Raw genomic sequence first — 72089 nt, 5'->3', positions numbered from 1 at the left:
TTCGTGATGATAAGTGCAATTAAATTTTTCGGCTTAAATTACTCTAATATTTTAAAAAATGGCTGTAGCCCGTGAATTCGCCCGCGTTAGCATCGGCAGTTTAAAAAATCCTACTAGAAATAATATTTTTTGTAGGCTAAAAAGTTTCCAATCTTCATTACTAGGATGCAAGCTATCTCTATTCAAAATTTCATGAAGATCGGTATAGCTGTTACTACTTTAAGTATAGGTAACAAAACGGAACGATTCTCCGGTACTTTTCTTCGGTAAAAGTATTCTGTACCCGTTTTCTGGATGTTAACTTTCTTTGTACTAAATTTTGTCAAAATCTTTGCAATGCGAGCTCATGCACACGCTTTGAATTTAATCTCCAATATTAATTATTATAATTATTAATGAGTTATTGAATAGGTCAAAAAATATTATTTAGCGTGCGTACGTAAGATACACGCAGCAGTTTTTTATTATTATGTTTCATTCACAGCTTGGCTAAATAGTGAAGCAATAAATACCTGTATTTTGCGATTTAGTGATTACAATATTCCATCCACTAAGGTTAGAATAACTAAACAAAACGATTAGCAAAGGTTAGTGCTGTGGATGCAGTAAATGCACAACACGTTACGTAAGGCACGCGCGACAAAACACTCGCCCTCTGCAATAGTGCATCTTCTAAGGCAACTTACAAACATCAGACATAAAGTATGGAAAAATCAATAAATAAATAAATAAATATACTACGACAATACACACATCGCCATGTAGCCCCAAAGAAAGCGTAGCTTGTGCTATGGGTACTAAGATGACTGATGAATTTTTCTATGAATAATATACATATATACCTATAATATACAGATAAACACCCAGACCTTGGGAATCAAACACACGGCCTTGGACTCAGAAAGCAGGGTCGCTGTCCACTGCGCCAGTCGGCCGTCAAAATTTATGTCTACTTGTGCTAAAATTGTCAATTAATAGCCTATGGACTAAAGAAATCTCCCAAGAGGGAGGCTTTGCCAATAATCACCACGATGGACAGACGGGTTGGTGATTGATTTTTTTTTCCGTTAATATCCAACTACCCTAAATATGATACATCCTAAGCATCATCATAAATATTTGAATCTTCATGTCCCGCTGGACACAGACCTCCGCTCTCATGGGAATTAGAAGAAAGGCCCACCACCGTACTCCAAAACAGGTTGGTGCAGTTAAACGATTAGGTACTATCAAATATTAATGAAAATTGGTTGGTCAGACAGCTTAAAGTGCTCTTCGAAGCACGGGGTAAATAACGCGAACTTGCTCTACTCTGGTCTAATCCCTTATCCCTTGCAGTTCTTAAACAACCCGGGCGTTGAACCCTGCATCTCGTAATCCTTAGTACCTATTTCCCACCTAAATTCACATAAAGTAGAAGACATGCGTTCGCCCTAAGGTAAACCTTACATATTATTGTATACATATTGCATGAATATGAAAAATATGTAAATAAATGTCATTTTACATTTATTATAAACCTATGCGTTTAATTATATGTAAGTACGAGTAAATATCGACAACACTAATCTATACATAGTAATATATACGAATAAATAAGATTGAATTTTCTGTAATTACAAAATAGCTACTCCTTATACGAGAATTGTTATTTATTATTCCTATCGTAGGACTGTAGGTTGAGGACTATACAGGTAGAAGTATAGGGTGTAATGGGGGTTGTCCAAGTTAGGTTTATTTTATGGTTTAAATGTACGCTAAGAAAGTGTGATAATAAAAGTTAAAGTTAACCTTTGGCGTGTTCAAATCGGTTAAAACATTAAATGAAAGCCTTTTATTCATAAGGTAATGAAAATACAATTATATCACCTAAGAACAGTTTACTTATCTGAAAATAAGTAACAAAAAAGTTACATACAACGAAAACTAAACTAGGCAAATCTAAACTAACTAACTAAGATAAACAAAGTAACGTGGAAATAGGGAAGTATAATATTATAATGAAAAAGAGCAGCTGAATGTAAAGAATTATTTAGATTCGTATGTTGAATTTAATATCTCCTATTTTTATATTTTATTAAGATACATTTAGATCACTTTGCATAGTTTGCATAGTTCCCCTTTGTTAATAACTCCTGAAAATATTATAGTTTTGACTATAGATTTTAATAATAAGTAATACTTAATACAGAATTAAGTATAAATTGGGTGATTTTACCTAAAGAACCTTTTAAAATCTTAACGCGTTTGTCTCAAAAATCTCATCTCTCATCTTGCCTAAAATTCATACTTATATTATTTATATTTAATACGTAGATACTTACTACGATCACAATAAAGCGCTAAGACTATAATTTGGACAGCAACTCAATGCAACTTCGTATTTTTGTGTATACTCCTGATGTTTAATTATATCATTCTGGTTTTGGGGTTCCAAGTTTGTTAAAAATAAATTAATATTGTAACTTAGAAAATGGATACCAATCAAGTTAGGTTAAAGAAATAAATCCTTTGGATATTTAGGGGTTTTAATAGGATTTTTCATGATTTTTACATTGCAAACAAATAATATATGTGATATATATTTTTTTTTGTTACGGTCTTTATTGTTTTTACTTGTTTAACTTAAAAAGTATAAAAAAATTTATTTGAAATATACATAATATTAAAAAAAACATTTTATGACACCGTGTTGAACAGAAAAAGTTCTAGGTCTTCTCATTAACATCCCTTAACACATATAGATCAAAGAAAAAAATCCTCAATTAGCATACATATGAGTAAGCCTACTTACCATTTTGTGTGATTATCCGTATGTTAGGACGCGCAAGGTATATCCCATGTGGTGGCGCGGCGTACGCCGTATTGTACTTAGCCTCTAATCATCTGTCCCTTTTATAGAGACGCAGGTTTGTCTAGCCATTGCATACAAGCAGGGGGAGTCTGCAACGACTGCAATCGCAGGGCCGTATTTGAATGCGCGTTAATTTCAAGTAATTCTTTACATGAATAGCATGTATAAAAAAATATTTGCAATAAATGAATTAATATAAAATATAAATATATTACGACAAATGAATACCTAATGAGAAATTTGTATTAGTAATAGCCTAAAAAATGATAATGAAAATGAGAGAAATGCAAAGCCACTAAACGTTATATACCAACGAGCGAAGTAGATACATCTAGATCGAGCACTTTGAATGTACCCTTAGGTATCACGGGGAACCTTATATACTGGTAGATGTCTTCCTATCCGGTAAAGCTGCGCCACATACCGGGCCCAATGTGTTTTTAAACCATTCAGGAACCCATTGTAATATATGCACAAAATTTCATCCCAATCGATCTAGCCGTATAGGAGGAGTTAAGCGACCTTACAATAATATAATAATAATATAAAAGTGGCATAACCTCACAACATTTATGCAGTCTTTATGCACTTCAACTCACACTCTCACCATTCAAATGCCAGCACTACAGTTTAGGAGTGTATAGCGTAAAATGGTTTTGTCTGCTGAGAGAGAGAGAGAGAGGTTTAAAGTCTTTATTCATGTATTTTGTTTGTCCATTGATAATCAGTTTACCTTCATAAAAGTTCTTAATAGTATACAGAAACTGATATGAAATTCCTTTGGCATTTATCTGAGTACTCGTTCGAATCTAGAAATAGAAATATATTACACTATTAACTTGTTCGTGGTTTAGGTACAATTGAAATACAAACTATCAAGAACCTCGTAAATCGTAAAATCCAAACTCTCGATGGTATATACGGTTTATGTCAAACTCATTACAAGATAATTATGTTTAGATACTTTTATAGGCCTACCTCTAATCGTATATAAATATAATTATCCTTAAAGCACCTTTACTTTACCGAATAATGCACTAAGTCATAATTATATTATTATTTATTATACGGCATTAATATGGTAAACAAAATGTACCTACATAACAGAATAACTTGACCATACATAAAAGATAGGTAATAAAATGGCGGGCAAGTGTTTGATCCTAACTCTTGCTTGATCAAACTAAGCTTTATTTATTTTGTCTTATTGACTTATTTTGATTTAGACTTATTTTGAATTGGCATATGAAAAATATTCTTCAAGTCATTTCTTTAAATAAAGGTTCTTATTTTATTAAAACTAAACAAAACGTTTCTTTGATTGAAAGGATAAACAGTTCTTTTAATCAAGTGTTGGTGTTATTTTTTATGAATGATGTCCCAGTAACCTTTCTTCAACATTTTTATGTATTTTAGTTCAGGAGTCCAGTCCACTATCATAGATGTTCTCAGTGGTACATCATAACCGAAGTTCTCCGTCAGTGGAAATCCGTTGAAAATGCTCCCTATGCAAACAACAATCCGTTAAAGAGTACAGCCATAATCGCTCAACTCAAACTTTACTATGACCGTTGAGCTTATTTTGCTATGTTCACTTTATTTTATAATGAACAATTACTTTACTAATTGTTCATTGTAATGACATCATCTTTAGAGGATGCTCCAGTATCAAAACGCGCGGAGCGAGTGCCGACTGGCGCAGTGCGCAGCTACCCAGCTTTCTGAGTCCATGGCCGTGGGTTCCATTTCACAACTGGAACACGTTTGTGTGATGAGCACGAATGTATTTCAGTGTCTGGGTGTTTATTTGTATACTATAATTATGTATATCATTCATAAAAATATTCATCAGTCATCTTGGTACCCATAACACAAGCTACGCTTGCTTTGATGCTAGATGGCGATGTGTATATTGTCGTAGTATATTTATTTATTTATTGAGGAAGATCTGTTTGGTGTGGAGTGTGGACACCGTACAGATTCTCCTGTTTTGGTTAATATAGCAAACTAGAGGACCTGTGCAACTTTGTTCCACCAAATCGGTTATTACCGATAAACACAAATAAAATGACTTTTTCTAAAAATGAATTCTAGCTAGATCGATTTATCGCCCCCGAAACCCCCTGTATCCAAATTTCATGAAAATCGTTGGAGCCGATTCCGAGATTTCAATTATATTTATACAAGAATTGCTCGATTAAAGATATAAGATTAAGTAAGTTGAATGGCGGTAATAGTTCAAAGAAACGGATAGATACTTCCGACAGTCAAACTGTTCTCACTTGATTAATACTCGTAGGTGTTATCTTAGGAGTTGCGGTTCACCTAGATATTCTAAAAAACACTTATCAAGGTACAAAACCGCTGCATCATCATCCTTAAAATAGGAATAGCTAACTTCTTATTTTAATTCCATACCCTTTTAAGGGCACTTAATGTAATATATCACGGTAGGCAGCATCTGTTTAATTCTAGATCATGTTTTCAGAATACATCAATATTTATTATGCAAATATAAGCATGCAGCTTATTAACTTGAGTGTAGTAAATTACTAAGAGTAAAAATTGCTTTAAATATATATTACTAGATAAATGTACTACTACTTCTAAGCGTTGTCCGCAATTCCGTCCACCTATAATTTTTCTGGACTTGAAAAAAAAAATTGTGTCGTATAAATTTGGGTTTTAAATACTTGAAGCAAAAAGCCACAGAGTTTTAATTTGATTGCTTATCTGTGTTGTAGTTATATGTAATTAAAGATTCATAGTTAAGAAAACGATGAAATAAATAGTAGAAAATGTGTGATATACTCAGCGTAACTATTAAAAAATTACGTTTGTATCAAATTATTTACAAAGCAGATATTGTTACTTTCTCGAGCTTGCTTATTTATATATTTCTTGTACTTTAGTGTTCATAGAATATATAACCTATTTGCTTTTATTGTTAATTCAGCAAAGCTAGATGTTATCTTGTTAGTTAAACAGGCCAAAATTTTAAACAATAAACCTATTAAAGTATTGTTTTCGAGCACAAAAGGTAATTGTACTAAACATCTATGCGAATTCCTCAGTAAAGGCTAAATTCGTTCGTAGTTTTAAGATTACAATCCTGCGTATGAGATTGTTTTACACACACGCAGTAATCTTACCTCCCCTACAAGTACTTTGTTGCATATAATATAACCTCAGCCCATTATATTCCTACTGTAGAACACAAGCCTACTCTCCCAAAAAGAGAGAGGAAATTATAGCTGGCGGGCTTTGACGATCATTATCAATCTCGGTTACAATAATCAAGATTAATGTGGTCTCAGAATTGCCTATCTTCGGGTCGGTAATGATCTTTACCGAATTACTGAATCGGTACTGATAACTATTGACCCAACCTGGGATCCTTATCCAGGACTTCGTGAGTAGATATTAATAAGTTTCTACACATGTAGCACATTACCGAATGAAATAATTTATTCAGCTTTAAGTAAGTTGTTTGGAATGTTACAAAAAAAAAATTGATCTACTTATTATGTTCTTTAACTTTAATAACAAGAAAGAGTTATATGTAGTACCTACAGCTATGATTATTTCCTTAAGCCATTGAGTTTTAATAATAGAGAAGACACAACGCATTCCTACTGCCTTTCGTGCAATTGCAGCGCTAGAACAGGATCTTAGGTACAGAGAAGCATGGTATCTCCTGATCAAGCAATTTTGTGAATTATAAAAAACGACTAAATTCATTTAATACGCCGTGGTCTGTAGTAAGATATAAGACTACGGACCGCATTTTGAAGACTTTTTGTTTAGAGCTTCTAAATGTTTATTATATAAATGTAAATTCTAAGCGTTAACACAAACAGGTAGTCATTGTGTGCCTATCATTTTACTTCCTATTGACATAAAAGAAGAAAACTGGCAAAAAAAAAATAAAAAGTTAAATAACATGACTTACTTCCCCGGAAGTCCATGGTTAACTTCCTATAGAATCTGTGCAACCACGACCTCCTGGGGCCATGGTAAGCTCTATGATTCTTTCTCTATGAGAGGCTTCAGTCGTGGCTTGTTTACCACCCCACCGAACAAAACCACCAAGCAATTTAGCGTTCCAGTACGGTGTCTGATGCCGATGATTTGATCATAATTTAAATTTGATTAAAAAAATAATAATCCGGTGGTATTTTGTTCAATACCCCTCTCTCTTCCAAGCAGTTAAATAATTTTCTATTTCCTATAAAATGACTAAGGCTACAAACAACATTTTCTTTTAAAGCACATTCTACTTTTTATGACCTTACCTACACATTTTTTATTGCCTGATAAGACATCTTAATTGTTTCTTTTAATGTATAATAGGTATCATTACACGCCACATCAATCACAAATATAACGTGGGTATTAATAATAAAATGTAAAAAAAAAAAATGTGTGTGTTAGATATAGTATTTACATCTTTCAAATAAACCTCAAACTAAATTTTACTTTAATTAAATCAAAAACTTCTCTATACTACGGCAATAAGGTATAGCACCTAGTAGATACCCAAGATGAGCATTATTGGCCTACCAACTACTACTGGCATTATCCCAATCTCTTGCTCCAGGTATTGGCAATAAGGCTGTAATGTGTTTTTCATTCCTACAATTTACTGTTTCTAGTTTGCTCGCTTAAATAGTTTATAAGCTTTAAAGTGCCTGCTGGTTTAGCCACCAAAAGGTGGGCTTCACGTCGGCTAGTTCAAAGACTCGGTACTGGCCGCAGTGTAAATAGATGCATCGCGATTAGCAGGATTTAGATGATACTGTAGGTACTTTAATTTTCCGCTGTATCATTATTGTAATCAATGTAAGAAAATAGTTACAAAATGATTGAATAAGGTTACTTACTTGGAAAAGCAAGTTTAAAAGAATGACGAGAATCTATATTTTACGCCTCCTAAAAATGGTAAACACTTATTTCTTAATAATATTAACATTCTGATTTGTTGAAATACCATTAATATATCACAAGTCCTCGACCAAGATGCGAAATTGGCATGTTAATTTTTGTAAATAACTTTTAGATAACCTCAATTTGCTTGGTAAACGAAAAAAAACACGACGGGAATAAATTATTCTACAATGATAATAAATTAACTTAGTTTTAGCACAGAAAACCATAAATACATTAAAGTTAACTCAAATTATTACGGACAGTATATTTATAACTTATTTTTATATTTTGGTAAATACGCATTTACAAGTTGCAATATTATGTAGACTAAGCAGATAAATCAATGAAGTCTATAAATTATATTTTGAGAGTTAACTTTACTTAACCAGTCATGCATATTTTGCATTAAGTATAAAAAAAAATTATAAACTAAATTACACACAGATTATAATATTTTATGGTTATTCTAAGCCAAATTTAATTTAGTTTTTAGTTTAACATTAGCATACATTGACTATAATTTTATTCAACCTAGGCTTCATTAAATACAACATCAAAGCAAAGGGCATCAAGTATTTGCAACAAAAAACAAGCTCATAGTTGTCGCTTCAACCTTAAGTTAATGAGAAGGATGCGCATTGCATACAATCCATTCACTAACATTAAAAAACGAATATAACACCTAGAAACAGCAATATATCTGTTATAACTATTATTAGAATAAATATCCTTTTATTGGTTTTAGCACAGAAAACCATAAATACATTAAAGTTAACTCAAATTATTACGGACAGTTTATTTACTCAAAACTAAAACGAATATTTTTTTTCAGTTCCAGAATATGCAAATAAAGTTACTTCCAATAACACTACCTAATTTAAAAATTGATATTTCGATTGACATATGACCAATGAGATATGTGAAGCACCGTCCGAATAACTCTTGAATATGTTGAGTAATATATTATGTTTCCAAAGTATAGATTCAATTGAAGCTAGTCATGCCGGGTCTACAATCTGAGGTGGATGTGGAGGAGTATTATGATATTGGCGAAAGCTTTAAATTGCTAATTAAATAGTTTATTGATTGATTTAGCGCGGGGATCGTCTATCTTTTTTTATAGTCCTACAATTATCACAATTTACGAATCGAAAGTTCTATCTATTTGAATTTTTTTTTTTGGCTTTGAGCGTGTCTTAACTTAAATGTTCTAGGTATTTCTACATGTGCATTACATATATTTTTATAGGTATATATTTACATTAGGGTCTAGATTATAAAGTACCTTATGTAAACTTGACATGACACATCTCCAATATTCAATAAAATATCTAAAAGTTATAAATAGATTTAAATATTATGTTATGATGACTCCCTGCAGGTTTAGCATATAACTTAGTTATCACGAATTTTATCATTTATAATTGTCAGACATACCCCTAACAGGTTAGCCCGCTACCATTTTAGACTGCATCATTACTTAGGTACCGTCCGTTGCAATTGCAGTCAATGGCTAACTGGAAGAGAGACAAAATACTCGAGTTACTTAGTTACCTAACTAATACTTTTCCTTATCAAAATAAGCATCATGGATACGTCTATGGGATATTTCCTCCTCGGGAAGCACAATATAGGCCACGAAGGCAGAGCTAGTCAAAAATAAAATAAAAGACACATAGTTTGTACACAATTACGAGGATGACCTTTTTTGTTACGATATATATACTTGTATTTTAAACCTTAAAACCAGTCTAAACGGACGTAAATTATGTTATAAATATTTAATAAAAACTATTATAACTATTGATGAAACCAGCTTTAACGGATACGCCATAAATAACATTGATGAATCTTCCTATACCTACCGTACACGTAAGTTATTTAGCAAAACGCTGACATTTCGACTGCCGTCTGACGATTACAAAGTCACATCTTCGCGGCTTACTTGCGTACCTGTGTTATTGGTATAACTACACAGATACATTAAACAACCTCTTTACGCATCCAATCATCCTTTAAAGTAATTGTCGATGTAAAATATTTAAGTTGTTATCAAGAAAAACAGGTACCTTTTGCGCATATTAAATGAGTACATAGGTACCCAGACAACGAAAGAATATTAACTGAACTTTACACTTTGCCTACGGATGTTGCGTGGCTGTCGTCGTCTCGATGATTATTTGCCTATTTTCAATCTCAAGAATTCAGAAATCTATAATTTCAAATGGGTAACTATAATGTTGAGAAAATATCAAAGTGATTACTATCATGGTATTTCGATTGGCAGAAAATAAAAAAATGAACAGTACTTTCCGGTTCCGATAGTTGCTTAACGGTTGCGTAACGGCTTAACATTATCCTACCTTTAATCTAGTTTTACTCTTTTGGCTGCCTGGAAGAGATTGATATATAGCGATCAGCCAATATTTTTTTTGTATACTACGACACTACGCACATCGCCATCTAGCCCCAAAGAAATAGTAGCTTGTGTTATGGGTACTAAGAAAAAATAATCATGTTCATCAAACAAAAATTTTCTAGTTGTGGGAATCGAACCCACAGCCTTTCAGAAAGCATTGCTCGCTGCCCACTGCGCCAATCAGCCATCAAGTTCGTCAATTCCGTATCTTGTTTGATGTCATCTATTCACCTTGTAGTACGAATGCTGCGTTTATAAATGCAGGGTCACCTCCCCAGCACCTTCGAACGCCAGCGTTCATCGGATCTCGTAGCGATGTGTGATTGCCACTTCAGTTTCTGGACTCCTTCGATCTTAGGTGGCAAGCTAAGTATGAGTACCGGGGTTCTATCCTGGACAGGGTCATGTCAGGTCAGGATAATGTGGAAATTTATAATTTCTGAATTATCCCTAAGTAGTATAACTTGGTGGAAGGCTTCAATCGCGACTTGCGATTAACTGCTTTAGTACGATGCTACGTAGAAATCATACTTACCCTTAACTAGACTGTTCGTTACCATCGTAGACTACATCATCACTTACCACTAGGTGATATTGCAGTCAAGGGAAATTGTAGCGGAATAAAAAAAGATATCTACATAGAGACATGCCGTATATGCTGGTTGACCCCTCGTTTCTGTTTTAATACGTAGAGATGAAATACATTAGAATATTATAAGTTTTTCCGTCAAAGCAGTAGGTACTTCTAATCTACTTTCAACATGAAGATTTCGAAATTTAGAACTCGGAAGAGAACCTCAAAGACCAAGAGTAATAATGACGAATTAAATGTGATAGTGGAAACGGATCTGCCTCGAACTAAAACACCATTGCCAATATATTATCAAATGACTTTTATTTAAATTTTTGGAAAAGCGTGCAAATGTGCTTGTTATGCGAAAGTGATAATATTTAATGACAATTTATATTCTAAAAGTGCGTAAAAGTCAAAATGTGTTAATTAGATTTAAATATATGGCATATTTTTAATTAATGGATCTAGTAATGTTAAAGCTTAACGATGGCAAATAATTATTAATGCTAATCTGCCACAACCCGGGCTGTAGTTTTTAAATAGTTGTTTTATGTAATTCTTACACAGTTTTATTAGAAATATCGTAAACTGACTGTGTCTATTAAATGACGAATAACGTTTCGTAAATATTTTAAAGTAAATAATCGTTCCTCATCATATGTCAAAAACATTTCAAATAAATCAACATATTCAACTGGACAATAATACAAAATTCGAAATTCGTTTACTTCAAATGGACTTACTCTGTAAGCATTTTTAAAACTTCGAGACTGGCTCGGTTTACAAATATCATTATTTCAGATTAAAACTGAAATAAAATGTAGCCTAAATTACTTCGGGATAAAACAGCCTTCTAATGGTGTTTTTTTTATTATTATGTATTTAACTTTTTATTTGTACACCACTATGAAGTTAGGGAAATAAAAGAATAATAGAAATACAAAGATGGAAGTAGAATACAAAAGCAGCCTAATTGCTTAGCGATCTCTGCCAGGCAACCTTACGGTTAAGACAACATGATATGCCTCATCATTTGTTTTAAGTAACTCTATCACCGGTTTACAGTTAGTAGAACTGTGTATGGTATAGTAAAAATCTCCCGAGGATGGTCCGGTGTCGAATTGAAACGTGTGTGGACAGCGCATTTCGGAAGATTTGTGTCGTGACATGGTCATCTTCATGATCAACCCATTACCGATCCACTACAAGGCACGGGTCTTCTGTCAGAATATGAAGCGTGTAGGCCAGCGTGGATTGGTAGATTTCACACGCTCTTGAGAACATTATGGAGAACTCTGAGGCATGGAGGTTTTCTCACGATGTTTTCCATCACTATTAAAACATGCGATTAATTTTTTTTTTTAATTAAAAACGTACATAACTTCGTAGCCTTACCTACTACGCTGCGTGGTGTAGTTTTTCAAGATTGAATTAATTGTAGCGTGCAGAGTTGCCTTGTGTCCGCGAATTATGGAAGATTAAACTTAATGTTCATTGTTTATCATGGATGCTTGGCAGTAGAAGTAACGCCTGCTTTTATCCAATATGTACTACTATTTTTTAGTTTTAGTATTAGTGGTAGTAGAGATTTTGTGTCAGAACATCTTATTAAGTAGTAGTAGTACTACCGCAATGCTTATTACCGCTGGTCAACATTGTAATGTTTCAGACTGAAAGGCGTGGAAAATAAAGAGTCCTCATTTCTCATATAATGATATGACCCACCATGGTGCTCCGCTTTATAATTGCGATTTTTATTTACAACGCCATTAAGTTGATATAAAAATGTAATAAAATAAATGAATAAATAAATATACTACGACAATACACACATCGCCATCTAGCCCCAAAGTAAGCGAAGCTTGTGTTATGGGTACTAAGATGACTGACGAATATTTTTATGAATATAATACACATAAATACTTATAATATAGATATAAACACCCAGACACTAAAAAACATCCTCACCACACAAACACTTTTCAGTTGTGGGAATCGAACCCACGGCCTTGGACTCAGAAAGCAGGGTCGCTGCACACTGCGCCAACCGGCTGATAATTAAATGCGTAAAATAAAACTAGTAACGATTTAAATCTGATACTTCAGTAATAGTAATACGCGGTGACGCATCGCCATTTCTCTGGTAGCTGAAAACCGAGATTGGTTTCTAGTCAAATAGAGAAGCTTCGACAAACAAAGCGAATACACGCTTTGGTAGAAGCAAAAGGACCTGAATTAAGGCTTGTGCACTTGGTACACTTGGTTTGCTGACGATTTGCTGCAATTTTACGGTCTATATAACCTATGTTATAATTCGTTCGCTCAAATAGTTTGCATGCTTAGGTAGAGGGAGATCTAGACAAAGATACTAAGCGACCACCGACTCAAGCTTAAAGACAGCGTCGGTTAATTCAATGTTAATTTTTTTTCATCATAAAATGCGTAATTATGGCTTATTTACAAGATAATATAGCTATATAGTTTTAAGGCATTTTTATATAAGACAAATTGCGAACATTTTTCATCTGGCTTAATTTAAGAATATTATTATTTCAGATTAAAACTGAAATAAAATGTATTCTAAGTTTCTTATGCATAAAACAGCCTTCTATGATTTTTTCTTTTAATCGATCCATTAGTTTCAAAGTATCGATTACAAAACCTAAAGCAACCAAAAAATCTTTCTTCTTTATAATGTTAGTATAGATATAGAAAGTTTCAACCAAAAGTAAAAAATTTCGGAGGGTTTAGGAGGGAGGTTTTCGTTTTTCCGTTGTTTCTGTTCCTAAATGTAAAAATTAAATACATGAGGTTCTTAATGATAAAAATAATACTGCATTTATTTATTTCCACATAGTTTCCAAAATAGCCCGTGGGTGAACTGTGTGTAGCAAAGCAAATTATTCCAGCGAACGAACTATACTTGAATAGCGATAACGAAGATCGAATATTATGGTGGCATTTAATACAATTACATGTAAATCGATTAAACGTTTCCACTGGTCATGTAGCGAGCTCAAAGTTTACTGCATCGTGGATAATAAGGTTATATTTTAGGTTCATTATAAGTAATTACCCATTTAGTGAGTTTTGATATTTTTTACAGTTTTATTGTAAAGCCGCGATTTCCTCTAGTAAAGGGATGGCTCATAACCGGTACCAACTGAGCAAGTTTCTTTGCCAACCATTTAATTTATCTCATCATACCCAGCCGCACTTCTGGCTTCTGGACTCTCTCATATTGAAAAGGGATATAGAACTTAGGCCCACCTCGGTGCTCTAATATGGGTTGTACCTTAGATGTATCTTAAACAGTGGAGTGCATGCACAGGGCATGAAGATGATATAAAATGCAGAAAATCTCCAGTACGGGTTATATTATCTTAAGGGTAGGCTTTTTTATCTCATACAGTGCCTAACCTTATGTTTTTCATTATACGTGGTGGAGTTTTTTTTTTAATTTTTATAATCTGTCCGCTTAGTGCAATCCCTGTATCAATGCCACTGATCTAAAATATATACAAATGCATAGTTATATAAATTCAAAAGTTGTGTATATCTACTTTCATGATCATATGCATTATTATTCATCATCTTCAACTTAAAAGAGCCTTAAGTACTTGTAGCAGTTTGATTTCATAAGGCACAAGACTTCTGTCTGATATATAGGCATTTTAGGCCTGTTCCCACCAGGATACTCCAAGAAGCTCGCTCGTGCGTGCTCTCTCAGAGGCATGGGGCGGATCAACGCCAATTTCCTTCCACGGGCTGGTAATGAGAATGTTTTGACTATCCAATGATCAGATAAAGACAGCCACTACGATGCCCCGTAAAAACAGAGACTCTACCACCGGTTTGGAAGGCAGATTCCACTGAGAAGAGGCGGCTAGAAACTCAGCAGATTGCTCTTTTCCAACATCATTTTATAGTTTAACAATCTTTAGAATTTTTCTGTTTTGTGAGAGATGAGAGCGGAGTGGCCTGCTTCCAAGCAGCCTTGTCGTTAAGGAATTCATCAATCGTGTAGTAACCACGTTTGGTTATATGTGTTTTACTATATTGTTTAAATTTAGGTAAAGTTAGATCTAATATTACCTTCGGTATCATGTTATAAAGCATATACCCATCCCCACAAAGGATTTCTGTACTTTTCTCAGATGATATGTAGATCATCGTCATCTAGACCCAAAGTAAGCGTAGTTTGTGTTCTGGGCACTAAGATGACTGATGAATTTTTTTGTGATATATATAAATACTTATAATACAGATAAACATCCAGGCACTAAAAACATTCATTTTTATCACAAAAACCTTTTTCAGTTGTTTGTGAATCGAACACAAAGTCTTGGACTCAGAAAGCAGGGTCGCTGCCCTTTGTGCCAATCAACCGTCAATTATTATTAATATAACAGCGATACCCTAATAACATGGTGAGATCAAGGGTTAACTTGTAATCACCATCATTAAGTGCCATCTTCATAATGAAGTTCGAGGTCTGACGGTGAAAAATTGTACCATTATATCTTCTATATTTCCGAACAGAAATGTCCGGTCCACTATTATATACATCGAATTATCTCTCAGTCTCCCGGGTGCTCTTTTAATAGCTAATTTTACCTTTGAAGATCCTCGGAAGCTTGTACACTTTGTAAGTGACCGAAAAACCTAACGTTCGTTTGTATGAAAAAAGGAAATGCCAAATTATTAACATACCTAGGAATCGAACCCAGACCCTTGCGATCTATAGTCAAAAAGGAAACGACTAGGTCAACAAAACAGCTGCATATTATATTTCACAAAAAGGTTTACCTTTATTATTAGGTATTAAAATTTTAGCCGTTGGAGCATCTAATTTAGAACAGGTTAATCAGCATTTAGCCATCTTATCCTGTGAAGTGAATTATTTATTTAAGCGATGACTAACATTAAAAATATGGGCCATTTATAGCTTGCGTGAACCCATTAAAGCGTTGATGTAACCCGGATACCTGTAGAATGTCATTCATGAGTTATAACATCGTATATTTTATTCACTAATATGAAACACGACACAAGTTTTTGCTTTGTCTGAGAATACCTAAGTAAAGTGCGACGTATATATATTTATTTATCATCTGTACCATGAATAGATGAATCCATTAAAGCAATGCTGATTATCGTAATTATTAATTTATGGTATGGTGCCAGTACCATCTTTTTCTTAATATAAAAAGATGGTACTGGCACCATGGCATGCTAATTATAGCAATTAACTCTAGAACAGTGGCGCAAGCTGGTAGTGTCAAGGTTCCAAAATGTATGTATAAAGCAACTTAAGCAAAATAGCAATACTAAGTAATTTCAATGAGCCAATTTCCAAATAATTACATAAAAAATAATTATTATCAAAATAGTATCGTAAAATTAATAATAAACACAAAGATATTTAACTAGGATGTCTGTTTGTTACGTCGAAGTATTTATTTAAAAACTAAGCGTTTATCAATAAAATAGTAGATGGTGCTACAAAGGCATAAAACAATAAGAGGTTCGAGGTACAAGTTAGTTTGTTTCTCGAGTCATATCAAGTTAATGAGACTGCTTTTTATTTCGATTAAGAAGAAATAGTGACGATAAATTATTTCTAATTAATACATTTATAATAATAGCTCTGGACGTACCACTTTGGAACTTTCATATTTTACATGAAAAATGCACTGGCGATGTTTGCTTATTAAAATATTATTAAATATCTACTCGCATCAGATATGTTATTTAAAAAGAACGCATAGTTATCTCTCACAAAATTGTTTAAAATTACTACCAAACGTGTTAGTAATTTTAAATAATTTTGTAAGAGATAGATAAATCTTTAACTATGCAAACAAAAATAATTATTTATTTTTTATTGATTTAAAAAAAAAACATGTACTAGTTTCTTAATTTCCATTCATGATTTCCCGCCAATTGCTCATCTTCTGACTATGAAGTTCATAATATGGCATGTAAATAATAAGCGGACTATACCTACGATTTTATTTATTGTTGTGCTATTATTTGATTCAGGTATATGGATATGAGAAACTTGAAGGAATAAATGAATATTAATAAGAAATAGACGAAAACATTTTAATAAACTAGAAAAAAAGAAAATTAAAAAATAGCAACCTAGTGTTTATTTACTCTTTGTATCAAAAACAATCTTCGCCTAAAAGGTTAAGTATGGCTTATGATTAACGATACTAGAACCCAGAGCCGGAAAGTTAATTATAACTTTTATGCAGTCTCCTACCCATAGCCTAAAGTACGACTTAAAAAGCAAATACAACATTTTATTTTATATTGGAACTAAATCTAGCTTATCTCTGAACTGGTTTAAAAGAGAATGTGGAAGATTACATAGCTATTTTTTATTTCCCAAACCAGATATTTAGGGGGAAATGGGACTTGAAAGATTTTATTAGAGTCCCATTTTTTTCAAGATAAGGATATTAAAATTTAGAAGGTAAAAGCTAAGAGAAAGTTCCTCTCAAATTTACCCCTAAAGGGATCTGAAGGGGAAGGGGAAATCTGGGAAGGCAAATTGTATGAAAGTCCTACGTTTATGAAGTAAGACCATTATAATCTGCGTGGTAAATTATTAAAGCTGATACTTCTTAAATATTTTTTTTATCCTTCTCGCAATGGCATAGAATAATGGATAAAAAAATTAAATTGTTTTCTGATCTGCCGTCACTACGCGGCTTGTAGTTATAAACGCTAGCAACTAAGTAAACTTTTCTTCTTAAGGATAACCAAAGTTGCTTTAACACAATCGCATTTGAACTATAATTATCCACGAATATCATAATGGAAATAGTGTATGTATATTTCCAGAACTACCAGACAAGACTACTTCCCAGACTAGTATATAGGCAACAAACAAGCAAATAAACAGACAGTCACACTGATAGTAGATCTACACAGAAATCAGGGATAATATTATGGTATGTAGTATAAATATAATCCTTGCCATACATTTGCCTCCGAAACCTTGCCTTCGAATGTCCTCAGTATGAAAAAGATAGACACATATATCAAAATATTAACATGACAAATAAAAACTCCAAAACCGTATTTATTTTTACCAAAAATGCATCCTGTTTGAAATTATGACTAAGAAGAAATAAAATTGATACAAATGAGCCATAAAATACCTTCTGAACATGATATGCTCTTACCTATGAAATTAGAACAAGTTTTCCGACTATAACGGCAGATTTATGATGTGTTGAACTAACCATTATCTTATAGGTATATAAGAAAATGGTTAAAGAATTTGGAAGAGGATTCATTTGATCACTGCTGTTCATAGGACATCTCTTTCATAGGAGAAGGGGTATCATCTAGATTCCATTACCAGTAGAGATCGCTTTTAAGCGATAAGGCCGCCTATTGTACCTTTTTTTTTCTTTTTTTTGTTCCAATTCTTTGTATTTGGTGTACAATAAAGTGTGTTATTTGATTTGAAGTATTGAATAGAAGGAGGCGTTACATTGCGGAAATCCATAATATATTATGAAAATTAAGCTTAATTTGCTATACTCCGCGAATAGCAGGAGAATCTGTATGGTGTTATTTATAATTTCTTCAATCCTTATACTCCACACCAAACAGATCCTCGAAAATATACCCTCTACGCACGTTTTGTTCCGAATTATTGACTTTACAATGAATAATTGTTATAATAAAGTCTTAACAATTATTCATAGTAAAGTCATCATCTCCTGAGGATGCTCCGGTTACCACACTGGCCAAATGCGGAATATATACTTATAATAAAACCACAATAGCTCGAATTCTTTACATTGAAGATATTTTGTGACGAAACCAAATCTATATTTTTTTTAATTTTTATTGCTTGTCTTTATACTAAATAAATAATAATAAACTAAGACCGATTCAAGTTCATACTGAGAGGTGAATAACTGGATACTTTTCATCCTGAAATTCAAAATTTTGTTATTCAACATTGTTAAGTCTTAACAATTATTCATTGTAAAGTCAACATGAAATGAAATGAAATGAAATTTATTTATTTATTTGCCCACAAAATCGCTTACAATTATAATACAAAAATATATCTTACAAAAAGCATGTGGACAAATAGGGTTCCACCTCAGCACGAAGCCGCAGCGAGCTGCAGCGCTGGTTTTCAGGGGGACCCTGTGTGCTCACAGTCGTGTTTGCAACTGCATCATCCATGCCACAGTCTATACATACTAAAAATTAAATTAAAAATAAAACATGGTGCGGAATATAAAATTTACAGATCTAAACCAAGAAGCCTACCACAGGCAGTGTCCATGGAAACGCTAGATTCTTCGTCTGTACATACGCCAGAAACAAATTACAGCCCTGCTACTATAGTACATCTCCTGAGGATGCTCCGGTTACGGATTTGCCGAGGATCTGTATGGTGTGGAGTACAAGGATTGAACACCATACAGATTCTCCTGCTGTTCGCGGAGTATAGCAAATCAAGATTAATTTTCATAATTGATTGGTAGACTTCGCACGCTATCGTAATATGTAAGCTCTCAGGCATGCAGGTTTCCTCAAGATTTTTTCACAGATGACTTACATCGTTTTCCTGAAACGACTGAGGTGGTTTTAATGCAGTTTTTTGCATTACGGACTAAGTTCCTCGCATCTCGATATTAAGCTAAATTAGTAACGTTACATTTAACAGATAAGTGTTAATCTAGCATAAAGAACCCTTATAATCTTATATAAATTTCAATTAAATAAAAACGTTGGTAGCACAAACATAAAATATATATGCATTTTTGCATGAATGAGGGACTTAATAAAAATGTTAGGAATGTTATTGGTTGACCTTCTGCATACGCGTCTATATACTTATAATACAACTCTAACAGGTCCACTTATTAAAAAAATCTTATCGATATTAAAAATTGGTTTAAATTTGACCGAGCCTTGGTACATACTCGTATATCGTATATAATCGTCAATACCCTTTTTTTTTTTTTTAAACTGAATTTCAGGATGAAAGTATCCAGTTATTCGCCTCTCAGTATGAACTTTAATCGGTCTAAGGTTATTTTTATTTATTTAGTAGTTTCAGCATGATGCACGCCAAAAAAAAGACAGGCAAAAAAATTAAGAAACATACAGATTTGGTTTCGTTACAAAATATCTTCAATGTAAAAAAATTGAGCTATTGTAGTTTTATTAAAAATATCAACATAGAAAAAAAAATATACACTAAAATTATAAGCAATAGGTACTTTAGGTTTACATAGATATTAACATAATAACATTTTTCTTAACTTTTACATCGTTTGACCTCTTGAAATAAAGTACCTGCAGTCGAACATAACTCATATAGAGCGAGTGTACGATGTAACATGTAGCGGCAACACATCTAAAATGCTAAGGTCGCTTGAGGCGACCGCATAGCATCACGATGGCTTCTGCTCGTGATGAAGAGCGCATCCGCCGCATCAATTACACCTTTGTTTTACCTATATGGCAGTGAGACTTCCATATAACTCATTACTTATAATGAAACTTGAGCCTAGTGGGTCGAGCTTTACTCTTCATTTCGTGATGATCGAGTTCGATCCCTTGCATGCACTTTTAACAATTCGCAGTTATGTGCGTTTTTAATTTATGGAATTTAAAAATATCACTTGCTTTTAAGGTGATAGAAAATAACATGCCTGAGAGTTCTCCATAACTTTCTCAAAGGTTAAGTCTACCAATCCGCACTTGTCCGTGGTTGACTACTGCCTTTGACCCTTCTCTTTCTGAGAGGAAACCCGTGCTCTGTAGTCGGCATGTAATGGGTTGATAATGGTGTCGTGCATATTCATTTGGCCGTAACATGTTGTGGTAACTGGCACTTACATGCTAGTAGACATATTTTAGGCAGTGGGTGAACCAGCTTTCAAAGCGAAACTTGAAAAAAATAAATTTATAGTGTCAACTTAAAAATCAAATTCCATAATAATTTTCAGACAGTCCGTAAATTTATAGATTATGCAATAGAAATACCATTATTAATTAATTGGATTGTTTCTCACGGGAATATTTTCGTCTGAACTATCTGAACCTAATAAAGACTTTGGTAGATAGAAGACGGAAATCCTCAACATACAAATCCCATCACATCTTTCGTATATTTATTAAAAGTCTAGTAAACAGTAGTTTAGTAGTTTTTATTTCTGTTATTTTAGAAATTCATAAATTCCATTTTGACCTATCTGGTTTAGAGAACAAGCACCACATTAACTATTTATCACGTTTTTATAAATATTATTAATATTATCCAATGATGTCGAGCAAATTTTCGAGGTTAAATAGTGTTTGATAATAAGTATTTGTTAATCCATTGATTTTGTTCGTAATCAATATTCGGCATTAAAATGAGGCTTTTTAGTATAGAAGACCATGGATGGCAAGCAATGATACCTACTAATGATATAAGTTATTTCTAAAATGAATAAATTCAACATTCAACTTCAGTCATCCTTTAATTTTCTACTTTTATTTTCGAAGCAGTTCTTCAGTTTGTTTGTGTGTAGTTTTTCAATATTCTCTCCATTCAAAAATGTAATTTTGCTGGAATAAGTTTTGTACGTACTGGATTTTCATGTTAGAAAACGTAAAATATCCATATCCTATGATTACAAGTGATTAATGGGTATGTCGAGTCACATTGCATGCATGTAGGTACTACATGTGGAATATCAAAATAGCCTTGTGGTAAATTTTAACCACATGGATTTTATTAATATTGGCTAAGGTTTTGTGGGAATATGACATCAATTGTGTCCTCACATGTGTATTGCGTAAACACTTTAAGTTCTAGACATCACGAAAACAATGGCTAAAGTACTAACAAGCGTTTAGGTCAACCTATCTACACACATGTTGCAATTTTTTTTTTATGCAATTTTTTATGTTTTCACGAGTTTCGAGTTCAGTATAATTTTTTTTTTATAAATGTCTTCTAATCATAAAGACACACATAATACACTTAAAGGAAATATCCAACTAAGAAAAGAGGAGAACTTCGACATTTTTGTCAATTGAGAAAATATTACTGAATAACCACTATTCAGGAATATGATCAAGAATAATATATCTAATTTTATTGTGAATTACTGAGTAGATTATTTATTAATAGTTCATGTACTTTCAACCACATTTAAGTTGACATGACTTGATTTTTGGCAATATTTTCTCAGATTCGTGTTGATCGAACGTGACCACTAAATGATGATGTCCACCAACAACATGGCTAAAAAAATGATATAGATAGATGGCAGCTCCATCAATATATTATAACTTGTTAAGAGATCTTAAGGCTGCAGTTAGACGATGCGAAAATTTACATGCGGCAGCCGCTTGATCGCTGCGTTCCTGAATTCGTTAAATTTTAATTCTTTCCTTCAGAACAACATACACATTCCACGCAATCGTCTAACCACATGGTGATAATTCTGGAATGCCGCACGGTTACCGAGCGTTTTAGTGGTTCTAGCTAACTTAAATTTTGGCTTGTTTTTTACTTCGCAAGGCATGCAAGGAACACTTCCTACAAAATGCCGCCCTATGACCATCAACCTAAGGTGTTGGTTAAGCCTAATGTGCCTGTAATAACACCGGCATACACACCGTTGGACCAGGACACAACAATACTGCCTGAAGATCTCTGTCACAAAAAGAATATTTATTTCTATATGGTTCCGAAAATACAGTTCACTTTGTTTCACTATCTTAGCGTGAACGCGGCGGTTGAACGGCTGCCACGCGGCGCAATAATGTCGTCTAAACACAGCCTAACACACATATTCACAACAAACCAATGTTTAAGCTGATTTTAATAGGTACTCGTTTATGAAGATACGCGGAAGTTATTAATATTGTATGTTCGCTTCGATCAAAAGTAGGCTGAAATGTGAAATTTTTATTAATTTAATCAATTATCGCCGTCATTATTAGCCAGCAAATTAGAGGACTGGTTTTCAACTCCAAGTTTGATTGTAGGGGTTTTATTATGTACATCAAAGAAATTTTATTCTTCTTCTTCTTAGGGTGCCGTCTCCTTAAGGTTGGGAATCATTAGGGCTATCTCTACCTTATTTTGTTTTTTTATTTTTTTAGAGATTTGGTGTTCTTTCCAAACCATTGTCGTAGGTTTTTGAGCCATGATATTCTTCTTCGGCCAGGCCTTCTTCTGCCTGCCACTTTACCTTGTACGATAAGCTGTAGAAGTTCATACTTTTTGGTGTTCCGCATCACATGATCAAAATATTCTAATTTTCTTTTTTTAATTGTTAAGAGTACCTCTGGAACCTTACCCATTCTCTGCAATACAGTGCTATTCCGTACACGATCTGTCCAAGATATTTTTAACATACGTCTGTACACCAACATCTCGAACGCTTCGAGTTTCCTGGACATGGTCTCTGTTAGAGCCCAAGCTTCTACGCCATAGTACAGAGAACACATTAATTACACCGCGCTATGCGTGTTCGAAGAGCAATGAAGCAAAGAAAGAGCAATGAGCAGTCTAGAAAAGGCGTTGCGTGCTTGCTTTATTCTGCAGCGTACTTCAAGACTACGATCCCCTTTGTCGTCAACCATTGTGCCTAGATATCTGAACTTGGATACCCGTTCAAGAACCTGGGTACAAAGAATTGATTAGCTCAGGTGAAATTTTATTATGAATAGCTAATAGTTAAAATCTTTTCTCAATAGTTTAAATGTGTCTATTTATGTATAATGCATATATAGATTGAAATTTCAATACTTATAGTTTACATTGTGTTACAATTTTCCATTTTTTGCAAAAATAATTAAATTTTCGGAACCATTGAAACTTTTGGGCAGTGCAGTGTTTACGCAAAATATTTCGCGTTGCTTTCTTTTACTTCCATAACCTTGATTTTCAATCTAACTAATGTAATCTAAACAAATAATATATAATAGAATCCTTAAAACTTCTCTCAAATACAGATGTTCGAATAGTTTATTTGAGTAAAAACTTTTATAGACTTAAAAAAATAAATTAATAATTTATATAAGTTGTACATTATTAATTACTATTTTTATTTTTTTTTACAACCAAGAACTGTGGTTTATAATGTTCTTTAATATTAGCAACTAAGCCGTCCTACCAACATTTACCAATGCATTTTGTATGTGCATTTTTTTATAATCAAGATACATTAGATAGATTTTGGGTGTTTGCCACACAAAATCAGGTTATGAAGTGCTATGAAAAGTAATTTAATGTATAAATATTAGAAGTTTCATTTCATTTTTTTTTACCTTTACCATCAGGATTCAGTAATAACAATAATGAAAAATCAAAAGCATTCATTTTATTTTTATTATTACCTATTTCCAAAGATATACCGTGAAAATAATGAATTAGCTTGAATAGAAATATTAATTTTTACACATACGTACCAAGTTTCAAGGTACCGCCTGTCGAATAAGTTACATCTATATAATACTAGATCGCTTGGTCCGAGCTTTAACCGCAGGCGTTTGTTTTATTGAAAGCTACATCGAACCGAACACTTAAAAAGTTCAACTATGTAGTTTATTTTTATATCATCGTCATCATTAACAGCCTATTACAGTCCACTGCTGGACTAAAGGCCTCTCCCACGCTGGGCAGGCGGGTTGGTGATGCCAGTAGATTGGTAAAGGTAGTAGTAGCACAGATTACGCTGCTACCCGCTCTCCGTTATATTACCTTAGTTACCTCGTACAACACCCGTGGGAATAAGATGCGTCACCACACGACAATTTAGTATATTTTTATATACTTACCAAAATTAAAATGAAACTATTATGGCTAGTTACCCTACCGACAAAGACGTTCAGCTAAGCGGTTTTGTATGTTGTCGTCTAAAAACCAACATGGATTTAATATGACTTTCATTCCTCGTACAGGTTAGCCCATTGTCACCTTAAACTGCATCATTACGTACCAACATGGCGAACTTTTAATAGAATTTAAAAAAAAAAAGTAAAAAGTTTATTTTCTTACTAATATTATGTAGCAAGGGTGGATGGAGTGCTCAATCTGTAATGAGCTTTAAAGCGACGAATTAGCAGTCTCAATTAACTTGTTTAGTTGCTTTTTATTAGAATTTTTTATACACGGCAATATGGAAACTAAAAATTCTTATCATTATTTCTATGTTAGTGTGCAATTCATTTTTAAAAAAGCTATCTCAAGACGCTAAGAATAAATGCGAATGCTAATTTAAACAAATAATCAACCTTAAATTCTTAGATAACGAATAAACAATAAAAGAAATATTGAAAGGTTTTATTGGTCATACTAAAAATAAGTTATAAAAAAACCTATACATATTTTAATACATTTATGGAAATACGGATCTCTTTTAAGGCAATAGTATCAACGATTCAATGTTATCTCTCATCCAAACTGTTTCGACGAGGTTCATCTATTAATTTTGATTTTGTACGATTTATAAGGTCGCTGTAGAGATAAATCTTCTTTAAAACCAGTTGTATTATATTTCTGTACGATTGCGTAATCTTCGAATGTTGATGAGCACTGGTTTGTCGTGTGGGTTCAGACACCTTATGCCTTGAACCAGTGACAACTATAAAACATAAGGACATTAACAGTCTGTATTCCTATTTAACCCCTCTTTTGTTTGAATATGAGTTTTTGTAATACTACAAAATTATAATTTAATAGCTGTACCGAAGCAGCCGCATTGTAATTGACACGCGGATACCTCATTCATCGACAATTTTTCATTATCTTCTTATCCAGGCGCAAAAGACAACCATGCGGTAAAGCCAAAGTATAGATTTTTTTGTAATAAATTTGTTTCTTTCTTTAAGGATTAATACATCTTTGCCTAAAAAGGTCGATTAAAAATCATTATTTTAATTATTTCAACATTATTTTAAACATTATTTTAGCAGAACGTATTATTTCAGTATGACAGGCCATTAAGACAGCGCACGGGGATAAAACAGATCAATAACGCTTTAATTATAACTTGGTTTGCAAAAACTATTATTTCGGGCTGAAATCATATCATTACTGAAAGGTCTTTGTTACTTCACCGACTTCAAAATATTGTAGAAAATATTTATTTCTTACTTTTAAAATGTTAAAGTCGGTTTTTCATATAAAAAAAATAGAAGGTTAATGTGGCGTACGTCGGTTTCAGTTTCTATGACTAACAACGAAAAGTGATCGTTAAATCATTCAACATCGCACTTTTATTTCAGTAGATTTATTAGCGGCCCTGATATACGGTTCTTTATAAGGCTTAGCCGAAAAATCGACAATGACATAATTTGGTTTGCAGCTTGGATACAGACATTACATAATTTTAAGATCGCGCAAATAAACTGTTTCTACGGGATTATTTTTAAACTTAAGCTAGCGAAGATGAAATCGTGGAAAATACTAGCTATTCATATACGGCCGATTGGCGCAGTGCGCAGCGACCCTGCTTTCTGAGTCCAACGCTGTGGGTTCGATTTCCACAGCTGGAAAATGTTTGTGTGATGAACAATGTTTTTCAATGTCTCGGTGTTTATCTGTACATTATAAGTATTAATGTATATTATTCATAAAAATATTCATCTGAGAGTACATAACACAAGGTACGCTTACATTGGGGCTAGATAAAGATGTGTGTATTGTCCTAGTATATTTATTTATCTATTTATATTTATATTATAATATTGGTTTATAAATATACATGTATTATGTATATACTTGAGTGTGTCTGTCAAAAACCCGAAATGACTCCACCTTTTTTGTTTTGTTAGTCTCGCTTATGAAAAAGAAAATTAGTAACAGAAACTCTACCACTAGACAACGCTATGAAAGCACACGCCACTTTCGGTTACTCTTAATAAACGGCATTTAGGTAGCACGTAGTTCACCGGGTCTTAAGATTTATTTATGATAATTTATAACAATTTTAAGATAGACAAGAAATAGATTTGTTTAAATTAAAAGCTAGAAATGGAATAAAATAACTTAATGATTTATTAATGTCAGGCCAGGCACATAATAATTAAATAAATTTTGGTCTATAAACTGCGGTTGTGACTCCCCATAAAAATGCCCACTATTTGTCAATATTTTGCAACTTTGAAGGCTCTATAGCATGAAAACGTGTTTGTATCGGACTACAAAATATAGGAGTTTCTCCACTCGGACCGAAAGGAAATAATTATATAAATATAAATTAGGTGCGTGAGCATTATATTTTAGTGGCACATTCTTTCTTCTCACAATATTGAACTTTATTTCTTGTAACCTTACTTATCCAGGCAGTAATGTACCACCAAAAGCGAAGGGTATAGGAGATACTCAGAGAAGAGCGGCGTTAGGCTATTTCAACCAATGCGAAGCGGAGCTTGTGCTTGTGTTATCACATTTTTTTAAGGAAGAAGTCATGGTTGCGCAACATCCGTGAATGGACTAATATCGTTAGCGTGGAAACACTGTTTCGCTTGACCCAAGACCGCGAGAAGTTCGCCGAGCTGACGGCTAACCTCCAGTAGTGGAGAGGCACAAAAAGAGAGCGAGGCAATGCTGCCTCTGAGTTGTAATAAGATACACTACGTAATTCACCTGCGCGCGGCACACCACTTCCCTCAACTAAATAGGTACTGACAGAATACCAGCGTTGTGGGTACATTAGTATCCGGAACATTAAGCTGAGTCAGAACCTTTTTATTGGCACGACACAAATCTTAGACTTAAGCTATTAATAATTAAGTACTAAATGTTTAAGTTACTCCGTATGTAAGTGTGTTTGTGTTGTTCTGATAAATAAACAAATTCTATTCTATTCTATTCTATTCACTTAGATTACCCTTAAAAATATAACATCTCATCTCCTCCGCTTTGATGGTGTCTGCCGATGTGGAGAAGATATTTGGAAATAACGATAATCGCTAGGCTATTCACAAAACTTGTCCTCTTTTGTGGAAACTGCAGGCCGAGTTACCACAATAGAGTGGATGCTGTGTTCAGCCTTGTACATCAAGAGGCTGGTGATGATATTTTTCTAACCTGAGTACATTATGTAGCACGGTTTTGTAATACCTAAACCCTAGCTCGGCAACACAAGAGATATACATGTATCATATATAAAACGATACAAATAACCAGACAGTGTATATTAATTAATTTCGGATGGTAGGACGCAAAAAATGTATGGCGGCTAAAATAATTAGACCCCACACAATGTTATTGCCAATATTTATGGTTTCTTTAACAACTAACTACACAATATAAAAAATAAATAAATGATGGTATCAGTGTTTAGGGTTCCGTTATTCATCCCTCCAATCGTGATATCTTTTTTACCAGTATTTTTCAATGCCTAAATACTAAAGTTTAAAAGATTAGCGTGCAGATTAAAAGGCAAAGACAAATTTTTTTGACAAAAAAGGACCAACTATGTTAAACAAATGAAAAGCAAGAATTAAATATTTTCTACATCATCATTAAGTCGGTGCCAAGTAACATGTAAAATAACTAAGTATAGCCTATATAATCTGTGTATATTTTACTTGGCATCTACTCAAAAATGTTGCAGTAAATATGGGGACTAACCGTGCACCCACTGGTTTCTTATCATAAGAATAGTCAAGGATATTGTAATATATTATTCAATAAAAGTGTAAATTAAGTAAAAAAAAGTAAGTAAGTAAAAAAGTGGATATAAACAGTCGACTTACAAGAAATGGTCATAAATTAATGACATCTGCGTATTATACAATTGATAAATTTCTTAATGACAAGATTGCTTGGAAGCATCCGGCTCCACTTTCATCTCTCACAAGATAGAAAAATGAATTTTAAAATGTAAAATGTAAATTGTTGATATTGGAAAAGAGCAACTGCTGAGTTTCTTGCCGGCTTCTTCTCGGTAGAATCTGCCTTCTGAACCGATGGTAGAGTCACTACACACAGACAGATTTCACGTGTTAAAAGTGCTTATATTAGACATACTTGAAATAAATGAATTTTTAAAATTTCATTTTTTTTAAACTTTGAACTTTAAAAAACCATTCTCCAATGTCTTCCAAGAGCTTAAAAATAGGTTATAGCGGGTGCGTATACAATGGCCAAATCAATGAATTGCAAAATATATTGGTCACATTAATTAATAAATATTTTTTTTTCAAAAATTGCAATGTAAATTGGTATTTCATATTTATTTATCGATATATTTAAATTTTAATTCCTACCATAACGCAGTGGGTGTACCGGTCATAAAGAATTTTCCTTGCACCCCTTGGTGGAAGAAGCGGGCGGGTGCAGGACTTGCCACCCGGAAAATGGGGAAAATATTTATTTCTTGCTTTATGGTTGTTTAACAAAGTCTGTTATTTTTTAACAAAAAAAAATGTATCTTATAATATAATAATTGATGGTTCAGAGATGCAGTGTTATAAAGGCAATTAACTCAATATTGGTATAGGTAACAATTGGACCCCCAACAGTGCACAGCGTTCGCACTCTTTTAATAGAGTCGTTGACCCCACGAACTCATGCTGTGTTTATATTATAATAATCGTATATGCAACTTATCTATTTATATAACCATTATGATTCTAATATATAATGTAAAGTTATGATAGCCTACTGGTTGTGACTTAAACATCCCTTTAACGGGGCCCAAGTTCGATCCCCGGCATGCTCTTCTAACTTTCCGGAGCTATGTGCATTACAGTATGGTGTTGGCTTTAACGCCGAAGTAAAACAACGTGAGGTAACCTGCACACAAAAGCATGTGAAGTCTTCTAATCACTCACTTCACTCTGAGAGAAGACCCGTGTCCTGTATCGGATTGGTTAATAATAATGATACCATAAGGTTAGGATGAATGTATTCTTAAGTATTAATTTGAAGATGGCATTTAATTTGATATCTCAGCCTATTAGTGTCCCACTGCCGGATGTAGGATATCCTACATAATATTTCTGGGGATTTAGAAATGAAACTCTCCAACCTGCTCTAATGACGGTTGGTAGGCAACAGCTATGACTGACTGGTTTTTATGTGATGGATATATAGCATCGCCTGAATGTATAATTGGATTTTAAACGAACAAATGGTTTTTAGCACTCTTCATAAAAAGTCTAGGCTGATTAATGCTTCAAATTTATTTTGTATGGGATTTTTGTCAAACTCTCATCCATGTTAGTGAAATAAAAATAACATAAGAGACTGGTCAAAACGGTTGCAGAACTTTTATGCGCCACTTTGGTAATAACTGAGACTGGTAAAATAATAGATGTAATACTACCACATAAATAGGGATGACGTCTGCACCACCCTTCCCAAAAGACGTAGTCCAGTTTAAACCCCCGGTGTCACTTTAAAAAAATAAAAGAAGATGGACCGTAACAAGACCGATATTGCAGTTTACTAGGCTATATAAATAATTCAAGGGAAATCGTTTATTATTTTGTAACATATTACCGGATCTATCCGAATAATCTTTAGATATCTTCCAATAAGTTCAAATTTTATATAAATCGTGAGATTATAGAAAAATCCTATTTCAATATTGAGGATTACTAAAACGATGATAAAACTTGGGTATTAATGCTCTAACATCATCTATACTTTTAATAACAACTAAATATTTGTTGACTGTTAGATGGTGTTAACAAAAAAAAATATCCGGCTAACTTTGTTGAGGGCTGGCTCTTCTTAGACAAGGGCGTGTTTAAGACCTTCGTAGCTTTAGGTTTAAGTTGGCAAACGTAGTTATCACCATCACCTCACAATTATGTAAACGCCGTTTAAGTGCCTGTGTAAGACCTGAATGAATAAAGAATTTTTAATTTGAATTTACCAATTTTTGTGATTTCGTTGTGCCTTTGTAATTACATACTTATCTTAACATTTGAAACTGCGACAGTCGCATCAACGAAGACGAATTCTTATAATAGATCACTGATAATAGATAACTGTTTGGATTAAATCTTTATTATAATAATTTATATCAATTTTTATTCTTTCGATTACTGAGGAAAACTAGTAGTATTTTATTAGTTTAATTTATACCTCAACTATACTTGCCATATTAATTCATACCTAATCAATAAATAATTGAAAGACGTATTTCATTCAAAAATAAAATATTTTAATAAAATATGTTGTAACAATTTTAAGTAGGTATCTTATCAGTAGTGGCCAAAATAAAATTAATTCCTTTTTTATGAAATGGAACATGTATATTTTTCCGCATTTATATCTCATACTTATCCACTGTTTCTAATACCTAAATGGTATCTGAGAACATCGCATGCAAATCTATATATTTATATATATATATGAAAAGACTTGTATTATATAAATTAGAATTGGTTATGAGGAAGGTAATAAATTTAGATTTATATACTATTTTAAGAGTATCAATAAATAATTTATATTAGTATATCTATTATGTATCTACAAAATCCTATGATAAGGTCACATTAAAACATTGGGTTTTACTATTAACTCAATAGATTTGTTTACCTAACCTAACATACCTCGCTGTTATAAGAGTCCGAAGTTACGGGTTCGATTCCCAGATAAGGCAATTTGGAAATTGATAATTTTAGAATTTTCTCTGCGTTTGGTTGGTTTGGTGGCACGCTTTAGCCATGGCTTGAATGTAAACAGAACAATTTTCGCAAAGTAATGTAGTTAGTTGTACATCGAAAAACACCGGTGCAAGAATTTAACTTTTCTCAAAATTTATTTTAAATTAGTTGGCTAATCCTTAGTGAGAAGCGGTGATTTCGGGGGGCCGAGTTAGAATCCTCTAACTATTTTAAGTTTTGGCCGTTTAAAGTAATTCAAAGAATATCACATGCTTCAATAGTAAAGGAAAACTTCTTAAGGGAACCTGCATGACTGAGAGATATATATTGTTCTCAAAGGAAGTGTGAAGTCCACGAATATCCACTGGGCCGGCGTGGTGGACTACGGCCTAAACCCTTCTCACTGTGTGTGGAGTCCCGTGCCCTATAGTGGGCTGGTAATGTGATGATTTGATGAAGAATAGTTAGTTTATTTGCACTTTTGCCTTAACGTATTATATAATACAGGAGGAAGGCACCGGCGGTAAACTTAATAGAAGAGCTTGAAAAGGGCTTAAAGAATTTATGTTTTAGTCAGAGGATGTACCAGCATGTATAATTTCTGTTTAATTTAATTCCAAGTTGTGTACACATACTTTGGGTTGTAGCTTAGAACAAAACTTGTTATTACTTATATTTAGATCTACTTTTAGTTATTACCTGTTTTGTGTACCTAATAACAATAAACAATAAACAAAAGCATGTGTAAAAACTTAAAAGATTATGAATATTCCATCATCATCAACCATGCCCAACTCATTGTAATTGACCAGGAGTAGTATAACTATCTAATATCATAATGACAAATTAGGTGCCACGCCTGCTATGAGGTCGGATGGCAATCGTTTTCTTTATAACTAATTGTCATGTCAAAAACTATTATTAAATAAAAATTTTCTTGATAGCGCTTTATTCACATGTACGTATCAATAATTAGAAATTTTGCGAGCGATAAATGTTGACCGTGAACCTTGTAATTGACGGAGACACGTTATATTTGGCATACTTAACATGACCATGACTGTTGCCAGAAAAAAGGCATAATACCTACAAAATAATTAGTTAGGCAGACATAGACCTACCATAGTCTAGAAAAATATACCTCATGAAATAAAAAAAAGTTAAATGGTGATGGGAGGCGGAGGAGGAGAAAATTTTTAGAATATAATACTCTAAAAAAATAAAAAAGTGAATAATAAAAAAATAACCATCTACGCCTGCCTGCCACGGACTGGTGCAGAGGTTATTTCAGACTCTTACTGACTAAAACCCGACGATATTCCTACTCACCGCTTGAGGGCAATACGGCATTGATACGGGAACGCCTATGACTATGGCTCTACTAGCGCATTTCCGCCAAAAAGACCCACCCACTTCACTTCGTAACCAATATTGCTTGTCCGAGGCGTGCGGGAACATCAGCACGACCGCCTCAATCACCCTTTCGGGTCCTCCGAATTCTCCAGGACCGAGAGCCCACCCTCCCAGCCCTCAATTGCTGACAGCTAAAGTAGCGAACGTTTGCCCTCCACCCCGGCCCGCCAGTCTCATACCTGGACGGACCATCCAATAGGTTGGCATAGCTAAGTCACCCCCGCCTCCACACTGACAACTTAATTTGAGGAATTTTATATTTATAGAATAATACAATGATTCTGATCCAGACTGATAGAAATTATGCCACCACTTACTGATAGATATGATATGATATCATCTTAATGATGAACAGAGTGTGTACCAATTAAGGTTCACTGTAAATGGGAGTTTGGCATTTATTTGCTGTCACCGTACTAAGCACACATTTATTGAGAGCTGAAATAAATCTATAATGAAGTAGATAGAGCTTTTTGGGATAATTTTGAATTTTTTTATTAGGAAATCGGAATGTCTTCTGACCTACCAAATTCTGAATCAAATACTCGTCTAACATTTTTTAGTTAGGTAGACAGTGGTCTCATTAGTTCTAAATTATAATATATTATAATGTATTCATTATAAATATATTATAATGTTAAACGACATTGAAACTTTGAACTGATTCATTTATAATTTTAGATCACCTTTTAAACCTGATATTATCGATTATCTTCTGTCGAGTTATGAATAGGTAGTTATTATTATGCCACAGATCCACAAAATGTGCTAATATTTAGACTTTAGTACAATTTTTATTTCAAGTTAGATTTTAAATAAAAATAAAATGTGGTTTTTAGTATTTGGTGGTCATACAAAACGTAATGGCTTGTTACACAAAGGGCCACTGCGCTACATAAATTGATGCCATTTTTAAGGTATAAAGTTTGAAAAAATAATCGTTTAAAGGTTATGATGAAAGAAACATTCCATAAACTATTACAATATATTTCCTTTTATTAAAATTTTCATATTTTACACAAATGCATCAATCAGTATTTCATATTTATAACATCACATTAACTTTATTTAGTTTTTAAATTTAACTCTAGGTTTATTGAAATTTACTGTTGTGGTGGTATGATTCGTAAATATTAATAACTAATTAGCTATTTGTTCAGGTTCTGTCGGCGATGGACGAGACTGGCGCGGTTCTGGCGATGTAAGCGAGGGCGCGAGCGATCTGTTCTGGTACTGCTGGTGGCTGGGGGATGGCGTCACCCTGGAGTTTGGAAAAAGAATTATTATTACCTACAAGAGCTTTCATCATCATCATCATGTTCATTCTCAGCCTATCAAAAGTTCTGCATAAACACTCTCTTTAAAAGTGGGATTTCGAAGTTTCTTCACCACGCTGCTTCAATGAGGATTGGCTCATTGAAGCAAGGTGCTGGAGAAACTTCGGTTTTTAAAGATTATTATGACATGCAATTATGAACGCCAATAGCCAAATTACGTTTTTGTATTACTTATTTCTTAACAGAATAATTCAATACCTAATAATTTCTGGACAACCAAGGACCTCGTTCTGCATAGTAGAATGAGGCGCCGAGATATTTTAATTATTTTTTTTATAATATCCAGTTTTTGTTACCTCATTTGATATATCTTTAGTTACAAACAATTTATGTGTATTTTATTACTTTTACATTATTTGATTCATAGAGAAAATAACTTACAGTGGGCTGGTATCCGTTCTCGTCAGCAACATAGGTGATGGAAACGAGCTGACCCTCGGGGGAGTACCAAGAGAAGGAACCTTCAACTACATCAGGAACTACGGGGGGGTTACCACCGAAGTTACGGGGTGTACCCTGAGCCTGGACCGCGATACCATTGTTAGTTTCGTAGCTGAAATAAATTAAAAACAATTAGTAATTGGTTAAACTTTACACACACATGTGATAAAGGCATACTTTTATATGTTACTTACAAGTAGTTGTAGGCTCCATCAGGGTTGATTTCATTTCCGTATTTGACAGTCTCGGCGGCACGGGAGTCAGCGGCAACCCTGGCGGCGTTAACGGCAGCTACGGCGGGAACGAAGGGGGTAGGGGTGACGGCAGGCACAACAGGCACGAAGGGTGTGACTACTGGTACAGGGGTCACTTTCGGGACTACTGAAGGAGCTGGGGTCACTGTGACGGAAGGACGGGGGAAAGGAGTGGAGGTCACAAAAGGCTTGTAACCATTGTAGTTCTGGTTGCGGTTGTAGTTGCCATATGGGTTGTAGCGGTTGTTTTGTGGGTTGTACTGGTTGTTGTTGTATCGGTTGTACTGGTTGTTGTTGTAACGGTTGTACTGGTTGTTGTACTGTTTTTCGGGGACGTATCTTCCCGAGTTTTGTTGGGCGTTGGCGACCGCCAAGACGCAAGCCAGTATGAACACCTGAATTCACAAAATACACATATTAATATCACCAACTAAATTCACAGAAATACAAATATATCTAATAGACACCGCATTTTAAAATGATTTAGTGGGAATAATTGGAATAAAAATTATCTACTTACGGCGAATCTCATTTTAATTTTTTAAGATTGCCTAGCTTCGTTGAACTAGTTTGAATGCGGATAAAAAATCCGCGCAGGCTTTTATATCAACGATAGAACCACCCACTTTTGACGGCGAATTGCAATAATATTTAAATAATTTGCTGCGAGAGTGAGGAATTGTTTTATTAAAATAACACTTGGTCCATCTATACATAAGGTCAAAGTGTTCAGAGTTTTTGTTCAAACAACATAAATTATTTGACATACCTTTGTCAAATAAGAAAAAAAAAGAATTAGAGCAGTAAAGTAGGTACAGTTAATTAAGGCTAATGTTTTACTATATATCATAACTTTTTTTGAACACCCCAGTTTGAAGGTTTTGGACATTTGCAGTGAAACAAAGAATGTTTTAAACTTTGCCCAGTCCATCTACCTTGCCGTCGGTCTATGCATGTACCTATATGTAAGAATAATTCTTCGAATTCTTCTTCGAGAAATTTTCTTGAAGATTATTATGTATCAACAGAAATAAATGGGTAGGTTTTTTTTTTAGTATGGTAAGGGGTGGAAGATCGTATAAGATTTTTTATTTATTCTGCAAGTCTACTACAGAATTCCAATTTGGAAAAGAGGTTTATAGATATTAAATCCAGTATTAAAGATATTAAATCTAATATTTAAGGGGCTAAATATCCCTTCGAAGATACCTACATATGTTTCTAGGATGCAAAGTATCGTTGTGTGCACGTTAAACCCTTCTTCACAACTTCATGTACTCAATTGGATTTCGAAGGTTGCCTGGTAGATATCGCTTTTAAGCGATAAGGCCAAAGGCCATAAAAAAGGAGAATAGGTACAATAGGGTACCTATTCTCCTTTTTTTTTCTAATGCTTGTTTTTTATTTTTTTATTTGGTGTACAATAAATTGTATTTCATTTCGTTAATTTAATTCATTCATTCATTCAAATTATCTTTATGCAATTTTCACCAGTATCAGTTTTGCTGAAAGGTAATGAAAAATAAATAAACGTATACTTCGAGCGTTTTGTAAATCTGGTAAAGCGGCAGTTTGGGAACAGGGGCCATGTCGAACATAAAGAATATCATCAATAGCTTGTTACAGTCCACAGCTGGACTATAGGCTTCTATCAGCGGGGAGTTTGCGCTGGGCAGACGAGTTGGTGATCGCAGGAGATTATATTAGTACCACAGATAACACTGCTGCCCCTTCTCCGTTACATTCCCTTAATCGCTTTACAGGACACCCGCGGGAAGATTAGGTGGTGACAACTGTATCTCATTCTGCTGTAAAATATATCAATCTAAACTTGGTCTAATCTAAAATGGTTTTATGGCTTGATCTGAGATATTAAACGTTAAAACTTATTTACTTTTAATCATCTGTCATTTATCATTTTGTTCGGTCTTGAGATAAAGCCATTAATATCGGCATATATGCCTGTACCATGTAACCTGTGCCTAACAGGGAGTCATGACATATAGGCTAACAGCTACAGCTAGAAATAAATAGGAATAGCAACATTGCTAACATACGAATGCTGAAAGATGATGGAAGGTGATGTAACAAGAGCTTTCTTATTAAAGTTTGGCCAATTTTTATTGGTGTACAATAAAAGTGTATTCATTCATTCATTCAATTAAAGTCGGTAATTAACGTTCATACACCACTTGAATAATTCAGTTAGGTCAAATCGAAATATATCATGAGAATATTTAGCTTAAACGGTTACGTTTTTAAACATTTTCGTCAGAATTATATGCTCCTAAAATGACTTTATTATTCAGTTCCGGTTACATCTTATCATTATCAAAAATAATCTTAGTATGTTCTTGATTAATATCGAGGGGCAGCCGTTCCGTTAGTTTTTAAGTTGACTTTTGATAATGTCTTAACTGCCTCGTAGGTCTAATAGTTGGTTGGTGGTGGCCAAACTCTTACGCAATGGTTTTTTTATTTTTTTATTTCACTACAAGTTAGCACTTGACTGCGATCTTACCTGGTGGTAAGTGAAGTGCAGTGCTAGATGGCAGCGGGCTAACCGGAAGTATGGCAGTTAAACCCATATCCCAAATCGCTATCAACGTGACATACCAGACGTACCAGAACGCTAATCGCGTCGGCACATCTTTGTCTGCAGGGCTAAAGCCTCCAACCAGACCAGACTAGAGAAAATTTTGCAATTATAAATTCCCTAATTGCCCCTACGCTACGCCAAGGAGGTTGTCTCTTTCAAAGGGGTTTTAGGGCCATCGGTTAAGACGATAATACGCATTTAAGATCTAACCCCCTCTGAGAGCCTATTAGTAGGCCTGTGCCCAACCGTGAGACCTTAGTAGGCTGAGAATTATGTCTGTATGTTTGTATCTAAAGGAGAAATATCATTCACAGCCAGTGAGTAATATTTCTCTTTAGAAAATTAAAATGTATTTTTGTTTTACAAATATTAAAACTGCAAAAGTATGTGTTTGTTTATTACGTTGTTACCTATGTTGAATCAAACGCTGCACCAATTTAGATGAAATATAGCACTTATATTGCTAGATTCTACATGAGGCCCATATCCTAAAGAAGAACACGAAATACTTTTTCTTTAAACATCTAAATTTGTTATTAAATAAAATATATAAACCGAGGAACCTCCTCCTTTTTAAAGGAGATCGTCCGGGGAAGTACTTATTTCATGTGTACTGTACACGTATTGTACACCGTACTTATTTCTGCCGCTAAGCAGCATTGTTACAATGCTGCAATGTTCCGGTTTGAAGAGCGTGGTTGCCGGTATGCTTACAGACACATGTGGCTATACACCCATGCATAATCACCCATGGACAAAGGGCGGCACATTGCATGACATGTTTCTTGTATGCAAAAAAAACTAAGTGTGTGGAATTTATTTTACCAAATGTAAAGAAAGTTAATAAAAATATAATAATAAATGGAGAATCACTAAAAATGGAAGATTCCACAGTTTTTCTGGGCATGACCTTGGATTGTAAGCTTCAGTGGGGTACCCATATAGATACACTAGCAGGTAAACTAAGCTCGGCTGCCTACGCCGTCAGGAAAATTAGACAGATTACTGACGTAGAAACAGCAAGACTTGTTTACTTCGCGTACTTTCATAGTGTGATGTCTTACGGGATCTTATTATGGGGCAAAGCTGCTGATATTGAAACTATATTCATATTGCAGAAAAGAGCTGTACGGTCAATATATAAACTTAAATCACGTGAATCCCTCCGTGAAAAATTTAAAGAAATTGGTATACTTACGGTAGCCTCACAATACATTTATAACAATATAGTATTTGAAAGACAACATATTAGTCTTTATAAACAAAAAGTGGATATAAACAGTCGACTTACAAGAAATGGTCATAAATTAGTGACATCTGCATATCGTCTGCGAAAGGTGCAGAAGTCATTTGTGGGATTGAGTATACGCTTTTATAATATGATTCCTAAGGTAATTTTGGACCTACCAATCCATAAGTTTAAAGAATGTGTTAAAACACATTTATTACAGCGAGGTTATTATACAATTGATGAGTTTCTTAATGACAAGGTTGCTTGGAAGCATCCGGCTCCGCTTTCATCTCTCACAAGATAGAAAAATGAATGTTAAAATATAAAATGTAAATTTTTGATGTTGGAAAAGAGCAACTGCTGAGTTTCTTGCCGGCTTCTTCCCGGTAGAATCTGCCTTCCGAACCGGTGGTAGAGTCACTACACACGGACAGATTTGACGTTTCAAAAGTGCTTGTATTAGGCCTACTTGAAAAAAATGAATTTTGAATTTTTAATTTTGAATTTTGAATTTTGAAATTTGAATTTTTTTGAATTTTGTATGCCCTGCGTAGTGCTGTTCGGTTTATAGGCGACGGTTTTCCACTTGCAATCAGGTAGGCTATCTGCTCGGTTTTTAATTATTGTTTGCTATAGTATTTAGGAAGGTACCTAGTAATTTTTACATTTTACTTATAATTTAAATATATTATTTATTTGGTATCTATGACCCATCACTACGCACTACACTATAACATACATAGAATGATTAAAAACTAAACTAAATATTTAAAAAAAAACTTACATTACACATTGCGTCCAGGCAGAATAAATAAATAAATATTATGCTATTCAGTTGGTATAACATTAATTTTTGCAGTTGTTTACTATGTTAAATATTTTTTGTCATTATTATTTTTGTTTTGTATAAATTATTATTATTTTTAATTCAATATATAACTCATTTCATCTTAGTTTTATTTAACATAATGTACTTTAATTCGTTTAAAATGTTATTCTATGAAAGCTTCACCCTTAATTTTATACAGACAAAATGCCTGACGCATACCTCTCTTTTCGGGAACACAGAGCCTTGCACCCACTTAAAACTCTGTACAAACCTTTAGAAGAGAGTACGGGATGCACTTGCGTATGCACCCCACTGTCGCTAAAGTTTAATGCCCAATGTATGGTGGGTCCCAACGTCGTTGGTAACCTGGTCCCTCTAGAAGGGCATCTCATTCTCAGGATATTTGTACGGTTACGAACTTATAGGCTCTACCCTTAATAATTTTATACATGTTTATACATATATACGGATTATTAATATGTATTTGTGTGTATATAATAATATAAATAATTCAGTAGCATATAATATATAATAAAATAGTGAGTATTAGCTGCATAATAAAATACTTGTCGTTGCTTTTATTTAATTTTGCTATTAAATGTACCTGTAGGTTACTTACCTACGAGAATTTTAATAGCAAAATTCAACCGATAACCTTTCAACAATTTGAACTTTTTGTTTTTTTAGAAACACTTGAATATGTTTCTTATATGGTCATAAAATTTGCAAAACAGAGATTATAAAGTTTTCTTAATATACAGATCAGTGAGATAAAATTTAACACAAAGAAGGTGAAAAACGCAGATAAATTTGCTATGAATAGTTAATTGAAAAAAAAATCAAAACCAGCAAGATGGAGAATTTATTCGTCATGTAAAACTGAAATTCTTTCCAACTGTATATTGTTTGGTATACTTTAAAACTATGACTCCAAAATTTATTTTCGCATATTTTGCAACAAAAAGATTTTACATGCGTTGCATTACAAATAAACAAAACTGAATATCTGCTGAAATGACAAAATTACAACTTTTTACTAAATTTAACTTAAATTAACTTAATTATTACAATGTTTTATTTTTACTGTCAGAAGCGGCAGGTAGTGAGTGATACATAGGTGGTGACAAAGACAACTTTTTATTATCGAAATCAACTCCTAAAGACCCTTCTTTAAGAGTTGATTTCTAATTCAATATACACAATGTCACCCTTCTTTATGGAAAGACTGTATGAGACTCCAAGAAGCATCCGGCGCTGGTTTCACCTCTCACGAGATAAGAAAATAAATGGAAATTGTTAACGTTGGGAAAGAATAACTGCTGAGTATTTTGACGGATTCTTCTCGGTAGGTATTCGAAACTTAAAAATTGGAAAAGATCTGCAAATGTAGCGCAATATTTTTTTTTCTTGCCATTCAAAGTTCCGACGCCATTTATTGTTTATATTATCTATTTTATTTTTAGCGTTCATAAAGTGTTAAAGATATTTCAGTATTTACCTAGGCTTGTCTTCAACTATGGAAAAATGCTATTTTAAAACAAAGTTAATTCGTTGTAAAAATATTTGTATATATTTAATGAAAGCCTATTGACTAAAAGTGGAATGCAAAGCAGTCCGGTCAAATTTATGGATACAATAAAATGTAATTTGTATTAATGAGACAAAGCGTAGCCATATTTAGTAAAAATATTTTCTTATCTTTACCACACCCATGTTATTTGTTGCCTTTGACTCATATTCTTTATTTTAATATCAAGCTTTGACGACAAAGGATAATAAAGCTTAAAAATAAATTGCTTTAACTAGAATGTTATTTTAAAATGTGAATTTCAGATTCTGATACCAAAAAAATCCCTGGTCCAATGTGTTGTGGTCTTCATAATAGACCGAGGTTCATTTTTAGATCTCGTATCTCTACTTTAATGCAGTCGAATATGACCTTAATGAGATTGAAATTTAAGTAATACCGCTTGTAAAGTGTCTGTTTGACTAAGTAAGGAACTTTATTGGTACTCTTGTGACGGCAGATCAGAATACATATGTTCTGCCCCTATTAATACTCCTCCTGCTCGGTAGTGAGCCGGTAGAATAGAGCCTAAAACCTTCTCACTCTGAGAAGCTACCACGCTGGCCAAGTGTGGATTGGTAGACTTCACACACCATTGAGAACGTAACGGAGAGCTCTTAAGCAAGCAGGTTGACTCACGTTGTTTTCCTTCACCGTTCACCGTGTAAAGCAAGTGATACTTAAATTAAAACGCACGTAACTCCGAAATGTTAGTGGTGCGTGCCGCGGCTCAAACTCGGTCTCCACGAAAGGAAAACCGAAGCCTACCACTAGGCTACAAATATGCTCCTTAAAATAGATACACATCTTCATCACAACAGTGCCTTTAGCAGATTTTGACCCCACAATAATACTCCGTAGTAGTGACCAAAAAATTTCCATCGATGCCTGGAAGAGATATTTGAAAGTGCTCTATGTATTTTTATTTTTTCTTTAAGGTAAAACCAATTCATTCATTCGTTTATTAACGTTCCTTAATTTTAAAAAGCTTAAGATGTATCTTGACAACCCTGATGAGGAAATTAAATCATAACATTGGAATTTAAATTAAATACAATCCGATGGTTCTGCTCCAATTTTAAAATAAAACATACAACTGTTTCATGTAAATTGTATATCCTTGTTATGGTATTTATAAATTGAATTGAATAAAATAACATCTTGAAACCCATAAATTTTGATTCTTATAATTTTATCACGGAAACCATTTTGATCGTTTTTTAGGGTTCCTTATCGAAAAAAGCTTGTTTATAATTTATATTCTGTTGAGAAGCTTCTAATGTGCCTTTTGGTATATTTTAAAAGTGATTGTGGTCTGTTTTAATTTTTTTTTAAAGTAATGGTCCAAGCAGTTGAACCATCTAATGGTAAGTGGAAAATAGTCAGAGAAACAGAGCAAAACTTCGTAGGGCACTCAAGGAATATGTACTACAAAGCGGCGGCTTGTGTCCATGAACCTAAGGTGTAAAAGTTAAGCCTGAAGCGCATTTAAGCACCCCGGTAACAACGCCCATCAGATCCAAAGACAGTCATGCTGCTTGGCATCAGAAATAATCAAACGGAGGCGGTATAAGCTCTACTTAATATATAATGTGGTGGTTTGAAGACACTGACTGACCTTCGGTAGTTCAAGTAAACTTTTGATTAATGGGTGATCCAGGGTTTAATCTGAGCTCACATAGAACTTTCATCGTGCAACTAAATGTGTGTAAAACCACGTGACAGACGATTGAAATAGGTATCAATTATTTACTGATTTGAATACTGACCGATTTTTGACGATCGATCGCAGATCGAGGCGCCGTGTGAGTCCTAGGCTGTCGGTTCGATTCTCACAACTGGAAAATGTTTGTCTGATGAACATGAATGTTTTTCACTGTCTGGGCGTCTACCTGTATATTGTGATTATTTCTATTCATAAAAGTATTAATCAGCTATCATAATTCACGCTTCGCTTACTTTGGAGCTAAATGGCGATGTGGGTATTGTCGTAGCATATTTATTTATTTTATTTTATTGAAATCATACGACAAATAACTTAATCGAGTAAATTATTATGTTTGTTTTTAATTCCTGTCAAGTAAGCACTTGACTCCATTTCTATTGTGTTAAGTGGTAAGCGATGATGAAGTCGAGTAGAGTTAGTATGGGGCTAGACTGTTTGTGGGGAATGGCAGTTTTACGCAGTTTTTGTCGTACACAGTTTCTACACAGCGTTGTAACAGAATGCTAAATCGCTTGCAGGCAGGGGTGGTAACTAGCCACGACTGAAGAATCCTTAAATTTGCATATATATCCCAGAGAAATTAAATAATTAATGCAGAACTATGACATATAACATGAAACACATACTTGGACAAGTAATAATATTTCCTCAAAGGTTCAATGTAACATTGGTTTAAAAATGATTATATTTAATAACATCCTGTTCTAAATAACTTTGAAGATCACCATAATTACTCGTCTTGAAGAAGCGAACTTGTTTTACTAGCGCTAATAGGCACAATGCGTTCTTAAAATTATTTTTAGCGAATCCGTTTTCTTATATATTTGTAGTCCGACCTATATATTTGTAGTTCGTACTTTTTGGATAGAAGGAGCTACTTTGTGGAAGCCCATGATAAGCAATAATCAGCTAAGTGCTAGTTGGACTGTAACACGAAAGGTTCCGTACAAAGGTGCATTATGGAAACATACATTAAAAGTATTATTAATACCACCAAAGCAAAACGTTTTTTGCATGCCGGCTCCCTTTAGATTTCATTTGTTTAAATTTTAATTACTCGTTGTTATAGTTGCAATAAAAATACGTGTACAGCAGGGCTATCACAGGCAGGAGACAAATATTATATACCCCGATTATATCCCCTCACAAGGGATATAATTAACGTGTCCACCTTCTAAAGCACGGGAACATGGAATAGGAAAAGTTTAACCCCGTTTAAAATTACACATATATTATTTGGATATTATTTCCACTTGTGCGAAAGCGCTTTGAGAGTTGATATAGCTGTGGGAGAAGAATTTTTTACTTTTCCCGGGGATATAATTGTCTCATTGCACATGCTAGATGTGCTTTGAAAATTTCAAATCTCTGTCTATTACGGTTCATGAGATACAGCCTGCAGACAGACAGACCGACAGACTGAGGAGTAGTAATAGGGTACTGATGGCACTCTTTGGATATCAAATCCAAATAAAGTAAAAAAAAATTAGATCATATAATTAAGCTTAAGAACGTTACATGAATAAATTCCAATTCTGAAGACCTGACACACTACGTGTCATATTATTACATTCCCACTCTTTTAGTCTTTGAATAAGTTGTGCGGTTGCCGTAGCAATTACCTACATGCATATTTTGGCACATAGTTCGGACAAAGGATGGACATTGGGGTCCCAAGGTGCTTGAATGGCAGCCCCGAACTGGTAAGCGCAGCGTTGGTCGGCCCCCAACGAGGTGGACAGACGACATTAAGCGCGTCGCAGGTAGCCGCTGGATCCAAGCGGCTCAGAACCGTGGAACTTGGAACTCCCTACAAAAGACATTTGGCTGAACACCTATGTCTCAGATCGATGAACACATAGCGTCACAATGTAAGACGTGTTTCTTGCCCTTCTTGCCCTGCGAAGTGTAGCCCTGTTTATACGAGGTGTATTTCCACTAACGATCAGGTGGACTATCTACTAGGTCCGCCAATTTTAGTTTAAAATCACATTTTTTATTTACATCGATGTCAATAAGTCTTTAAGACTGTCAAGAGCTTGAGACACTCGGTTCTGTGTCTGAGTTTTGATAAATGGATTTGTTTGTAGCCCAGTTAATACGCGATGGCTTTCCACAAACGATTATGAGGGCTCTCTGCTTGGTCCGTCAAATTTACTATAACAAAACGCATAATGATTAGTTTTAATAGTGTCTGAGTTTTAATAAATAGTTTTGATTCATGTATGAATTTTTTGGGGAATTGACCTGTGTCTAAAGTTGAATGACTTCTATCAGGGAGAATCATAAAAAGCAGAAATATTATTTTCGAGAAACCGGTGAGCCGGATGAATAAGTGATCATTAAAAGTTCAATCTTTTGCATCTGTTATCGTCAGTAATTGATTAATTATTTATTTTAATAAAGTCACAAATGTTAACGACACCTATAATTCTTTAAAATTTTCTTTGAGGAAACATGTTCATCATCGTTAATCGTAATAAATAAATATACTACGACAATACACATATCGCCATCTAGCCCCAAAGTAAGCGTAGCTTGTGTTATGGGTACTAAGATAGCTGTTGAATATTTTTATGAATATAATACACATAAATACTTATAATGTAGAGAAACACCCAGACACTGAAAAACAATCATGTTCATCACACAAACATTTTCCAATTATGGGAATCGAACCCACGGCCTAGGACTCAGAAAGGGTCGCTGCCCACTGCTCCAGTCGGCCGTCAAAATATAAAGAGGATTTTTTTTTGTTCGTACCCAATAGGCTCTATGCCAAATTACTGGACCGATTTTAACCATTTCTTCACCAAACGCAGGCTATAAAGATCTTTAAGAAATGGAGATCTTTTAGAAAATTGCAGTAATATAAACCAAAGTAGCAACATGCTGTTTATGTAATTCATTACTTAGCGTAAGTACTCATCATTATCTACAAAAAAGTCTGGTAAGGAATATATGTAGATGCTAACTACATAGTTAAGAGGTATTCTTAAATTTTGTTAAATCGCTGGTAGAAACAAAAGTGGGTTACTGTAGAACTACATCTAAATTGAACGCCACACATCTCCCTAATAAACTGTTCCTGCGGGATGTTTTATAACTAAATAAACGCGCACAAAGACTAACATCTAGGAAAAAATTAATAAAACTATGCCGAATAAAGAAAAAATAAATTTAGATTTTTGATAAAGACGTTCAGTAACTTATTAAAATACCTACTTTTTATTCTTAGGTTTATTAATTATATTTTATTGCTGGGAGCTTATTAGAAACAAAATATTTGTATTATAATTTACACTTTGGTTTTATATGTAATTAATAAAATCGCATGTATATGTGAACGCAGGCTATTATAAAGGCACTTAGCACAACATTGTCGTATTTAAATTCTATAATTTAAGCGATAACAAGTTTGTGATTGACAATAGGTGCAGTTTTGGAAAAAAGCTCGTGCCATTCAGCCACCCAAATTGCCAATTCCATTACTGTTTATATTACCAATACTGTTATAATTAAGATTTATCAGCTATTCCAAAATCCAGTTCGATACCGGGGTTGTTATCAGTGCGAGAAGGCACTGCGATCACTAATCAGCATGGCAACCAAAAGCATAACGCTTAACCATGCGGATTGCCAATACTTTGTAGGTACAGAGAAACAGCTAAAAGTTATACAAGTTCGTGGAGTTTTTAAATCCCTATAAAAATCCGATAAACAGCAGTACTGTGTATCGTTAAAAATCGCGCTATCTCCTAATTAACGAATGTAATAAACCATTTTTAACCGCAGAGTAGGGTTATGACAGAGATCTGACGATGCTCTCTAGACAGAGCAATCGTGCATTAAGTGCAAAGCGAGACCAATAAAGCTTCTAAACACTGTCGCGACGCCGTCTATTCCGCCGCCATTTTGGCATCCACCACGAGATAATTTTTACCACAATATCTCTCTAACACTGGAATGTTACTGTTGAACAGTACCCAGGTTATTTTTAACCATCATAATGACCATTAATTTATTAATGTTCTGGGCCCAGACCTACTCATAGAAGAGAGGATGCTAGTTCAATTCAGCTTGGCTGGTTTAGTTCAGTTTAAATAAATAAAACGTCTTCGTAACGTTTATTCCATGTGTTGTTTTCTAGGAAAGATGTAAATTTTCCAACATACAAATTTGTATTCAATCAATTTCTTTATGCAAAACTGACAAACCATACATTTTTACTTCATTAGTGTAGATAGTCTCGAAACAGTGAAGTGCATTTCAGCACTGAATAAAAAGTTTTGACCAAAACCTCACTACACTACCTTTTGTGGTAGGCGACGAGGCAGGACGTATTGTATGCCATATTATTCTGCCTCGTTGTCATAATGCTTCCATACCATATAGAACTAGCTTCTGTGCTTCGTAGACCCGTTGGAAACTAAAACTATATATATACCTAACTGCACGTTTTTTAACTTAGTACCTTGTATGACCCGGGTTGGCTATGCTTAGGCCAACTAGTACAAATCAAATTTAAATTAAAAGATTTTTGCTCGAACAAGAATCTTGTGTGGTCGCACATCGGACGCTAACTTAAAAGCCGCGCCGGACGCAAACGCAGAAGTGGCCTTTGCTTAACTGACCCTGGTAAAACACTAAAAATTTACTCTAATTGCTAATTTGATAAGTTTTCATTTTATCATAAAATTATTACTTCTCATCTCATATTGGAGGCATAAAATTGCAAATTTAATTTAACAGTTGTTAGAATCGATTATCCAGAATCGAACCACCTCGAAATGGCTGAAAATCTAAATATTGGAAAGCATTAATAACTTGTAACAGTTAAAAGGGTATTTTTTATCTCGTTATCATCATTATAATCATTTTCCACGGTTGACCATAGGTTCTTCAAAACTACTTCTCTTATCGATTACAGGGATACAGAGACTGCTCCAAAGCTACTGATGTCAAATCTAGTCCACCTCAGTAAAGGTAATGGTAAAAATTTTAACTATCGTTACGATGCGCCTCGTCTCTGTGTGGCTTGATCAATGTGAATCAACCCGTATGGGTAAGCATCTATAAGAAAAGTACTATTTATTTATGTATACACAAACCGGTAGGAACATCTTCGTTTAACAAACAACGAACAACGAACCCAAATAGTAGTCATTGAACGTTGTCGAACTCCATTATTATTTCTTAAGTTTAGATAAATTACCTTGCTGCTATTTTGTTTTCGTTGGCAGGAGATCCGGAATAAAAAGCTAATTTATTGAAAAACATTTTAACTGTTATGTATAAAACTTCGTTTCAAAAGGTTATTGACATTGGACTTCTGCAAATAAACCTAACACGTTTATTGTATCTTGATCATTGAACGTAACTTGAAAACATTTCCATTTTTATTTGTTTGTCGTAAAACTGCGTGCACGAAAACTCGATACCATAAATATAAGTTTTATAATACTGTCTTCAAAAAATAAATGGACATAAAAATCCATATAGCGGTTTACTTCCACCGTAGGGAACTCTTAAATATGTTACTAAACCTAATTTAACACAGCAATTTCATTATTATTGCACCTCCTAACAACAGTGTGGGTAGTAACATCAAAATGCATTTTTAATTTGCGAAATCGATTTTATTTTTTGGGTCGTTTTATTACTTCTAACTATGCTTTAGGTAAGTGGGCGCCGCTTGCGCGGTATCCGTTTTCGTCTGCTACGTAGTCTACTCGGTATGTTAGACCATCGTCACCAATGTATTCATAGAATCCTTGAACCCTAGTTCCTCCTTGAGAGTTTGTTGCATCGACAACTCCGGTTTCCGCAGCACTTATTCCATTTTCAGTCCGGTATTTGTACTGATAGCTGTTTTCGTTGATGTCGTTCTCTTGTTCGACAATTCTCGCATAGCCTTCATTGTTATAATTCTTGGTGTAAACATATTTAGCGGTTGAAACCACAGCAGGCGCTGCGGTCGAAGTTACAACGAATGGAACGTAACTAAAAAAATATGAGTTTCAGAAATTACATAGCTATAATAAGGAAATAGAATTAAAATACTCCTAAATTTAGATTTGATTCAATGTTTCATTGAGGAATATTGCTAATCGACTTGACTTTGTTAAGAAAACCCCAGTTTATAGACTAGTAGTTATAGATTTGATAATGCACTTAGGTGTTATTTTTAGTACTCAAACGGACAATTTGAGAAATAAACTATCCTATGATTTAATTGTATTTAAATAAAAGCTCAAAGCTTTTTATGAAGCGCCTAGTATATTACTATTTGCAATGAAATGGACAGAAATATTAAGAGTATATTTTTCAAATATTAAAAAAAATATTTAACAACATATGAACCCATTAACGGCCTGCTACAGGCGACGGCTTTGCTCCTACAAAGAGAAGGGGATAAGGCCGTAGTCCACCACGCTGGCCACGTGTGGATTGGTGAATTCCACCTTTGAGAACATTATGGATAACTCTCAGACATGCAGGTTTCCTCACGATGTTTTCCTTCACCGTTGAAGCAAGTGATATTTTAATAGTAACTTAGAGAAATGAGAGGTGCGTTTTGGGATTCGAACTCGGCCCTCCAAAAGTGAAGTGGAAGTCCTACCCTTTAATTTGTTATTGAAATTTGTTGCTTTCCCAGAATTATTTTAACTAGATCGGGTTAGCTGCAAAGTCGAGCATTTTTAACAACGGCTATGTTTTAATCTCGTGGGTTTTTTTTTATAGGGATGTTAAGTATCTCATGTTAATTGCCAGGCCACAAGCTGTCTCTGTGCCAAATATCGACATTGCTGAGTTGAATATATCAACCAAACAAACAAAAATACAAATGAACAGACAAACAGACACACAAATTTAAATATATGACTATGAACCAAGTTGAATGACTTTCGCGAATAATTATATCATACACGTAATAAATAAATGAAATTAAAAAAGCTTATGTGATAAATTACCTGCTAGCCCTTTGGGTTGCCAATGGGGCAAGAAGTTCTTGATGTGGCTTAAGAGAGTTATAATACTGAGGTTGGTAAGCGTAGCTATTGGGATAATAGTTTCTTCCTACGTAACTATTATAGTTATAGTACCTTCCATCATTAGAAGCACTATATTTACCACTAACATCACCATAAAGTTCCGGTCGATATTTACCATCGTCCTCTGATCTTACCGCATCTAGAAGCCCGATGGCTAAGAATACAAACTGAAAAAGAATTGTTTTATTAGTTTCATTAGAAGATGAAAAGTTTCTTTAATATTAATTATTAATATTAAGTAAATATTAATATTAAGTACCTTTAATATATAAATAAGTTTATAAAGTATACCAATTTTAACCGATAAAGATTCAAAGATAAAATTTCTAATAAGACAATATATATTAATAGGCTTTTTGAACTAGCTCCTGTAATAAATCTATACTATTATTGTAGAAGGTCATATTATCTGCTTAAATAATTGCTACTTTTATTTTTTACAATAAAAATAACATCGTACGGACATATGTAATATATTATTCTTTATTTTTAGCAATTATGGAAACTAAAATTTTGCTCTTTACTAAAATAAAGGCAATCTGCGAACTTTAAGGATTTGACGTACTACAACCGTGCTCCTGTTTATACAGGTTAGCCTTGGACTGCAATCTCACTTGGTGGTAAGTGATAATGCAGTCTGAGATGGTAGCGGGCTAACCTGATAGAGAGTATGGTTAGTCATACCCCTAATCGGTTTCTACGCGACATCGCACCGGAACACTAAATCGCTAAGCGGCACGTCTTTGTCGGTATGGTGGTCAACTAGCCACGGCCAAAGAAAATTCAGAAATTATAAATTCCCAAATTGCCCCTGCGGGGACCGAACCCTCCTATTCACTCACCGTTGCGCGAGGAAGGTCGTGAAAAATTCCCGGTTGGACCATTTATCTATCGGGATTGAGGTCAGGTAGGCTAGTCGTAGTCCGTTTGTCATATTAATTAATAATCCACGTTTCTTAAGATTTGACGTTGGAACAGCTTCCAGCTTCTAGGCCATATAAAATAATCAAAGAAGCCTAAACATCAGTACACACATGGACCTGGCATTGATTTATATATGCTACTATCTGAACCATGGTGTCAAACTTAAAAAATAAGTACTTATACAATTTTACGGAAGACCTGGTTTTCTATGTATCTGGCAGTGTCTGGTTGTTTACGTTATCTTATTTTTTTTTATTTAATAGCTTCTTGTATATATATAATTGGAATGTCGGAATCGGCTCCAACGATTTTCATAAAATTTAGTACACAGGGGGTTTCGGGGGCGATAAATCGATCTAGCTAGGATTCATTTTAGAAAATGTCATTTTATTCGTGTTTTCCGGTAATAACCGATTTGGTGCAGACGAAGTTGCAAGGGTCAGCTAGTTATATTGGTTTTGGGATAACTTGTGTAAGTTTTATTTGTTGATTTAATTTTAATGTCTACCTCGACGTCATATTCAGATAGCAAATTGGACAATACTCCATGATCCATCACATCAATAATTGTTCCATGCAAATATTCATATTCACCAAAAGCCACAAGTAACTATTAATAATTGTAGGATTTCATAATAATAATAATAATAATTTATTGGATTAAAAATGTTACACAGAATATCAATTCAACCGTAGAAAGAAAAAGAAATACAGCACAAAAAGTAAAACAATTTCAAATAAATTGGTAAACATATTTGTAAAGCTGAATGCACATGATATTGATATTTGCCTCTTATTATTGATAACCTGTGGACCCCACACTAGGCGACCTGTATCGTGTACATGGTGTACATAGTAAATTGATTTCACTTTTATATTCATTTGTTTCCACTTTCCCGGTCGTAGATAAAATCTTATATGAAGTTTTAGGAATAAGACATTTCATAAGAGTTGCATAAATAACTATTTTAAGGGTTAATATTTAATATTATTTGTGCCAAATTCCATTTGATTTTAATTTCACAATTCGGTTTTCGTTCATTCATATTAGAATTACAAACATACCTAATATCTTTTATGTAAATTTAAAATACTCAGATATTATTTTAGAAACAATATTTACTTAATTAGATCAGTGAAGTTCATTGTTTTCTGGTCTATTTTGTTACAAAATAGAATATTTATTAAAGATTGTTTGATTTTTTTATTTATTGAACTTATTTGAGAAATTGGCAGGAGTTGCATCCGCATCTTTTCGACAGTCACAATCGTTGAGTAATGTTAAGACGCCCTCCTACCACCAATGTTCCTATTTTATCACCTTAATAGCGATTATATTATTATTTATTCTTATTATTTTTAATATAATCCTTCTTTTTTATTTTTAGACATGATCAGATAATTTGTGTTTATCACGAAAGGATATGCCGTTTTAATAAACTCAAAGGTTTTTAAACAGATTTTCTACATGGTACCTAGTCAAAAAGTTACATAGTAGCTTGTAAAATATTTCCTTTCACAAGACATGATATTAGTTTTGGGAATATTTTTTGTATAGAAAACCCTTAACAACGGATCGTGTGTTCACACGGTACGTACGATACAGTGAGTGTGCATTATGATTTTTTTTTATATATGGACCAGTAAATACTTTCGAGTAGTAAGAATCCATGCGTTTCTATTCGATTTTTAACACATTCTTTTCTACACACATAATATTTGCTAATTTTCAAAAATTATCTATGTACCTCTGCTCTAACAGGGTTTCAGATTCACAAACTTTAATCATAGATTAGGACTTTATTACTTAAAAACTCCAAATCATTTTCTTGAGAAAACAAACAAAAAATACTTCGATAATAATAGAGAAATTATATTTTCTAACGACTTAATATACAACCACGTAATAAAATCAGTACTCACCACTATCGACTTCATTTTACCTAGACCTTGTGGGACTAAAAACTAAAAAGACAATGGTGGCCTAGTCATCCCATCGGTTGATTTTATACAATCATCAAAAATCCTAAATGGGCGTTTTATTGCAAGAATTAGATCGGGGCGCCGAATAAGTAGAAAAAGTCATTTACATTTTACATTTGCTAAGGTGGCATTGAGGGCGGCTTATTTGGGCACCTGAGATGTAAATTACGCCATCAGCCGCGCCCAGTGGCTGAAGTTCGATGAGTCCGCAAAACATAATAAATAATTTAAAGTATTCCCACATTGACTTCCGGCAACTAGTTCTCCTTAGTTTTATGATTCTATAAAAGCGACTTAAGTATGCGGTGACACGGTAATTAAATTTTATTGTTATTGACTTTTTGACACCTTAATTTAATTAAAGAGAATAAGATAGGTTATTATTAGTAGAACATACTTTAGTAATGCTAAAGAATAACTATTATATCGTAGTTGAAACCTAAAGATGATGAAATAGAGTGCTATGCGCAGATTGAAAAAGTGACCGCAGACTGCGGTGAGGATCATAAGGAACAGGAGCAAACTGGAATCCAACCTACCTCGTTGGTCCAATGGTCAGCTTGTTTAACTAGGAATCCATGTTCTGACGTATATTTACAAACTAAAATATTAGTCACCATCATCAACCTTTTAATATTCTACTACTTGAGAGTGATGAAGAGCTTAGCCACAATAAATTGGGATAACTTAGAGGGTCTACGGTTCCCTAATTTGTGTTGGCGGAATCATCCTCAAATATTTTTTTAATCAAAAAGTACCTGTCTTTTAAGAAAGAAAGGCCAAGAAACTCTGGTTTTTTTTTTTTTAACTGGCAAGAATATAGATATGGTACAAATAAAAATGTTTTTTTTTTAATTGCGAAATAATTATTTATTACCAAACTGCAATAAACCCCACAAGAATGTATTCGAAGCAGGTCGCCTTTGCTTTTAATTTTTTTTTAACTATATTTGTAATTTCTCCTTTACTACGCAATAAAGATGTTTAAAGAAATAAATAAATAAGGATTTTAGTATTTTTTTCTTTTTCTTTTCAAATGTCACCTATTAATATCACATGCAATCGCTTAGTAAATGGATACATAATTTTTAGTAATTAAAAAATGGCCACTAATATCTATCAAATATCTAAATAAATAGTTGATTATAAAAACAATATGATTAAAAAGATAGATATGTCGTAATATATATTTTGTTTTTTTATTTATTTATATTATATTCTAACATAATTGCAGCTACATTATTTTCATGAAATAAGCCTAATTATACAAAATATAAAAAATATAAGGCTTGAAAATAATTTAATGACTAAAAAAGAGGGTAGATAGAGTGCTTGTCAATGAAACAAAAAATATTCCAAATATTTTTTATTATAAGTTAAGGTCCGCTTGCATCACATGTGATCAGAGTATATAGCATCATAATTTATATTTAGATAAAACTAATTTCATTCCGAAACATCATCCACAATTCTTACAAAAACTTCATATTCTAATTTTAATTTATTTGTTAAGGAATTCGTTACGGTACTTAAAACTTTACTTCCTCTGAAATTATAAATGGTTCCTAATTTCTCTCCTTCTTTTATCTTAAGATATGGTGGGTACCTGAAAAAAAAACAAATTAAAATGTTTGAATTCAAATATTGTACAAATTAGAAGTAGCTTGATTCGTGTTATAATAATTAGGAATAAAATATAACAAGGCATAAAATATAGACAACTGTTACCCGCGACTTTGTCCGCGTTGGTTTTTTTTAAGCTTATTTGTTAAGTTGTTTATTCTTGTAAAAAATAGGGTGTAGTTTTTTTTTAAAATAACTTTTTCTTAAAGTTTTGTTTTGGTGTAGTCTTTAATTTTTTTTTACTCGCGTTTACTTCGAATTACTATTTTAGTACTGTTTTATAAATACCTTTGATGATAAAACTATTAATTTGATAAGAATTAATATTAACTAATGTAACCCATTTTTTTAAAATCAATTTGTTAAGCGTTTTTTGGTAAAATTCATTCCTATACTTTCGAAGCTTATTGGGCACGAACAAATAAAATAATATTTCCTCTTTATAATATTAGTTTAGAGTACGAGACATCGTTATAAAAATCAAATCAATAACCCAGTAGCATGATGGTGTAATATTTAATTAAATATAAGTACGCTTAATAATTGTTTTATTTAGGATAATTTAATAATTGTTTTTATTGGTGAATAAAAAAGAGCCATAAACTAACATTACAATAATAATTGATACCTATGGTTTGCAAGTTTTTATCACTTATGTCTCTTTTCATTAAATAATAAATTAATGAAAAGAGACGGCTGCACGGTCATATTGTTTTAATTAACTCCCCAACCCAGTTGATTAAAGAAGAATAAGGTGTATTAACAAAGGTAAATCTACAAGTAGACTAATTTAATATTTTTATTTCTTTTAATATTACATTTAATCTACATAATTTTTTCTATTTTTGTCAGATAATAATTGTTAAAGAATTATTAATATCAAATTATTATTTATTTATTTTATTATTGGTAAAGTAAATAAATGTTTTAATAAAATAAGTAACCACATAAATAACGATATCCCGATTTTATTTTCTCTCCCTCAGCTAGACTTTACAAGTAAGTATTCTGAGAATTTGGATTCTTGGTGTTTACTTTACTTCAATTTTGTTTAACTACATTTCATAATAATACAGTTTTCACCTATAATTAATGGTTATAATGACACTAGACACAATTTCTAATTCTTACAATGTTATTTTTTTTAATAAATGTTGTTACAATTAATTAATGGTGTTTCTTCTGAATAAATGTATTAATAAATTAAAAATAAATATATAAATAAGTCATTTACTTACCGGAAAGGTTATCTACAAAAATTTTGAATAGTTTTTTTTTATTATTTCAGGTTTAGGAATGTGAGGGCTAATAATGTGAGGAACTTTTTCGTTACAGTAGCTTATGTAATTGAGTAGTTACGAAAGAAAAACAAATCATTTAAATACAAGGTTAATTACGAAACCTACTATTCTAAATGCTTTGAATGATAAACGATATTAATTAGATTTTGGTTAAAAATTGCGTGGTGCGATTTGCGTGGTAGACTGGTATTTATATAAAAGCTTAGTGAATATGAAATTTATTCAAACGTGAACAATAGTAGACGCTATAAGTGATGATATCAAAATTAAATACAAATCGTAATAAATTCAGTAGTAGTCGACGGAAACTTTTACGCAACGTTTAATTTTGATCTCACATTATTTGTGTACGTTTAATTATTATTAACTTTTCACTGTTTAATTATTAACTTTTCACTAGATCGGGAATTCGACTGATCTACAGTATCTAAAGTGTGACTGGATACAGTTAGTTCTAGATATTAGTGGTGTTGATAATAGGAGGATTTAAAACCGACTTATATGATATGCTTGAATACTATAAATGGTTGTAATTTAAAATGTTCACTTAAGTATTGCAAGTCATTTGTTTTACTGTGATCCTTTTCATTAAAGCTCCGAATTCCGCCGCATAAAATCTTTATTCAATTTTACTTTTATATGGGGCGACGAAGTAAAGCAAAGACGAAGTAGGTTATCTACCAATTAAATGAAATTTCAAATTGCGTAAGCCAACAAGCGTAGACGTTGACAAAACGTTCGATATGTTTTATGTGTGTTTTATATAACGTCATTGTTCTACGGGTTAAATTAAAAAGTTTCATCGCGTTTGAATCGGTCATAAAATAGTTATACGGTCATACAGTTTGTGCCGTTGGTTGCTAAAATTAATCTATGATGAGTTGGTACTAGCTATATAATGTTTATTTAATAGTTTTCACATACCTTATTTTTTAGCTACTGCTGGCATTATTGGCCCATAAGGGCAATTAAAAGGGTGTGCGATAAAACTGAACGTTTATAATGTAGATCCTATTAATGTAGATATTTAAAAGAGCAGTTAAGGCCCATTATATTGTTAACGACTTTTAATAGTATGTATATACTTACTCATTTATTGTATGTTAAAGTATTTAATTATGTAAGTGTTGTTATTATATTATATATTAGTTTATTTTTATATTTATTTATTTATTATATTATTTACTTTTTATCTATTTGAGCACACTAGTTTATGTATTAGCATGTAGTTATTTGCATGTATGTATTTTAATATTTGTACCACCAGCAGTCTATTCTCCTCTTCTTTTTTTTCCTAATTCTAAGGTTGCCTGGCAGAGATCGCTATTAAGCGATAAGGCCGCCTTTTGTATTACTACTTCTTTCGCTGTTTCTGTTTTTGTTATATTTTAAATGTTGTGGTATACAAATAAAGAGTTTAATAATAATAATTAATAATAATAATCCTATGACTTATTTATCTATTCTAACCTATAAGATAGGCCGCAAAGAACTCGCAATGAATTTAAAATTTGATGTTTAATATATGAAAGCTTACTTTATTTATAATATTGATAAATAATCCCAGATTGAACTGGTTGAGGTCCCAGAGGGAGCAACCGTTTTTAGCGGAAATATTCCAAACTATATTGTCATTAACTCAACTAATAGGGCTCTGAAGTTTCAGATAGTTATAAGTTAGAATTCATTCATATTTACAAAGGAAATTGAAAAAACAACCAGTTTGCAGGTATTTTTCTTACCTGAAACATAATTTCATATATTCTGTCTCATGGAATATAAATCTAAAGATAATTCTACACTCAAGCGCAGGAACCTGCTCATTCGTACAGAGCCAGTCATTATCAAAATAAAGTTTTTATATACAATATTTTCCTTAAGGCTTCCAATTTCAGCTACGGCTTATATCGGAAACTAGGAGCATGTACAATGTACATTCATACTATTATTATAACTATACCTGTCGCAGTCCTGTTATTACCTTTTCGCACTAAATCTGCAAAAACAGATTTAAATAAAATTTAAGAAGCAGATTTCATCATCCTGCATCATCCTGCATCCTGGACTTAGATATTTTTAACAGCGGAATGATAAAAAGGGCCCTGGGAATATTTTAATAAATTAATATTCCAAAACAGCACGAAAGAAATCACGGATATCAACTTGTTTTAGGTCGACTATTGCAATTACTACTTAAATACTTCGATATCTAGACACGCTGTACGATTAAAAATAAACTGCAACACGCTTCAATGTTAAACTAAAAATGTTCATCATCATCAACCCATAACCGGCCCACTACAGGGCACGGTCTCCTTTTAGAATGAGAAGGGTAGTCTACCACGTATTGGTAGAATTCACTCGCCGTTGAGAACATTATGGAGAACTCTCAGGCATGCAGGTTTCCTCATGACGTTTTCCATCACCTTTTAAAGCAAGTTATATTTAAGTTGCGTAAATTATAGCTACGAAAAGTCAGTGGTACGTGCCGGGGCTCAAACTCGTTCTCTACGTAAGGAAAGACCAAGCCTTACCCACGAGCCTACACCGCTACGTATTACTACTTCTTCGCAGTACTGTATGTCTATGTTATAATTATATTGAGTTTATAATTATTATTTTATCAGCATTGGAGCAGCGTGGTGGGTCTATGCTCTAAAACCATCTCCTATTAGAGGCGAGGCCGGTGCCCAGTAGTGGGACGTTAAAAGGCTGTGGATGATGATGATACTTATAGTAGTCATTACCGCTGGAAAAATCGAAACCCTCACTAAGACTCTTTTATGAATTTCTCTAACAGAGAATTTCTTAGAGAAATACTACCTTCATTTTATTATTGTTGAAAATATATATCCTTCGTTCATAAACCCAGAAGTAGTATATATTTGCTAGATCTTCCATTTAAGCGTAATTACACTCAGTCCTAACAATCTCACCAGAGATATGAGATGTTAACTTTTACATCACTTGAACAATACAAGTTTCTTTCTTTTTCTATAAAGTAATACTTGACGGACTCGTCAAAAGGCCAACTGAGGACGGTTCCTGATTGACGTACTTGAAATTGAAATCAAACCTATAAAAAAAACCCTTTGCAGAGCACGCAATAAACTCGCCCAACAAAGTGCAACCCTGTGTCCATCAACCTAAGACGTAGGTGTTAAACCTCATGTTTTATTACACCGGCAACACGCCCTTCAGAATGGAATTAGTGATGTTTTTTTAGCGGCAGAAAAAGCAATAATAGGTAGTACTTGCAAGGCCGAGCTCTGTCACAAAAGCTCTACTACTACAGCTAAGGGTCAGTTTTCATTCGTCAACTGAATCAACTCAATGTGCCATTTAGAAAGCGAAATTTTCTTTCATTTAATACGCTACTCGCTTATATTATTGTCTAAAGACGACTAACAAATTATTGTATTTTAAAGATGCACGGCTGACGAGTTCTAAACCCTTCACCTTCCTTCCCTTCACTAAACTTAAATTACAGATCCTAAGCAAAATTAATATTCTCTCGATTAGAATAGGACTATTTTAAACCCACTAAAATGTTAGTTACTTTAATTCAATTACAATAAAAACATACTTCTACGAGACCATAACATATTCTTATTTTGTTTAAAGATATTGATAAAGAACACAAGGTTTCTTCTATGATATTCGTTTGCGCTAATAAAGAGTTTCTCTAAAATATGGGGTAAAAGGTATGTTTGAAGATTGTATGAAAGTCCTATGTTTTATGCGTTAGAGACTTTTTGTAATTTAAAGTTGATATTTTTTAAACACTTGCTTTAACGGTGAAGGAAAACATCATCAGGAATCCTATATGCTTGAGAGCAAAGGCATTTTAAGTTCACAAATCGTCGTGACTTGCCCCTTCTCATTCTGCGAGGAGACCTTTGCCCTGTAGTGGGCCGGTAATGGGTTGAGAATTACATTAATAGCCTATAACTGACTAAGGCTATAATAAATCAACGATGTCTCTTAGTTCACATACTTATTGATATAATTATTCAATATATAATATCATGTACAAGTAACAATACTGTTTCCATAATAGTTTCATATTACCCAATCGATAAAACAATAAATATTAAAGAGTTCCGTGAAGGCATCGTTATTAGCTAATAATTTAGTCAGTTATAGGTCTCAACTCTCAACAGGATCTTTTTAATGTTGGAATGTGCTTGAAATGCATTCTAAATAGAAAACCGGTGGATATTATATATGGAATTTTAAATTAATTAATGAAAATTGCTTTAGTTGGCATAGAGATGGTCTAGCATCTTCTAGCAACAGGTGACAATTAATAATAGTGTAATTATATTCTTACGCAATATAATCGATAAAGTTAATGTTATCAGACTTAATAAAACCAAATATTTAACAACCGGTCCTAATGAACAGCCTTGATGCCAATACATCATATCCTAAAAGTATTAAAATAACTGCTCTATTTTAGCATTGATTTTCGGAAAATCCTCGAACAGTGACCTCGAACCGGAACCCATAAAGGTCAACTGACGGATGATAGCAACAGAGGCATACCGCGCGATTATAAAAACAATATGACACCAAATAAAATATGCGTAAGGTCAATCAGTCAACCTGATCCAGCAAGCCTGGCGCATATACTGCCGGATCCGATTTTCTGTTGTAGCCATCACTTTGATGTATTTATTTCCAATCAATCTCAACTCGATATTTTACATAAAAAACAGTGTATTGATTAATCGTTCAAGTCACACGAGTGAAATTAATTCCACTTTTCTTCTGGACATTAATCGAAGCAGTGTTTGATTTTTTAATACTTGATTAAGGAGAAAATTTTAAGTCTGTAACATTCCCATCTATAATGGTACTACTACTTACTAAGGGATTTCCGTTGACTCTAAAATATAAACAACACCATATACTTACTGTGTAACAAACTCCGTGTTGTTTTTGGCTTCAGAGTCTACAACTTCACATTTCATGGTTACTTCACTGTCGGGTTTTATTTCATTAACGTTATTTTCAGTTTCCACTACAGGATCCCCGAGATTTAATATATTTGGCGATACATATTTACTTATTATCGCCTTAATTACACTATATAGGAATGGATACCGTGGTGCATAAATTTGGTACCCTATGTAGTCGTTGGAATCTCCTCTTTCCAAATGTTTGTAGGTACCATCAAATGGATACACTCCTTGTTGGTATATGTAAGAGTACTTTCCCTCGTCTGTTGGTACATATTTTCCTTCCGTTAATGGTCTGTAGTACTTTCCATCGTCATAGTAATCGTATGTTTTATGTTTGTATTTTCCACTGTCGTAGGGTGAGCATTGAACAAGGGCCCAAATCGACACAGCCAATATCTGAAATTAGAAAAAAATAAATTTTATATTAAATAATTAAATTGCAAATTCCTTACGGTTTTTATTAATTAGTGCTTGGGTATACCGATACATTTGATTGCGACATGTTATAGACAAATTTCTTTACTGTTCAATCAAATAATTTCTTTGGAAATGTAAAAAAGGAGATGAAGTTTAAAAACGCAATCTGGATTTCCATTCATCCCTAAATATCTTTTTGTTTATACAGTAGTACAGGAGTACGGACGAAATTTACCAGCATACAAACAGAATAAACAAACATAAAATTCGTAGTCCTATAGAAATAAAATAGGTAAGTAAATAAGTTCTAGAAACGCTTTGTGTAACTAAAGACATTGCTAATAATATACCTAGATAATAAAATTAAATCAATTCAAGTGATAAACACTTTAAGTTATGTTTATTTTAAAGAAAATGGCTTACATTGTAACTTGCCTCGACCTATACAGAAAGGTGAAGATGTAACATTAGGCGCATTCTACACACTTATATTTACCGTGATCTAGGATGGCAACAATTTGATAATGATCTACGTAATGGATGATCCATCGAACAATCAGTACACTCATCTAAATACTTAAAGTGGTTCGCGTAAAAATGCCATTAAAAATCTATTAGTAAAGAGAAGAAGAAGCCTTACCTAGAAGTTAGTTTATTTATTTGTTTGATGAGGATGAAAGTTTGTATGGGGAAAGATTATATTTCAAAAGATTAAAAATGTACGTGAACGAAGCTACGAGAAAACGAGAAATAGATAGAAAGTTAATGAAACGAAATGAATGTGAACGAAGTTATAAAAGTTTCAATATTGCCGTTAAGATAGATTCATTTTAGTGATGTAACATTCCAGGAACATGCCAATATTATTCCGTACAGATTTCTGTTTTAGGGCCCTCCTCTGAACCTTTTAAAACTCATAAATTTTCATTTAGTTAGGTAATCAATATTTTTTTTAATTTAAAAAATTTATTTAATATGTACCTATTTATGAGAATAATTCGTTTTTATTATCATTATTATTACAATTTAATGAAACCTCCGAGAGCAATGACTTTTAGGCGCCATCTTTTCGATGGATTCACAAAAGATTTCATAGGTATTAAACATGATGACCTCATTCGTAATTATTTTAGTTAAAATAATAAGCAAATACAGGTTAAGTCTGTCTAAGTAGTTAAGGTTTTGTAAGCATACCCATAAGTAATCTTTCTTTAAAAGATTTAATGAAAAGGAACGACTTATGAAGTACTAGATGAGAAATACTATTCATTAATTTATTCTTATAATTATAAATAACATCATCCATAGCCAGGCAATATAAATTTATGTATACCAATCCTAAAAATCAAGCATGGTGTCCGGTTGAATAAAACCTTGATAATCAGTAGAACAAGTAAAAAAATTTTTAAAATTAACTTACAGTAATGCGAAATGTTTATGAAAGTACTACTGACTCTTTAATTAAAGCATAGCTTGAAAAAACAAGCAAACGAGTTCAAAAAATATTAAAAGATAATATTATTACATTAATTATTCAAACTTGTCCGTAAAAACCTGTATACACTTATTTGACCTGCGACCTCTCTGTTTTAGATACATCTAATACATATTACTAGCTAAAATTGATTTAGTGAATCATATCCACCGCAAAACACACAAGCAGACAAAGTTATAAGTTAACTTTACAAATATCTTCAGAATTTAATTTTAAACTAGTTCAGTCATGCAATTTTCGTTCAATTAAACTTGATATAACAACATTTAACAATAAATAATACTTACAAATTTTCCCATGAGCTTCATTTTCTTTTAATTGGTAAGAGTGAGTGATTTAGTCCAGTGATATTTTTTTCTTATAGTGTTTTATCGCACCTCGATTGGTACAGGTTGTTTACTCCACAGATTATGTTTTGGATCTGAAACTAGATCACATAATGTGTCATAAGTAAGCAGTTTTTTAGTTAGATAACAGCCAATATTCGTCAAAAATATTTTATTCCTCATTGCCTTAATTAACATTTAGATGTATAATAAATTTTGTTCGAGACATACCAAAAGTGGATCAGAATCCTCAAATCAGGTGTGACGAGGTCAAACAGAAAGAATTAGCATAGCTCATGACATTATAATAGTTTACAGAGAGCGCGACAATATTGCTCCCTCTATTCGCAATAAGTAGGTACCTACGTCGGTTTTACTCCTAAAATACCTTCATTGAACAAGTAGCTTCGACACGACCGACAACAACGTCGTAATTCTCTTTATTGGAATGTTTGAAAAGCCACTTCATACATCGCCTTGCATAAAATAAAATGCATCCATCGTAAAATGCAACGTTATTAGCATGGAGGATCTGCATTCCTGTGACCTTACATTAGGCATTCATATTATTTGTTATTTCATAATAAAGAGACTAAATAATAATAATCCTTTTAGTGCGATTAAGAAACTATTATCACATTACGCTTCTACGAAACTGAACACCAAATTTAAAAGCCACAGTTAACATATTTTTACCTAATTCTTGGTTATTTTTCACATCCGGTTAGTGCTTGACATTTTGGTAACAATATTTAAATAAAAAAACAAAAACAAAAATGCCTCGAAATGTCAAATCATCGTTCACTCCAAATACTATAATTGATGGGACACACTACACTGATTTAAGATTAATATAGACAGAGATCTGTATCAAATTATTTTCTTATTTATAATGTCGAGGTGTGCTTAAAATTGTATTTTAAAGTGGTTTGACAGGAGCGTCACAGTCAGGAGGTGATATCTAATATCAGAATAAAGACGACATTCCGGTAAAGCTAAACGTAATGAAATGCTCCTATAAAAGTCCTACGGTGTCCAGTCAGTCAGGCATAGCATTCCACCGCATATTAATTAATCCGCTATAACTTAAAAAAGCAATAAGTCAGATGTTAAAGGTTGTTATTAATATCTTACAAAATGATCTGTACGTGTATAAATCATTAGTTTTGCAATGAATATGCTACTATTTTTAACTAAGATAACGTAGCTGGTTGCAAGTATATCATCTTACTAAGAACTATAGCAGCTAATATTAATCTCCAACCCCACAAGAACCTGAGAATAAAAGATATAATAAAATCTCTCCCGAATATATTCAAATCAATATTTCAAATTTGTGAACGCACCAAACTTACTTAAGCTTAAATTGTCCACCCAAACTTAATGACTTGAGATCACTTTTACACGTGTATTTGTGAGCGTGTATATGTCAATTACTATTGTAATATTATCTATATATTTTCCTGTCGCCATAGCGGTTAGTAGCTGATGTTATGGTTGTCACCGCGTATTATTTTGAGATATTTTGTTATTATATAGAATACTAGCTGACCCGCGCAACTTCGTCTGCACCAAATCGGTTATTCCAAGTTTTAATATCTTAAAAAAACCTAGAAACTAATTGCAGTACTACCTACTAGGTCCAGTATTATTCCCAAACTATATTATTCGCGACCGGCTGGCCCGCGGCATTTTTCTTGCTTTTTGCATTTCTATAACCGTCACACCTTCTAAGCGATATGTTCAATTTGAAAAAATTAAAAAGGAATGTGCAGGTATATAATCAAACTCAATATTTATAAAACTATTTATTTGGATAAGGATTAACATCAATCATTTTCGCGGCGTACGCCAGTAAGGCTCCAAGTCGGTGTGACATTGTTAAAAAACATCGTTATATTTCAGCCAAGTTACAGAAAACCATAGTAAATACATACACTAAAACCTTCCGCATGAGTCACTTTGTTCATTAGTGAAAACCGTACGAAATGTCGCGTCCAGGCAGACCAGGGATGATAGGATGATACGCATGTATTCGATCGTTGTCCCATATGCCTTGCGACTTGCTGATATCTGTTAAGAGTTATGTCCTTTTATAGTCCTTTATCTCCGACAATATTTATCAGATCTTTATTAAAATTAGATAATACATGCCTGATAGTATACACTTTCAAATAAAGAAAGTATTTTTAAAATCGGTTCAGATTTAACGGAACTATAAAGTAAAATTTGTAAATATTTAATCCCATTTCCCGGTGAAAACTTATTGTTTATCGAGTAAAAAGTATCCTATATGTTGACTACGGGGATTTGCTGGCGAAGACTGCGGGATAACATATGTAACGCACAGGAAGGACGTGCGAGGGACCTAGCGAGTCGACGGGTACATCGCACGGTCGCGGCGGTAAAAGAAACTAGTAATCGGACCACCAACGACGCTATCAACGATTTAATAGACAATTGTTACCAAAGTTGTTATTCTAATAATTTCAATCAGCTTGATATATAGTCCACCTCGTTGCATTATATACATATCAAAGCTTTAAGAGGTAGCGTTGTAAGTACTGATCTAATGGTCAGGGTTCTGTAAACAAGTGTTTAGACCCCTCTTGAAGATAAAAGCGCGTATGAGGAGGCCCCAACCACTAATAGATCGAGTCTTTAAAGAAAAACCAAAAGGTTGGTACACTGTTTAAAACATGTATGTTTACGAATAACTACATAATAATACCTAAACCAGACTACACAAACACAACAATACTATTGATAAATATAAAAAATAAATATACCAGATACCATAAACATTAAAATATGAGTTAGAGTTGATAAATAAATAATAGTCGTCTTTATTGAGCGAGACAATGAGCCTTATCAGCATTTTTAAATATGTCCAGTGACTTCGACTGTCTTATGTTCAATGGGAGTGCATTCCTTTGACATAGCTTTGACATTGAACTAATCCTTGTAAGACTTCGTTTTGTGGAATCAAATGCCCAAGAAATTTATACTTCTCCTTAAGATAAGAAGGAGTCTTAAGATTAAAAAACACACAGTAAAGAAGTAAATGTACATGCAGATCCAGAAATTCAGATGGATACATGGTCATATTTGCATAAGCTAAATATGAACCGAAATAGCCTGATTTTAAAGACGCAAGATTGTCAAGATTTAAGCTCAAGGTTGTCTTGAATGTGGTTACAATAGCAGGTATATCACTAGTGGACGACGAATCGATTAGTCGTTTCCCCGCGTCACACATTGCACGTACCTTTATGTACACTTTATGCCATGTGGACATTTCAATGCTTTCATTAAAGTCAAGTTTATGTCGAGTCAATACAATGTGCTAAGTCCATTGGTGTGTAGGTAAAAATCCCCCTGAATAATGTGCAACAAACGAATAAGAACCCCATTTCCAGTACCAAACGAACTTAAAATCACTACAAAAATCTTTATATATAAAAGAAAGTTGTGTTAGTTACACCGTTAATAACTCAAGAACGGCTGGACCAATTTTTATGATATTTAGTTTTTTGGATTTCTCTTACACTGGAACAGGATAATAAGTATTAAAATATAACATTCACAAAAAAAAAATTATCCGCGGTACGAAGTTCGCCGGGACAGCTAGTATTACATTAATGTCTAAACTATTTGTGCAACTGAAACGTTTCGTTGGGTATGTATTAAATAAATAAATAAATACAATAGATTAGTAAATAATATATTAGTCAACATTTTGTACGATCCCTACGATAGTTCCTAGGTAGTATGGTATAGATTCAAGATGGTGGGAAAAAAAGATTTCAAGGATTTAATTTAACCTTCACTACTTTTCTACATAAACTTTCACTACGCCGAATGCGCGTAGGGAGGACAGTGTGATTCGGTTTTCTTGCGCTGTGCTCACTTCACTATAATGCAAACAAACTTCAGGTTTCCAGAGAAACATTTACAAGGATGCAATTTTATAATCGACCGGACACGTATTTGAGGTGCGAGAGATTCGTCTAGCATGCCCATTATAACGGTTTGTAAAATGCATTATCCCGCTTAGATCACCCGCATGCGGTGAACCTATTGACCGAGTTAACAATCAATGAGTATGCGCCGTAAAGCAGACCTTTGAATTTTCCGTGAATGTCATCATCTTGCTTGCAGAGTTTTCCCGCATTCCGAGTCTCGAATCAGTGGTAACTTATTTCATGCAGCACTGTGTCGACCAATGAAATGCGCCAAAAATTATTTTTCTATTCAATGCTAATGCCATGCCGAAAATCCACTCTGCATTGCTTGGATAATTTCATTAGTCGCTATGCAGGTTAAGAAGATGCCTCGCATGTGGTGTATTGACCAAGTTATCAAACAAATAATTCCTACAGTGAAATAATTTATTTGCCATAGGGCACCCTAAACTAAAATATTTTAATCATGGTTTTCTTGCCGCCAATACCATGCTGTACCATCTTATTAGTCTATTGTCGTTATGTTATTTATTTGAAAAAAAAATCTTGAAGGAAAATGGGAAACACGTATTTTTTACACTATTTCACTACGCGGATGTAATTTCTACATATAAATAAAACATTAATTATTTTTTTTTAAAATATTAATGGTCAGAACTAATACTTAAGTAGGCCTCGAAAATCAAGATAATTAATAATTATTAAGTATCTAATTTATAATATTGCAGCCATTAATAAATAGTAATAAAGCTTAATTTTCAGATTTACCTTTCGGTAAATCCTCCTCTACCTATTAAGGTAGTCAATTATTTTGCCTATAAAATATCTCGTTTAAAGTGTATCATTCAAAACATATTTTATGTGTATCTAATGTTTCCTACCAAAAGGGCGTTAACAGTCGCTTATAGACTAATAAAATATAATCGGCGGCCTAGAAGCCTTTAACTTAGTGGACAAAGTGAACAATGAAATGTTGGTTCTGAAATTTCAATATGTAACAAAATGTAATAAATATTTATTGTTTATTACTTTTTACTGCGACTTACCAATTCGCACTTGGCGAGCGAGGAAGACTACGGACTAAACCCTTCTCATTCTGAGATGAGACCTGTGCCCTATCGTGGGTGAGCAAATGAGTTGATAATGATGAAGAAGAATTAATATTTTATTTTCCAAATATTTTTTGAATTTTAAATTACTATGTTACTTAATTCAGAATTCTTAGGGCTCTGACAGACAGTCTGACGGATAAAGAACAACAATTAAACGTAAATAAACTGTAAGAGAACACCGCGTTCGATCAAGTATCGGCCAAGATAATATACACTCCTTTGCAAAAAAAAACAGGCACTCTTGATTTATTTGAGTACTTTTAGTATTAACAGTTGTGAAAGTTGATTTATGCAACAAAATAAAATCAATATTACTTTTCTGATGTAATAATCATATAAATAAAAATAATAATAAATAAATCTAATAAATAGGAAATTGCTCATTTTGACCAAAAATAAGATAACTTCAATTGACTTCCTCCTTTATCTACTAAAAGTTACAAACAATAACATGAAAAACTTATATAGAGTGTGGCCTCCGCTGGCTAAAATAACTGCTGCAAAGCTTCGTGGCATGCTTTTGGCGTGGTTTTTATGAGTTCCTTGGGATTACGCTTCCATTTAGCTTTAATAACAATTTAAAGTTCTAGCATGATCTGTGGGGCTGCAGGGTTTACAGCCTTAGTCTTTTAAGGAAGTTCTATTCATGATCTATAAGATTTATTTATTATTTACTTATTTATTTATTTGAGGTTGGTAATATGTTAAAACCAATCTAAACGGCGGATCCCAACTTAAATTAGGAAAGCATCTACGTCGCACGCTCAGTGATCTCGAGCATTGACGTTCATAAACACATACTACCTGTAAAAGCCAACTATGGTTGTGCATGAAGAATTAAGAGTTCCATGATGTAGCGTTGTGCATTTGGAGAGCTATTTTGTACGAAAACTAACTATGTACTATCTTCAGAAGTTATGCCAGCCCAAAACATGTTAGAGCCTCCATCGTACGGCGTAATTTCTTCAAAACCTACGGCATACGGCTCTCCTGGTCTTCTTCTTACTTTGGAACGTTGGTCTTCACCAAAACAAGATGCTGGCTTCATCTGAAAATAAAATCTTGCTCTACTTCTTGCTTATTCTTCATCGTTCCACGTCGCACAATTTTTGGAAAATCTTCACCTTGCAATACGGTGCCCACAGAGTAATTTATAACTCCTCGCTGGTCTCCAACTACTTCTAGAAGTCTCCTGTTGACAGTTCATACGCTAACACTCACATTACTAGCATCTTCAAGATTGATTTTGATGTTATTGTTAGTAGTTAGTTAGTAGTAGTACGTCTACTAAAATTCTACTATAATTCCGTAAAGCTTGGCTCACAATAAATCGTTTGTCTCTGTGCTCAGTACATCGTTTACTTCCTATTCTCGGTCTTCTTTTCAAAGAACCGGTTTCTTGAAACCTACTTCAGGTCCGCTGAACAATGAAACGACTGACACCAGATTGTGTACATATACCACTATAATAGAAATGCCACTATATTAACGGCGATAATTTTCTTGTCTGACATACCTATTACAGTATAAAATTTGTCACGAAAAACTAATTTAAACAACTTTTCACACCACTCCATTTACTGACTTGGGTAACCGCTATAGACTTAAATGTAGTGCTACAGTTAAGCCTCACATTATTAATGCAGTTATTTGTTATACGGAATGCAAAGTATTTTAAATAAGGCAAGACCTCGTGACGGGCATTTTCGATTGGCAATGGTTACGTGATTAAAGCTTTCCAACAGTGGATGATTAAAGCGCCAAGAGAAAGAACAGATATATTATTCGCCCACACCTTATTAGTTTGTTTAAATATGTTGAAATATTATCTGTACTTAATATCATAAGTTTGTTTATTTGGCGCTTTTAATACGATAAAAAAAAAGGGTTTGCCATCTGATTTATGGAAAAAGGTTTAATCGATGTAGCAGTACGCTGCTTTCCGTAATTTACACGGGTGAAGCCACAGATCACATCTAGTTGACGAATTAATGCTGTTACGTTGGGCTTATATTTCAACCGCCCTAGATAGGTTCACTAAACCGCTTAGTTAAGTTTATTTTGCTGAAATCTTAATAATTGTGCTAGTAAAATAACTAAAGTTACTTTATAGTTACGGAATATACCTTTATGAACCTCTACATTAAAGGAAACGTAATCTGTTATTTTTAATTAAGTGAGACGAAAATGATATGTTATCTATTTATTCCAAATTATATAATAGTTAGGTTCCCTCGAGACTTCGTTAGTGTAGACTAAAATCAAATTTATGGTATAGATTTCTATAACAACGTTCACTAACGTCCCACTACTTAGCAGTCTGGTTCAGTGCATGGTCTCATCATGTGCTCCATTGCAGGTTAGAAGGCTTTAATGATTAGGATATCAAAAGTTAGTGATAGCTACGTTTATAAGATATTGCTGTTAAAACATTCTTCCAGCATAGTTTTCATGTAATGTAGCCAGTTGCTTACCCCAGGTTTTGACTGGGGTAAGCATAATTTAATATAATAATAATAATAATAATAATCTTTATTTAAAGGTATAAACCCAGTTATTAGAATATAAAAAGATAAATTAAATAACAAAATAATAATAATATGATCGAAAAAAATCGTGTATTCATTGTTTTTGCTACTATATGAAGTGCACGTCACAGAATGTAGTCTATGAGTTAAATCGATTCACGAACTCAGTGTCAATCAACACGAACGTGGAATACAAAGTTGTTGGTACTATGGTTGTACCTGATGTGGATATACTTAATGAACTATTGTTGTGGCGGAACAAGAGCCGTATATACTGGTGATGGAGTTGAGATAAGTTGTTGTTGGTTCAAAAATTCAAAATTCAAAATTCAAAATTCATTTATTTCAAGTAGGCCTAATACAAGCACTTTTGAAACGTCAAGTCTGTCCGTGTGTAGTGACTCTACCACCGGTTCGGAAGGCAGATTCTACCGAGAAGAAGCCGGCAAGAAACTCAGCAGTTGCTCTTTTCCAACATCAAAAATTTACATTTTATATTTTAACATTCATAAATGTTCTATGGTGGTACCTGATGTTGCATCAGATAAGTACGATCTTTTATCCTTTGAGTTATTCAGGTATCATATAAGGAGCCCTAACATTATTTTATACAGACAGTTTATGTAGCAGAGGTTGCTCTATACAAACAACTTGTTCCAAAAGTCCGGATGTTATAAGTGATAATAGTAGTTAGGTTTGACCTGTCTTATATGTCTTGTATCAAAGGGCCTAGCATTGTGACAATGTAGTAGTTTTTATATAAGTCTTGTTTTAATTGATTGAATAAAAGAGCAACGGTAGAGTTTCTTGCCAGTGGTCTTCTCTGCCGAAGACAGCATTCCGAACTGATAGTAGAGTCATTTAAAGATAACAAGTACCTAATATGAATTATAGAGAAGCTTAATATACAGTATTAGAGTCGGTCAGTTGTTTTATTTTACTCCTTGGTTATAGAGTACAGACCCACAACGCTACTTTAATGATATCTTTTGTAAAATTAATACTTTAATAGTATGTCATAAGGAAGAATAATATTCATGAGAGTAAATACGTACTGCTAAGAAACTAGGTATTTAGCTTAAATAATACTATTAATTAATGGAAGATCTAAGTGCCATCCTGAAAATTGCTAGTATTGAAGTTAATATCTGGTCTTCTCCTCCTTTTCGAAGTCGGTTAAAAATGAAACAAACTATAGATTAATAAAGTATATATTTACATAACAATTTCGAATTTGAAACTCTGAAAACTTAACATTCTATTATACAATTATTACGACTAGATTTACTTAGGCAAGTGAGCGCCGGTGGCCACAAAGCCATTCTCATCGGCTGTGTAGTCTACTCTGTAAGTAACACCGTCGGGACCGACGTATTCATAGAAACCTCTAGCTCTGAGACCTTCTCTTTCGTTATCAATTTTCTCGATTTTACCAGCCTCCTCGGCGAGGATTTTGTTCTCAGTCTCATAGAGATAGTGGTATCCGTCGGGAAGGACGTCAGTCTCTTGACGGATGATACCGTATTGGTACTCGTAGTTCCCAGGTACCTTGGGGATCACTGAAGGCTGCAAATACGTTGGTGTAGGTCTGACGT

General features: G+C 33.4%; 5 protein-coding genes across 8 annotated transcripts in view; all 5 read right to left on the bottom strand.

The window, feature by feature from the left end:
* The window catches only part of LOC120625908 (endocuticle structural glycoprotein ABD-4-like), a 12295-nt gene extending 9435 nt beyond the window's left edge, over positions 1–2860 (bottom strand). Inside the window, exon 1 of the mRNA XM_039893176.1 lies at positions 2795–2860. Coding sequence (XP_039749110.1) covers positions 2795–2797 — 3 coding nt within the window. The 5' untranslated portion in view covers positions 2798–2860. The remainder of the gene's footprint in view (positions 1–2794) is intronic.
* Positions 2861–33934: 31074 nt separating this feature from the next.
* LOC120625905 (larval cuticle protein LCP-22-like) lies at positions 33935–35406 on the bottom strand. Its single transcript, XM_039893172.1, has 4 exons — positions 35367–35406; positions 34787–35241; positions 34533–34704; positions 33935–34075 (listed from the first exon to the last, which is right to left on the bottom strand). Exons 1-4 carry the CDS (start codon positions 35376–35378, stop codon positions 33971–33973), a joined length of 744 nt encoding a protein of 247 aa, XP_039749106.1. The 5' UTR covers positions 35379–35406; the 3' UTR covers positions 33935–33970.
* A 13061-nt stretch (positions 35407–48467) lies between these two features.
* On the bottom strand, positions 48468–52715 carry LOC120625907 (cuticle protein CP14.6-like). Its single transcript, XM_039893175.1, has 3 exons — positions 52701–52715; positions 49773–50020; positions 48468–48801 (listed from the first exon to the last, which is right to left on the bottom strand). Exons 1-3 carry the CDS (start codon positions 52713–52715, stop codon positions 48468–48470), a joined length of 597 nt encoding a protein of 198 aa, XP_039749109.1.
* Positions 52716–54111: 1396 nt separating this feature from the next.
* LOC120625906 lies at positions 54112–63645 on the bottom strand. Of its 2 annotated transcripts, none has more exons than XM_039893174.1 (4): positions 63586–63645; positions 62851–62990; positions 60605–61047; positions 54112–54366 (listed from the first exon to the last, which is right to left on the bottom strand). In XM_039893174.1, the coding sequence occupies exons 2-4, from the start codon at positions 62869–62871 to the stop codon at positions 54207–54209; spliced, it is 624 nt and encodes a 207-aa protein (XP_039749108.1). In that variant the 5' UTR covers positions 62872–62990; positions 63586–63645; the 3' UTR covers positions 54112–54206. The 2 variants fall into 2 exon arrangements, with proteins under 2 accessions (XP_039749108.1, XP_039749107.1); XM_039893173.1 differs by lacking the exon at positions 63586–63645 and adding an exon at positions 63121–63219.
* An 8044-nt stretch (positions 63646–71689) lies between these two features.
* The window catches only part of LOC120625715 (larval cuticle protein LCP-30-like), an 11690-nt gene continuing 11290 nt past the window's right edge, over positions 71690–72089 (bottom strand). For all 3 annotated transcript variants that reach the window (XM_039892874.1, XM_039892877.1, XM_039892876.1), the window contains one exon: positions 71690–72089. This exon is cut by the window's right edge and continues 104 nt beyond it. In XM_039892874.1, coding sequence (XP_039748808.1) covers positions 71779–72089 — 311 coding nt within the window. In that variant the 3' untranslated portion in view covers positions 71690–71778.

Source organism: Pararge aegeria, chromosome 8 (genome assembly GCF_905163445.1).
Source record: "Pararge aegeria chromosome 8, ilParAegt1.1, whole genome shotgun sequence".
Classification (NCBI taxonomy): Eukaryota; Metazoa; Arthropoda; class Insecta; order Lepidoptera; family Nymphalidae; genus Pararge; species Pararge aegeria.
Note: the sequence above shows the minus strand (reverse complement) of the source record. Positions and strands in the feature narration are given on the sequence as shown.

Bases quoted from the DNA above. Each gene is read 5' to 3' on its own strand.
- LOC120625905 (XM_039893172.1), bottom strand. The intron at 34,705-34,786 runs GTAAGTAACATA...AATTTATTTCAG, and splicing joins GATGGAGCCTACAACTACTT to CTACGAAACTAACAATGGTA. The intron at 34,076-34,532 runs GTAAGTTATTTT...TCCAAACTCCAG, and splicing joins AGAACGGATACCAGCCCACT to GGTGACGCCATCCCCCAGCC.
- LOC120625907 (XM_039893175.1), bottom strand. The intron at 48,802-49,772 runs GTAATTTATCAC...ATATTTTTTTAG, and splicing joins GCAACCCAAAGGGCTAGCAG to TTACGTTCCATTCGTTGTAA.
- LOC120625906 (XM_039893174.1), bottom strand. From the start codon at position 62,871: ATGAAGCTCATGGGAAAATTT. The intron at 61,048-62,850 runs GTAAGTATTATT...TTCTAATTTCAG, and splicing joins TGAAGCTCATGGGAAAATTT to ATATTGGCTGTGTCGATTTG. The intron at 54,367-60,604 runs GTAAGTATATGG...TTTTTTTTTCAG, and splicing joins AACACGGAGTTTGTTACACA to GTACCCACCATATCTTAAGA.